The sequence below is a fragment of the Babylonia areolata genome, chromosome 9 (assembly GCF_041734735.1).
Source record: "Babylonia areolata isolate BAREFJ2019XMU chromosome 9, ASM4173473v1, whole genome shotgun sequence".
In the NCBI taxonomy this organism is placed as follows: Eukaryota; Metazoa; Mollusca; class Gastropoda; order Neogastropoda; family Buccinidae; genus Babylonia; species Babylonia areolata.
Genome location: NC_134884.1, coordinates 15,468,842 through 15,540,930, shown reverse-complemented (window position 1 = coordinate 15,540,930; position 72,089 = coordinate 15,468,842). Strand labels below are relative to the sequence as shown.

The 72,089-nt window shown below is 42.1% G+C and overlaps 1 protein-coding gene across 2 annotated transcripts; it reads right to left on the bottom strand.

The window, feature by feature from the left end:
- Window positions 1-18,628: 18,628 nt before the first annotated feature.
- Window positions 18,629-58,358, bottom strand: LOC143286087 (deoxynucleoside triphosphate triphosphohydrolase SAMHD1-like). Of its 2 annotated transcripts, XM_076593670.1 has the most exons (16): window positions 58,135-58,357; window positions 54,611-54,858; window positions 53,786-53,855; window positions 51,269-51,335; window positions 49,766-49,926; window positions 45,886-46,075; window positions 42,413-42,574; window positions 40,760-40,807; window positions 36,915-37,079; window positions 33,569-33,660; window positions 32,857-32,913; window positions 29,286-29,490; window positions 28,509-28,598; window positions 25,281-25,385; window positions 23,474-23,629; window positions 18,629-20,487 (listed from the first exon to the last, which is right to left on the bottom strand). In XM_076593670.1, exons 2-16 carry the CDS (start codon window positions 54,843-54,845, stop codon window positions 20,365-20,367), a joined length of 1,926 nt encoding a protein of 641 aa, XP_076449785.1. In that variant the 5' UTR covers window positions 54,846-54,858; window positions 58,135-58,357; the 3' UTR covers window positions 18,629-20,364. The 2 variants fall into 2 exon arrangements, with proteins under 2 accessions (XP_076449785.1, XP_076449786.1); XM_076593671.1 differs by lacking the exon at window positions 42,413-42,574 and having other exon boundaries at window positions 58,135-58,358.
- Between the last annotated feature and the right edge of the window lie 13,731 nt (window positions 58,359-72,089).

Below are 72,089 nucleotides of genomic sequence, written 5' to 3'. Positions count from 1 at the left end.
CAACATCATCAGCTAATAACAGTATAAATAATTCAAAATAATTAGGCATAAATGTTGCTCCATGTCTACCTTCTCTGATTACTTCTAATGCTATCTCATTAATAAATAAGGAAAACAGAACAGGACTGCAAACATCACCTTGCTTTACACCACGGGTACAATTAATGTAATCTGTTAATCTGGCACCACATCTAATTCTGGCTTTAACATTAGTATACATACTATAGATACAACGAAAAATCTTACCCTTAATACCGCTTTTCAAAAGAATAGGCCATAATAAATTTCTCTCTATGGAATCAAAAGCTTTTTCAAAATCAATAAAGGCCACGTACAATTTACGATTAAAAGAAAATTGTTTTTGTATCAGTGCCAATAACGTGAACATGTGATCAACAGTTGAATAACCTCTTTTAAATCCTGCTTGATGTTCACCTGTCAAATTATGTTCATTTATCAGTTCTTGGAGTCTATTATTTATAACTGCACTATACAACTTGCTACTTACATCACATAATGTTATACCTCTATAATTACCTGGATTATTTATATCACCTTTTTTAAACAAAGGGAGTACAATAGAGTCTGTCCAATTTTCCGGAAAAGTACCTTCATCAAATAAGACATTAAAAAGCTTTACGAAAAAGTCAGCCACTCTATCCCCAGCATATTTTAACATTTCCCCAATTACCCCATCTGGTCCAGCAGCTTTACTATTTTTTAAATTTCTAATAACAAGTAATACCTCTTCTTTTGATATTGGCCGGTTCATGTAATCAATGTCCCCTTCATTATCATCATTGTGGTTTTCATCAATACCATCTTCAGTTATAAAAGATACATCTGCAGATGTCTCTAATTCAAGTAAACTTTTAAAATGCAGAAACCAGTCGTCGACTGTTAAATTATTCCTAACCTGTTTCTTTTTAAATGAAATTTTATGTACAGCATCCCAGAATTCTCTTTGATTATTTACCGCACTGATAAGCTTATCCAGAAACAAATCATAGAATTCCTTTTCTTTTCTTTTTATCAAATTTTTATATTCTCTTCTTGCCACGCAATAGGCATCACTATCATCTTTATCTTTGGTCCGATTAAATATCCTTAGCAATTTTTTCGCTTTTAACTTGCTAGTTTTACATTCATTGTCGTACCAGTCGCTGTGTTTATCATGCATTGCCAGATTATTTTTTCTTTTCATACATTCCGCATGCACTTTAAGACAGTCATTAAGCATGTTCAAAGCAGCATCACAATCAAAGTCAATCAATTCAATTGCACGATCAAGTAACAGTAGTGTTTCATCAGAGTTCATTGCCTGTGTAAAAGTATATTGTAAATCAGTGTTCCATACAAATTTTTCTATAATATGTTTTTCATCTGGTATGTGCACATGTGTTTCATTTCTTGTGTCTGCAAAACTTAAATACAATTCAATGGGTTGATGATCCGACTCAATTCTTTCTGATACTATCAATTTACAAGAGGAAAAAACACTGATAAACAAATCCATAGATAACAAAAAATAATCATTAACACTGCTACCTGTGTCTGATATATATGTATACTTACCCTCAGTGTCCCCATTACATATACCATTCATTATACACAAACCAAGTGCAGTACACATACTTAGCAGATATTTGCCATAGTTATTAACAACACAGTCAGCTGATTTTCTACGGCTGCTAATGAATGCATGACTATTTTTAAATTGATTACAATGGATATCAATGCCATTTAAAAAATCCTGAGAAAGGTTGGAAATTCTACTGTTTAAATCGCCAGACAAAATAACATGTGCATCATTAAACTCAAGCATACAGTCAAAAAGACAGTCTTCAAGTGCGCTTATACCATTTTCAATATCGAAGTAAGTATAATACGGTGAGCCCTCAGGTGGAACATAAGAACACACATATATGACATCTTCCGGTAAACCAAACAATTTTTTATCAATTAGAAACACTAGACTATTAGGAGATTTCATCTTAATTTCTTTAACGTAAGGAATAAATCTGTTTCTGATAAGACATAGTATACCACCTGAGCGCCTTCCCTGTTTGGTAAATTTAACAGCTGGTTTACCAAAAACAGTATAATCGTCAAATGCAATACATCGAAAGTCTTCTATAAAGGTTTCAACCATGCATATGAAATCAAATTCTAACACAAATGATAGAAAATCTTTGTCACTTATTTTGGAGAAAAGTCCATTTACATTCCAGTGCAGGAACGAAAAACAAAGTCCGTGCTCTCTAGAGCCGCCACAGTCATCAACACGTAGCTGTCTGTCACTCACACACTCTCTTCCTTTTAGCCTCGCTTGCGCACTTTTTTCAACTCGTTCATTCATCATGCCACAAATCACACTGTTCTCACTCTCCTTGTTAACAGTTTCGTTTTGAAATGACCCCTCAGCAAGAGAGAGAGAGACAGAGAGAGAGAGACAGAGAGAGACACACAAACACACGCACACAGAGGAGAGACAGAGAGAGGGAGAGAGACACACACACAGATGGAGAGAGAGGGAAAGACAGAGAGAGAGAGAGGGGGGGAGACACACAGAGAGAGTGAGAAACAGAGAGAGAGGGAGAGACAGAGAAAGAGAGACAGACAGAGATAGAGAGAGAGATGGGGGGAGAGACAGAGAGGGAAAGAGGGGAAGAGACAATGAGAAAGAGAGGGAGAGACACACAGAGAGAGAAAGGAAGAGAGGGAGAGACAGAGAGGGAGAGAAAGGGAGAGAGAGATATATATATAGAGAGAGAGATGCAGAGAGACAGAGAGAGAGATAGAAAGAGACAGAGAGAGAGAGAGGGAGAGACAGAGAGAGACAGACAGAGACACAGAGAGAGAAAGACAGAGAGAGAGAGAGAGAGAGAGAGAGAGAGAGAGCACTGCGACCGCCACGTGATGGATAAAATTGGGATGCCACAGTATTGTTACATCTCATCTGGTTCTGTTTCAGTCAGTACATTCAATAATTGTTGCGTTGAAAAAAACAAAAATTGTGCATGCACGCCCAGTATAATTTTTATGCTGGTGTTGGGGTCTTATTGTCAAGAAGTAGAACTGATGTGCTGAATAAGATCGTGAATGTGTGCAGAAATGCTGTGGGTTTGAAACGAAGCAGTTTTTGAACAATATCAGAGACGGGCGCCATAGCCGAATGGTTAAAGCGTTGGACTTTCGATCTGAGGGTCCCGGGTTCGAATCACGGTGACGGCGCCTGGTGGGTAAAGGGTGGAGATTTTTACGATCTCCCAGGTCAACATATGTGCAGACCAACCAGTGCCTGAACCCACTTCGTGTGTATGCGCAAGCATAAGATCAAATACGCACGTTAAAGATCCTGTAATCCATGTCAGCGTTCGGTGGGTTATGGAAACAAGAACACACCCAGCATGCACACCCCCGAAAGCGGAGTATGGCTGCCTACATGGCGTGGTAAAAACGGTCATACACGTGAAAGCCCACTCGCGTATATACGAGTGAACGTGGGAGTTGAAGCCCACGAACGCAGAAGAAGAAGAACAACAACAACAATATTAGAGTCACGGTATAACAGATAGCCATGCGCATTTCAGGCGGGAGCAGCCATACTCTGGCACATTGTTATCAACCCCTACCTTCATGCAAACATTTAAATCTCTCGAACAAAATACAGCTCTGTTCCAAAATCAGTTCAACTCTAAAACAATAATCACTAATAATTGATTATATGAATACATAGATAGTACGCCAATTCAATTTCCAAATAGACGAATAACGATAATTGTGCTGTATCGTATCGTATCGTATTGTATTGTATTGTATTGTATTGTATATGCGTGATCTGACATTTTATATTAAAAATGAAATTAAATAGCACATGTTATCGTGTCTATATTTAATTGTAGTGTAATATCTTACGCCATTAACTATGATTATTGTGTGTGTGCTTTACTCTAATAGTATTTTGTTTATCTGTTGTGATTATTGCGTGTGTGCAACTGTGTGATAACTGTATTTGTGGTTTAGTTTCAATTGAAATTAAAACTTAAATGTCTTTTATACAACACATTGAATTACTGTGCTTCTCGTGTATTGTCTATGTGTTTTACATCACAAAGTAATTTCTCTCTGGAGATAATAAAGCATTCTATATTCCGTAAAATCAGTAAGATGGATACCCAAACCATGCTCTGAATAAAATGTTTTACGTTCATTCGAACGATCGAACCCGAACGAGTACACGTTTTACGGTTTGCATGAAAGAAAGAAGAAGAGAACCTTGGTTCTGCTTTCCGTAAGTTGTTTTTTTTTCTTTTCGAAAGACACACACGGCGCGCGCGCGCGCACACACACACACGCACATTATCAATCAATCAATCAATCAGTCTATCTATCTATCTATCCCGTAGTCTCGTAGACCGTGGGGGCACCATACATTCGGCAGCCAGCCTCCTCCATCCCTCACGATTGTTTGTCCTTCTGACTGTCTCACTCAGGCTTAGACCTGTCCGCTTTGAGATGTTGTCCTCCCATCTCTTCTTCTGCCTGCCTCTTCTCCTTGCTCCCTGCACTGTTCCCTGCATGAAGGTCTTCGTTGGCCAGCCGGTCCCGATGAACGTGAGACGTGGTCATACCACTTCAATTTCCTTTTCTTTACAGTGTTCAGTAGATCATCATGTGGCCCAATAGGACTCTTCTACGCACTTCATCGTTTGTGATATGGTCCCTGTACGTAATGCCAAGGATCTTCAGGAAACATCTCATCTTAGTGGCCTGTATCCTATGCTCTAGTATAGCTGTCAAAGTCCATGTCTCGCAGGCATATGGAAATATGGAAATGACAAGGGAGCGCGCATAAGTCTGACCTTTTGAGCTGAGTGTGATGTTGCTGTCATTCCAGATGGGCCTCATCAGTTTTGTCAGCACTGTTGTTGTCTGAGCTTTCCTGGAGAGGAGCGGCCTGCCCAGCATCGAAATCCTGCTGATCCAGTGCCAGCTACGCTGGACAGGACACGTTGTCCGCATGACAGACAGCAGGATCCCGAAGATCTGAAGGAAGGCCACCGTGAACTTGAAGACCCTGCAAGCGCTTCAAAGACATCTTGAAGACAAACCTCAAAGCCTGTGACATAGACATCACTTCCTGGGAAAGTGATGCCCTTGACCGCTCTCGCTGGAGGATGCCGTGCTCTAGTGGCATAAAGACGTTTGAAAACAATAGAACGCTAGCCATTAAGGAGAAGCGTGAGCGAAGGAAGCAGGACTCAACTTCTGGAGACGTTTTCCCTTGCAACACCTGTGGGAAGTGCTGCGCATCCAGAATCGGCCTCTTCTCCCATATGAGGACACACACCGAAAGATAAGCCTGCCTGCCTACTCATCCGTCGGACCGACGGGAGACTCCATCCTGGAGAGAGTATTTCTGGCTTGGATCTTTCGTCCGAAACGATTGCTCCGAAATACTCGAAGCTTTGGATGGTATCCAGTTTCTCACCGTTGATTCTGATATCGGTGCTGATGCTGTCCGAGGTGATGGTCAACAGTCCGGTGTTCTTTGCGCTGACCTCCATGCCATGAGCTGCAGATGTTTTGTCAATGCGTTGCACCAGGTTCACACACACACACACACACACACACACACACACACACACACACACAGTTTAATGCAAGATATTTTTTTCTAAAGTGCGTCAAAATCTTCTATCCAGCTTGTTGGTTCGTTTCTCAGCGACTCGCAGACTGATGTAGCAATAGATATTTCACCCGGTTTAAAAGGCGGCATGTTAACCCCTTGACTGCTGCTGACGAGTATTCTAGTCAGTGAAGGGGCCGTCACCTCACTGAGATCAGAGCTGACAGGTCAGGGTGTCAGTGAAGAGGCCGTCACCTCACTGAGATCAGAGCTGACAGGTCAGGGTGTCAGTGAAGGGGCCGTCACCTCACTGAGATCAGAGCTGACAGGTCAGGGTGTCAGTGAAGGGGCCGTCACCTCACTGAGATCAGAGCTGACAGGTCAGGGTGTCAGTGAAGGGGCCATCACCTCACTGAGATCAGACAGAGCTGACAGGTCAGGGTGTCAGTGAAGGGCCGTCACCTCACTGAGATCAGAGCTGACAGGTCAGGGTGTCAGTGAAGGGGCCGTCACCTCACTGAGATCAGAGCTGACAGGTCAGGGTGTCAGTGAAGGGGCCGTCACCTCACTGAGATCAGAGCTGACAGGTCAGGGTGTCAGTGAAGGGCCGTCACGTCACTGAGATCAGACAGAGCTTACAGGTCAGGGTGTCAGTGAAGGGCCGTCACCTCACTGAGATCAGAGCTGACAGGTCAGGGTGTCAGTGAAGGGCCGTCACCTCACTGAGATCAGACAGAGCTTACAGGACAGGGTGTCAGTGAAGGGGCCGTCACTTCACTGAGATCAGACAGAGCTTACAGGACAGGGTGTCAGTGAAGGGCCGTCACCTCACTGAGATCAGACAGAGCTGACAGGTCAGGGTGTCAGTGAAGGGGCCGTCACCTCACTGAGATCAGAGCTAACAGGTCAGGTTGTCAGTGAAGGGGCCGTTACCTCACTGAGATCAGACACAGCTGACAGGTCAGGGTGTCAGTGAAGGGCCGTCACCTCACTGAGATCAGAGCTGACAGGTCAGGGTGTCAGTGAAGGGCCGTCACCTCACTGAGATCAGACAGAGCTGACAGGTCAGGGTGTCAGTGAAGGGCCGTCACCTCACTGAGATCAGAGCTGACAGGTCAGGGTGTCAGTGAAGGGCCGTCACCTCACTGAGATCAGAGCTGACAGGTCAGGGTGTCAGTGAAGGGCCGTCACCTCACTGAGATCAGACACAGCTGACAGGTCAGGGTGTCAGTGAAGGGGCCGTCACCTCACTGAGATCAGAGCTGACAGGTCAGGGTGTCAGTGAAGGGCCGTCACCTCACTGAGATCAGAGCTGACAGGACAGGGTGTCAGTGAAGGGGCCGTCACTTCACTGAGATCAGACAGAGCTAACAGGTCAGGGTGTCAGTGAAGGGCCGTCACCTCACTGAGATCAGACAGAGCTTACAGGACAGGGTGTCAGTGAAGGGCCGTCACCTCACTGAGATCAGAGCTGACAGGTCAGGGTGTCAGTGAAGGGCCGTCACCTCACTGAGATCAGAGCTGACAGGTCAGGGTGTCAATGAAGGGCTGTCACCTCACTGAGATCAGACAGAGCTGACAGGTCAGGGTGTCAGTGAAGGGCCATCACCTCACTGAGATCAGACAGAGCTGACAGGTCAGGGTGTCAGTGAAGGGCTGTCACCTCACTGAGATCAGAGCTGACAGGTCGGAATATGTGCCATCATTTCTCTGTCTGGACTTCTTCCTCTTAGGATTGCATCGCTTTCAATCAGCAGTATCGGCGACACCATTCCACAGTACACAGAAGGTATTGTATTGTATCGTATTGTATTGTATTGTATTGTATTACTCTTTTTTTTGTAACAACAGATTTCTCTGTGTGAAATTCGGGCTACTCTCCCCAGGGAGAGCGCGTCGCTGAACTGAGAGCGCCACCGATTTTTTTTATTTTTTCTTGCCTGCATTTAAAAAAAAAATTGTTTTCCTATCGAAGTGAATTTTTCTACAGAATTTTGCCAGGGACAACCCTTTCGCTGCCGTGGGTTCTTTTACGTGCGCTAAGCACATGCTGCATACGAGACCTCAGTTTTTCGTCTCATCTGAATGACTAGCGTCCAGAAAACTATTCAAAGTCTAGTGGAGGGGGAGAAAAGACTGGCGACTGTGTCGGAATTCGAACCAGTGCGCTCAGATTCTCTCGCTTCCTAGGCGGACGCTTGGCCATCACTCTACTAGTGACCGCGCTTCAAATTCAGACTCCAATGATCTCATTTGACCAAGGTTCAGAAGTCTAGGGTTTAACTCTCTCCATACGAACGGCGAAAGAGACGACGTTAACAGCGTTTCACCCCAATTACCATCATCAAAATATAGCAAGCGGAACGCTCTTATACTGAAGAGGTGAATGTTGACAAAGAATACCACAGTTCTGACGACGGAAGCTAAAGGTTGGGTCATTCAGACACCCATTGGACATCCGAGGGGCCTGTGTAGAGGAGAAGAGAGGACTGGCCGTAATGAGTGAGTTAATACTTCACCTGGGTTGAGAAGGGACATTTCATAATCTTTCCACCGCCTTTCACTTTGTTCTCAGTTCGTGAGCTTTTGAAACTGTGGTTTATGGAAATTGACTTCACCAAACCGGATCTTCAAAGATTTTTTTCCCCAAACGTTGTCCATTCGTATGCGAGGGCAGCATGTAAAAAAAAAAAAAAAAAAAGGCCACAAAGGCTTATGTTCAACCCTCGAGATATTTTTGTCGTGTATTGTCTTTTTTGTCTACTTTCTCTGTCTCTGTCTCTGTCTCTCTCACACACACACACATCTCTGTAGTGTGTGTGTGTGTGTGTGTGGGTGTGTGTGTGTGTGTGTGTGTCTGTGTGCGTGCGTATGTGTGTGTGTGTGTGTGTGTGTGCGTGTGTGTGTGTTCGTGCGTGTGTGTGTGTGTATGTGTTTGCACGCTTGTATGAGTATGCAGGCGTGTGTGGGTGTGTACAAATTCGCGCTGGATGTGCCACATTTTTATTCTTATATTTTTTTTCCCATTCATTTGCCTTCTATGTATCTTTCATTTTCCTTACTATTTCGATGTAATAATTTCAGAAAATACTCATGTTTTTATACAAACCTATGACAGGTTCACCAACGCGACGGCCAGACATCAGCTCCTTTGTTTTACAAAGGCAGATGTGGTGTAGCGTATATGGATCGGTTCCTACGCTTTGATACCTGCTTGAAACTAAAGTTGAAACAGTATGCGCACCGTCGGTTCATTTTGGATTCTCTCCATATACAGGAACTGCCACAGTACAGCGAAAGAACAGCCTGACATCATTAAAGTTTTCGTTGCTTATAATGCAGCCGACCGCACAGCACCGTCTAAGTGGGGAAAACAATCTACTACCTACAAAACTAATAATAATAATGATAATAATAATAATTCCTAACTTTTCTATGGCGCCATATCCAGTACTAATGCTGCTCAAAGCGCCTTGCAGTCATCGAGCCAGATATGAACATAACATAAAACATTACAGAAGCTCAATCCAATGCGTTCACAGAATGAAATTAAAAAAAAAGCATGATCCACCAAACAATAAAAAATATCAAGTAAATAATGCTTAGATTAAAAAGAAATACATCCCTTAAAAACACATTTTTTAGACACACACATACATACGCGCGCACACTCACACTCACACACACAGATACACACACACACACACACACACACACACACACACACATACACACACACATGCACGCGCGCGCCCAAACACATTAAATATATCAACTGCACTAAAACAGGATAACGTGAGTATAAATATCTCTAGCATAAAACTCCATGTGGCGAACAGACTTTGGACTATCCATCGTGCTGAGTACAGAGATGTTTGCGGAAAAGGTGCGCATTCAGATCTGACTAGAAGGTCTGCAGATCAGTTCATGACCAGTTATCACAACCCGGCATTAAGTTCATTTTGGCAAACAAGACTATCGGCTGTGCTGACAGCATCAGTCCTTCCGCTAAATTTATCATCTCCAGATCACAAAGAAAATAATAAAAAGATTAAAGAAACAAAAACAAACAAAAAAACTCACCTCAAAGCCACACAAGAATACATAAAAAGGCCACATGAGGCAAATGACACTGCAGAATGGACAGCTAGTGCCCATCCCAGTGTTTAACATTTCACTACCTATAATCGTCAGAGCGACAAAACAGCACAGCACATCGTAGACTGCGGGAAAAGAGAGACGTAGAGAAAAAAAAAGTGTTAAGGATTGCAGGAAGAAAATAAAGGGAAATGGACTGGGAAGGCAGAAAAGGCAAACAGAAAAAAAAAAGAAACAAAGAGAACAGTATAAAACAACAAGAGAGGCAAGGCCTTCAAGACTCACTTGTGATACACTTAAAAAAAAAATCCAAGCTTTTTATGTATTGAGTATAATTTCAAAATGTAATGTTTTAAGATGAGAAAGATCAGTTTAAAGCGAATTAAGTCCCCTAGCATTAATTACAGAGTAATTTCCCTTATTTACTATCTGCACCAAAACGTTTGAAAAATAAATATAACTTCCATGCTTGGCAAAAGAAGTTCCTGTTTGAACAAATAATGATAATAATGACCGCTCTTGTTTTTGGGTCAGAATATCAGATCAAAGTGCCAAGTTTAGAGAATACAAAAAAATATAAATATAACAGTAAATGCAGTTTGCATATAATTAGGCTTCACTTTTTATTTTTTTTTTGTGCCCATCCCAGAGGTGCAATATTGTTTTAAACAAGATGACTGGAAAGAACTGAATTTTTCCTATTTTTATGCCAAATTTGGTGTCAACTGACAAAGTATTTGCAGAGAAAATGGCACAATGTTAAAGTTTACCACGGACACACAGACACACAGACACAGACACACACACACACACACACACACACACAACCGAACACCAGGTTAAAACATAGACTCACTTTGTTTACACAAGTGAGTCAAAAAGGAAGGAAATGTATCGCACCCGGAATTTCTAGAAGGCCGGAATGTTATTCATAAAACAAGATCCCCAGCATCCGTCGGGAAATGACACAAGAAAAAGGACAGCCAAAAGAGGCGTGGAGCCCAACCCGTTTAGCGCTTGACTTCGATCTGATCCAGTGTTTACCGCAGTGATCGGCGTTCGCAGCCCTGTTTCAGCATGTTGTTGTGTCCTTGAAAAAGGCACTTTACTCCAATTCCCCTCACTCTACCCAAGCGTGAATGGGTACCCCGCTGACTTCGATATATAGGGGGAGGATAAAACGGCGGAAGGAGATCGAGGGACATTTTTAATGCTGAGCTATAGACAAGGTAGATACTATTAATTCACTGCTACTTCTCTCTCTACCTTTGTATGAAAAAAAAGGAGAAAAAAAAAGAATATGTATGTATATGTATATATGTATGTATTTTAACTTGAGAGATCGGGAAATCGAAAAACAAAACAAAACAATACTACTATAAAAAAAAAATAATAATAATAAAAATAAAAATATAAAAAAAGAGAAAGAAAAGAAATTAAAACATACGATGGTACTTTTTTTTTGTTTTAATAACACAGACGTGGTGAAGCCAATATGAATCAGTCGGCATGTTTAGACATCTTGAAACTGGAAAAATTCTGCATCTGTGTTGACCGGCCAAGGACAGATTCTTTAAAGGGGATGAGTGGGGGAGGGGGGGGGGGGGGCTGGAGGGGGCGGCTTCGAACTCAGAACCCTCAGGTAGGGTAGTCATAATTATGCGTGAACCACTCGGCTATTACCCCCGTCGCGCAAGCTTTCCAGCTAACCCTTTCTCTTCGATGTAGGAATGTGGCGGCGTTCATGTCTTCTGTTTCCGGGAGCGGTTTTTTTTTTTTTTTTTTGGACAGGCACAGTCAAAGGGGGGCGACTCTAGCGCCCCCCGGCGGTGAGGGGTTTGAGAACTTGACGGCGGGAGGATTTTATGCCCTGTGCAATAAACCTGTTCGTTTTTACGATGTGTGGAAGGAGGTGGCACATATCTCCGGATTTCAAAGCCACTTTTAATTCGTCGTCCGAAGATACAGACTGTCCGTGGCAAAGACGTGGACAGTGTGGAACAAAGAATTTGGGAGATTTATTTAATCATATTGTTGGGTATAATCATTAATGTTTGTGTGTGTGTGTGTGTCTGTAAGCATACGTGTTCACTGGTGTCAGTGTGTGTGAACATAGATGTGCATGTGCGCGTTATGTGTGTGCGCACGCATACATGTTCGTTGGTGTCAGTGTGTGTGTGTGTGTGCGCGCGCGCGACTGTATGTGTGTATGTCTGTGTATGTGTGCAGGCGCTGTATTCCGTGTTTTGTCATTCATTTCAGGAGACAACGGGTGTAAACAAAAGAGGGAGGCGGGGTGGGGAGGTGTGAGGGGGTCAAGGTGTAGAGAGAATATGGTTCAGACCAGATGCATCTCAATCCGTGTGTACGTGTGAGTGTGGGTGTGAGAAAGTGTGTGTTTGTGCGCATGCACCTATACTTACATACACATTGACACATGCTTTCTCTCGAACACACACACTCGGCACACAAACTTTTTCTGACACATTCTCTCTCTCTCTTGCATACACAATAACACACACATGTACACACTAATATTGTGTTTATTAAGCTCAAAGCAGCGATAACAAACTTCCAACAAGTGAACCTTTTCATTCCTGGGAAAGAAACTGATATTTGCTGTTGATAAAGTCTTTAAATTCTAACCAATTTGGAAAACCAGTCCACTGCTTTGTAAAAATGATTATGTCAGTAAAATGATTATGTCATACCAGAATTAAAAGAACTTTCTTTTAAAGCTGTATTTATAACTTTGGTCCAAAATACAAAAGAAATAGAGAGAGAGAGAGAGAGAGAGAGAGAGAGAGCATATTTTGCTCAGTGAATTGATAAACTTTATTATGCTGCTCATTCAAAAATGAAGGTATCTGTCTGCTACAGTTCAAGGTGTGTGAAAGTACACAGCCATAAAATTCAAACACTGCACACTTCAGTGTTTCATTCAGACTGAAGCACAGAGCCTGTAACAGGACGATATGTTAGTTACATCCACTGACTGCTGCGTTCTGGAGAGAATCTGAACTTGCCGGATCGAATCCCACACTCACCAGTAGTATCTTCTTCCCCTCCACTAGACTTTGAGTGGTGGTCTGGACGCTAGTCATTTGAATGAGATGCTGAAACTCTACCCTATGTGTGAAACATGCAATTAGTGCACATATAATAACCCACAGCAACAAATGGGTTGTCCTTGGAAAAATTCTGTTGTTAAGTCCACTTTGAGAGAAAAACAAATACACCTGCAAGCAGACAAAATGAAGGGAAAAGGGGTAGTGATGCACTGTAACAATGCATTCTCCTGGGGACAGCAGGCCAAATTACACACAGAGAAATCTGCTATGACAAAGAGTAATACACAAAACAAAACAAATCTCACAGTCTGGTTTGCACTTTCAGTTCCAGCATGGCTTGCTACCTTTTCCTGGTTGGTTTTAACACCAAGACTGAAATATGGATTTCCACACATGGTACTGGTCAAAAAGATATGCCATTTAATCTGATACACTTGTTTATGAAACAAAAATACACAAACAAACAAAAAGAAATAACAATAAAAGAGAACAGAAAAAAAACCAGACCTTTTCAAAAAGCAACATCAACACTACAGGTTATCAAGACGAGACTTTTTTGTGTCTATATCTCCCCAACAATTCTTGACCTCTGCTGAACCTAACACAAAGAAAACAAAGAGTAAAAGCCAAGCATATTCAGATGACACAAAGAACGGGAGAGACAACAAAAAGCAAAGGCAGAAAGATCACATGCTGAATACGCAGTGCATCACAAAGAGAAGAACCCGTACGACTTTGAAACAAACATGACCATAATTTCCTTCAAAAAAGCAAAAAGCCATCCTTAAAAAAAAAAAAAACACACCACAAAACGAAAAATAATACTTGCAAGTAGAAGAAGCATCAGCAATGCCAGCACACACTACTTTGCTACTTACCAGTGATACAGAAAAAAGGACGCAAATCAAATGTAAATACAATAAGGAATACCTCCCAAAAAGTTTGACTGCAACACCGCCCAAATGGAAGACATCCTTCAGTTTAATATCATCATATTAGATGAACAGACTATAAATAAATAAACGAAAAAAAAATGTAAGACATTATGAGCAATAAAACGCAAAAGTCTTCCATATAGTGATATACTGAAGCAACGGAAAACCACAGAATCACAATGAATGTATAAAATAACAACAGGCAATATGTATGCAATGTAAAACAATCTCATAATATAAAAAAAAGAATAATACTAATACTACTGATAATAATACACTGAAAATAAAATGTAATTTCAATGCAGTCTTTAACAGTGACTGAAACAAACAAACAAAAATCAAAAGCAACAAAATATAAGCAAACATCATGCAGTGATGCTAATCAAAAATAACACCAATCATTACTAATGTCGGTAACAACAATCAATAGTATTATAGTGACCATTACTGACATCACGTTACGACGATCAACCACTTCATCATGTCACTTGTAGTGGACCACATGAGAGAGGTTGTGAACCGAGACAGCGTGCATCATGACATTCAGTATGTGGACTTCATCACGACCGTCAACAGACTGACATCGGTTAGCTACACATTAAGGTCCATTTCAAAAGGAGATGTGAGAATGGAAAAAAAATAGATATATCCTGGCACTAACGGCACAACATGGAAAATGAAGCAAATGTAGCAGAAACAGACAAAAATGATAGAGTACGGCCTTGTCACGCAGTCCCAAACCAAAATGGACCTCCATAGCAACATCGTCATCATCATCGTCATCCTCCTCCTCCTTCATCGTCATCAATATATAAAAAAAAAAAAAATTAATTAATTGTGTGCACGTGTGTGTGTGTGCGTGCGTACATATACATATGTAATTGTCATTTCCGTAATCAATGTGGGTGAGGCAGAATGAACAAATCTGGAAGATGTTTTTCAATTCTACCATGTACCATGCAGTGCAGAAAAAAACAACAGATAACTGTCATTATCCACTGCATGCTACAAGAAACACAGGACATGGAAAAGATGATAAAATAAAAAACCCACGAAAGCTAAAGGTTCCATGGCCTTTTACAGCCATCAGGTGAATCTGCACCCACTGTGTCCAGGACTCAGCCAGGGAAGGCGGGGGCCCAATCCTCTCCTTCCCCTGCTTTTAACCTTCCCTAACCTAAAAAGTCCGGTACACATTCACACCTGAATGGTTAAAACGTTGGACTTTCAATCGGAGGGTCCCACGTTTGATCTCAGTGACGGCACCTGGTGGGGAAAGGGTGGAATCTTTTCCAATCTCCCAGGTCAACATATGTGCAGACCTGCTAGTGCCTGATCGGTGGGTTATGGAAACAAGAACATAAACAGCATGTACACCCCTGAAAATGGAGTATGGCTGCCTACATGGCGGGTAAAAAAACAAAATGGTCATGCACATAAACTGTTACATGTCTGTCTGAGTGTGTACATGTGTGTGCCTGATATCTTACTGAATGACACACGAAACGAATGATGAGCATCCAGTGGTAGCCGTCAGTCGGTTCTACCCAGGTAGGCAGCCAATCGTGCGAATGACGTTTGTAAAGCGTTTAGTTAGAGCTTGGTCTCCAACCGAGGATAGGCACTATATAGTTTCAGTTTCAGTAGCTCAAGGAGGCGTCACTGCGTTCGGACAAATCCATATACGCTACACCACATCTGCCAAGCAGATGCCTGACCAGCAGCGTAACCCAACGCGCTTAGTCAGGCCTTGAGAAAAAAAAAAGGGTGAATAAATAATAGATAAATACATAAAGAAAAAGAACTACTACTACTAATAATAATACATATAAGGCGCAAAAAATTGATGAAGTCAACTATAAGTGTACATAAATAAATAAATAAATAATAATTTCTTTTTTTTTTAAAGAAAAAAAGTAAAAAAAAAAAAAAAAGTAGTAATAACAATAATAATAAAAATAGAAATAAAAATATAAAAAAAAGACAAAGGCACTATATAAGTATCCATATCAATCAATCAATCAACCTGTGTGGGGTGAGGAAAACCAGAGAAAACACCAAGCTAAAACAGGGCCCTGAACCCTGATCACTGGAGAACACCAGATCACAAGTCCAATGCCTTATCGATTCTGCCACGGTGCCCTGTACTACAACAAAATGCACTGTATCAAAAAATGATCCAAACAGACAATCCTTTCCCTTCAGACTGCGCTGCAATAGTGGTAGAACCACCCATATTCCCCTGGTCAGAAAAAACAACATCATCTGACTACTTATAAAAATTCATTGTCATCCTTTCTTGAACTGATTTTATTTTTCTTTCATGTGAATAGTCTTCATTCAACGGATCAAAGTTTCTCAATAACTCAAAGTTTAGCCAATCTCACATTCTAAATGTACAAATGTAAAATATTCATCATGTGTTGCAAAACTTCCACCACAATAAAAGTTGATTTCAAAATGTCAAACATGTTTCAGGAAATGATCAATAATGTGTGGACTATTCCGATAACAAAATTATGAGACCCGAAAAAAGAGAATTCATAACAGTAAAAGTAAGCCATTGCACACAGCCCTAAACAAAGGGAGCAGTTTATTTTATTCACGGGGATCTGCACACTCCACTGATAATGTTGACGAAGTAGCCAGTTCACCCTATTCACAGGGATTTGCATTCTCCACCTATGATGTTGACAAAGTGGGCACTTTATTTACCAGATAATCATACACTCCAATAATAAAATTAACAAAATGGGCAGTTCAGTTTTATGGATTCTCAAACTCTACTTATGTTAACAAAGTGGGCAGTTCATTTACAGGGATTCTCAAACTCTACTGATGAAGATAACAAAGCGTGCAGTTTATTTACAGGGATTCTCAAACTCCACTTATGATGTTAACAAAGTGGGCAGTATATTTACAGGGATTCTCTAACTCAGCTTATGACGTTAACAAAGTGGGCAGTATATTTACAGGGATTCTCTAACTCAGCTTATGACGTTAACAAAGTGGGCAGTTTATTCTATTTACAGGAATCCGCACGCTCCTCTGATGATCTTTTCGTTTCATCACTGCAGCATTTCAACCTCAGAACAGAGAAGCAGGAACTGTGATAATGACCGCCCTCACCAATCATATCCTCCTGACAACAACAAAAACATTACAACCAATCCCTCCCATTTTCATCCTCTACTTTACGAGAACTTTCTGGCTTCAACTTGCAGCTTGATATCATGATAGTCTACAAATATGACCTGGAGCCAACAAGAGTGGAAAAGTTGTCACATATTGATGTCAATTCAGTTGATATGTTGGAACAATTCTCAGACTGTGGATGATATGGAGGCTGTGTATTTCTCTCACTCATCAGTTCCATTTCCTGTTGGTGGGAATGAAAGAGGAGACTGGCACAACAATGCTGCCAAGAACTGTGAACAGAATAAAACCTCTTGTACAAAAACAAAACAAAAAACCAAAACGAAAAAAAAAAGCAAAAAAAAACAAAACAAAAACAAAAGCCCACCTCAATGACCCAAGAAAGGATTTCCTCCAAAAGGAGCAGGATTCCTCTGTGTGTGTGTGTGTGTGTGTGTGCTTGTGTGTATTCAGGGTGTGCACGAGCAAGAATGGGATCCACGGTAAGCAACAGGTTTCTCTCAAGAGAGAAACAAAATCATCTGTAGTAACGCTGCCTTTTAATATAATGTCAGAAATTCATGAATAATACTTCAACAGCGCTCTACATTAAACATCACATAATGGTATCTTAGCTTCGCTGAAGCATTCACACAAGTGTAAAGCATCTTAACTAAGTAAATATAAATCGGATGGTTCACCCTCCCCTGCCCTCTGACCCCACTGTAAAACGAGTGCTCCCAACCATAAACCAGTGTTTCAAACAACAGCCCAACATACCAAGAGGGAAAGATGCATAGTACTTGTTCTTCTAAAGCCTAGCTTACCATACAGGGTCTTATCAGGGCTGGGAAATTTTCCAGTCAATGATGCCTGGTGAAACTTGGAAAAAAGAAGGAAAAAAACGTGAAAGAAACCAAACCAGGCACAAGCCACAAGTTCTTGTCATGCCTCTGGTGGCACTAACCATTCTGTCAACTTCCTGCAAAAGATTCAAAAGAAAAAAACAACAAAAACCTAGGCGTTGATGTTATTGTGCAATGTATATACCCACATATAACCTCTCTTCCTCCACATCACCCCCTCCCCCTTCATCACACAGGAGGTGGTGGGGGTGGACACTTGGGGGAGGTAACTCTAGAGGGAGAGAGGGTGGACACTGGGGGAGGTAACTCCAGATGGTGAAGGTGGGACACCTGGGGGAGGTAACTCCAGATGGTGAGGGTGGGACACCTGGGGGAGGTAACTCCAGAGGGACAGGGTGTGACACCTGGGGGAGGTAACTCCAGAGGGACAGGGTGTGACACCTGGGGGAGGTAACTCCAGATGGAGAGGGTGTGACACCTGGGGGAGGTAACTCCAGATGGATAGGGTGGGACACATGGGGGAGGTAACTCCAGATGGATAGGGTGGGACACCTGGGGGAGGTAACTCCAGAGGGACAGGGTGGGACACCTGGGGGAGGTAACTCCAGATGGAGAGGGTGGGACACCTGGGGGAGGTAACTCCAGAGGGAGAGGGTGGGACACCTGGGGGAGGTAACTCCAGAGGGAGAGGGTGGACACCTGGGGGAGGTAACTCCAGAGGGAGAGGGTGTACACCTTGGGGAGGTAACTCCAGAAGGAGAGGGTGTACACCTTGGAGAGGTAACTCCAGAAGGAGAGGGTGTACACCTTGGGGAGGTAACTCCAGAGGGAGAGGGTGTACACCTGGGGGAGGCAACTCCAGAGGGAGAGGGGGAAGTCCTCAAACTGACAATTCGGTCACATGCTCTGAAATTCAGACTAAACCTCCCTGTTCTTCATGTTGTTGTATCTGTTGTTGGTGATGGTGCAAACTAAAATAATGAAAAAAAGTTGCCATCTCAAGCAGAACAAATGAAAAAACAAAAAAACAACAAACAAACAAAAAGTACACAAAACATGTGGAAAAAGGAGGTGCACAAAATTCTCTGTGCCCTTCTCACTTTGACTAACACTCATTAACACAACATGTATATGCTCAGCCAAAACAAAACACATCAGTGATTACATCGTCACAAGCTGAAAGAGAATGCTTTTAAAAATCTCATCATTTTGGTGTTGTTGTTTTTTGTTTTTTTTTCTGTCCTCCCACCCAATGGGGAGAATAAAAGATAGATATATATGTACAGAGAGGGAAATAGAGGGGTGTGGTTGGGAAATGTAAGGAAAAAAAAAGTCCACAATTTGAAAATCATGTACCCTCTGAAGGAAAACTAGTCAGGGACCACCTAGAATAATGACAGTCCCTGTGGTCCCAAAAATTCTTATCGGAAGCCAACAAGATAATGATTTCAGATCATTATCATTATCTCAGATCAATAAATCCAGGTCACCTCTCACAGGATAGATCAGCTATGGTGTGCTTGATACATGTATGTGCAGAAATTGTCTCACTTTTTATTGTGAACACCTCAAAGGGCCTGGGAGGTGTGTCAGCATTAGTCCATACATTATTGTTGTCATCGTTACAATGCACATACCTAATAGTGACATGGTAAGTTCAACACTACGCTCTATCAATCTATACATTATTACTGTCATCATTACAACGCACATACCTAATAGTGACACGGTCAGTTCAACACTACGCTCTATCAATCTATACATTATTACTGTCATCATTACAATGCACATACCTAATAGTGACACGGTCAGTTCAACACCACGCTCTATCAATCTATACCTTATTACTGTCATCATTACAATTCACATACCTAACTGTGACATGGTCAGTTCAACACCACACTCTGTCAGTCTCTACATTACTACTGTCATCATTACAATTCACATACCTAACTGTGACATGGTCAGTTCAACACCACACTCTGTCAGTCTCTACATTACTACTGTCATCATTACAATTCACATACCTAACTGTGACACGGTCAGTTCAACGCCACACTCTGTCAGTCTACACATTACTACTGTCATCATTACAATTCACATACCTAACTGTGACATGGTCAGTTCAACACCACACTCTGTCAGTCTATACATTACTACTGTCATCATTACAATTCACATACCTAACTGTGACACGGTCAGTTCAACGCCACACTCTGTCAGTCTATACATTACTACTGTCATCATTACAATTCACATACCTAACTGTGACACGGTCAGTTCAACGTCACACTCTGTCAGTCTATACATTACTACTGTCATCATTACAATGCACATACCTAACTGTGACACGGTCAGTTCAACGCCACACTCTGTCAGTCTATACATTACTACTGTCATCATTACAATTCACATACCTAACTGTGACACGGTCAGTTCAACGCCACACTCTGTCAGTCTATACATTACTACTGTCATCATTACAATTCACATACCTAACTGTGACACGGTCAGTTCAACGCCACACTCTGTCAGTCTACACATTACTACTGTCATCATTACAATGCACATACTTAACAGTGACAGGGTCAGTTCAACACCACACTCTGCCTCGAATCCAAAAAAACTCAGCGGAAAGAGATCTCCTTGCGAGCTTTTGTTTCCGACCTTGCTTTCTCCATACTTATAGGGCGGTCGGGAGTCACGTGGCTGTCCTTTGTGCATTTGTGGGGTGTGCACGGTGTCATCTTCTGCAGCACACATTAATGATAATAACTATTAATGATCATGAACGGCATTTCAAACCAGTCTTTTGCAAAGATTACTATCAACTCAAAAGATATTTATTCTTGCACAGATTAACTGAGTCTCCGACAGGCACAATAGCTGAGTGGTCAAAGCGTTGGACCCTCAATCTGATGGTCCCGGGTTCGAATCTCGATGGCGCCTGGTGGGTAAAGGGTGGAGATTTTTCCGATCTCCCAGGTCAACATATGTGCAGACCTGCTAGTGCCTGAACCCCTTTCGTGTGCATACGCAAGCAGAAGATCAAATACGCATGTATAAGATCCTGTAATCCATGTCAGCGTTCGGTGGGTTATGGAAACAAGAATGTACCCAGCATGCACACCCCCGAAAGTAGAGTATGGCTGCCTACATGGCGGGGTAAAAACAGTCATACACGTAAAAGCCCACTCATGTACATACAAGTGAACGTGGGAGTTGCAGCCCACGAACGCAGAAGAAGAAGAAGAAGACTGAGTCTCCAATTCATAATTTTTTTGTATGCACGATGAGCAGTCAATTGCTCACATGCTATATGATTTTAATGCTGTCCACGAGTTTTGGACAAGGTTGCAGCAGACCTTTTTTTTTTCTTTTCCTTTTTTCAATTCAAAATACTTTGTCTGCTTTAACCAAAACAGAAAATTCTCTTTCTGCTCACTTAAAATGCCTGTCAGCAAATATCAAAGAGAAAAACAGATAACTGACACACTCTTCCCTGATCATCATGCACACATCAATTATTCTGTAAAAAGAAAAAAAACATTTGGGTTAGATATATTACATTATACGATAGAGTGAAACAACTGTGTGTGTGTGTGTGTGTGTGTGTGTGTGTGTGTGAGCGCGTGCATGAGCCAGTGTGCGCGTGTGCGGGTGCGTGTGTACATGTGTGTGCCTGTGTGTGCGAGTGTGTGTGTGCATATGTGTGTATGTTTTCATCATCATAAAAAAGAAAGCATTCAGTAAGATAATCATAACATTTCAAGAGACAAATGCTCATCAGCCAATCAAATCGAAAAACAAATAAGCAACTGGTGCACCCTTCCTTGATCACAACGCACATATAAATTATCATGTAAAAAAAACAAACAACAACATTCACTGTAGGCAGGTCCGGCCAAATTTTCAAATTCATAGCAGAAGCCTCATATCTGCAAGAATGAAAGAGTGCAACAAAGTATGATGCCACACCAAATTTCAAAGCAATACCTCAAATTGGGTGTGTGTGCGGGGGTGGGGTGTGTGTGAGGGACCGGGGTGTGTGTGAGGGAGCAGGGTGTGTGTGAGGGGGCAGGGTATGTGTGAGGGTGTGTGTGTGTGAGGGGATGGGGTGTGTCAGGGGGCGGGATGTGTGTGAGGGGGAAGGGTGTGTGTGAGGGAGTGGAGTGTGTGTGAGGGAGCGGGGTGGGGATGGGGTGTGTCAGGGGGCGGGATGTGTGTGAGGGGGAAGGGTGTGTGTGAGGGAGTGGGGTGTGTGTCAGGGGGCGGGAGGTGTGTGAGGGGGAAGGGTGTGTGTGAGGGAGTGGGATGTGTGTGAGGGAGCGGGGTGTGTGTGAGGAGGTAGGGTGTGTGTGAGGGGTTGTGTGTGTGAGGGGGTGGGGTGTGTCAGGGGGCGGGATGTGTGTGAGGGGGTGGGGTGTGTCAGGGGGCGGGATGTGTGTGAGGGGATGGTGTGTGTGTGTGTGTGTGTGTGGGGGGGGGGGGTTGGGGTGTATGTGAGGGGGTGGTGTGTGTGTGTGAGGGGGCAGCGTGCGTGTGAGGGTGTGTGTGTGTGTGTGAGGGGGCAAGGTGTGTGTGAGGGTGTGTGTGTGTGTGAGGGGGTGGGGTGTGTGTGTGAGGGGGCAGGGTGTGTGTGAGGGGGCAGGGTGTGTGTGAGGGGGTTGAGGTGTGTGTAAGGGGGGTTGGTTTGTGGATAACAGGGCAGGGGACAGTGTGAGAGGTGGATCATGGAATCAGGGGTGGGGTGTGTCAGGGGGTGGAGTGTGAGGGGGTGGGGTGTGTGTGAGTGAGGGGGAAGGGTGTGTGTGAGGGGGTGGAGTGTGAGTGAGGGGGAAGGGTGTGTGTGAGGGGGTGGGGTGTAGGGTGAATGAGTGAGGGGGAAGGGTGTGTGTGAGGGGGTGGGGTGTAGGGTGTGTGTGAGAGGGTTGGGGTGTGTGTGAGGGGGTGGGGTGTGTGTGAGGGGGTGGGATGTAGGGTGTGTGTGAGAGGGTTGGGGTGTGTGTGAGGGGGTGGGGTGTGTGTGAGGGGGTGGGGGTGGATAACAGGGCAGGGGACAGTGAAAGAGAAGTGGATCATGGAGTCAGGGTGTGGGAAGCATACTTCTCTGGGGAAATTGTACATTTATGTTTATGATGATGATGATAATATGTGTGTGTATGTGTGTGTGTGTGTGTGTGTGTGTGTGTGTGTGTGTGTGACAGCCTTGATTTGAGGCCATAATCCGTAAACAATCCTTTGAAACATAAACACTATTTCAGCTGAAAAACTTGTGAACTGTCTATATTCAGAATGACCTCTTCCGAAACCAGCACTCCTTTTTGGGAGGAAGAGCATCAATTCAGAAAACATTTAACTCCCTCTACCCCACAGCTACTCTTGCCTGCTACAACTCCCCTGGACCGGCACTACATGAAACACTGCAGAAAAAAAACAAAAAAAACAAAACAGGGTGGTTCACTGAAACAGTGAAAAACTATAGAGAATTGTTGATTTAAACTGTCAAACAAAGCTTGATTTTTCTGCTTCCGGAATCCGTGAACGGGTTCAGTACCAAGCAAGAATGCACAAAACTAGAATAGTGTGTTGGTATGAGAATACTCATTCATGGGCCTCAGGGAAAGTAATCGTGGTATGAGTTAACTCATGCCTGGAGTAGAAGGAGTTAAGCTGACAAGAGGTTCTGACTCTTGTGTGTGGAAGAAACACAGTACATCTATGTGTGTGACTTACTTTGGCCTTGTTGATTTTGTTGGCCTGGCACCAGCGTGTGAAGGCGTCAAACAGTGCTTCCAGGCGTTTCTCGTTCTTCTGGCGGTCCTCTGTGGGCCGCAGGAACAGCCGCACCAGCTGTTCCCGGAACTGTGTCTGGGGAACCAGGTGGGATACCTGCAACAAGTGGCAATGCCAGAGGTTACCGGTAACATGGTACAGTGTTAGAGGTTGCCTGTAACATGGTGCAATGCCGGAGGTTACCTGTAACAAGGTGCAATGCCAGAGGTTACCTGCAACATGGTGCAATGCCAGAGGTTACCTGTAACACGGTGCAATGTAAGAGTATACCTGCAACATGGTGCAATGGCAAAGATTACCTGTAACACAGTGCAATGTCAGAGGATACCTGCAACATGGTGCAATGGCAAAGGTTACCTGTAACATTGTGCAATGCCAGAGGTTACCTGTAACATGGTGCAATGGCAAAGGTTACCTGTAACACGGTGCAATGCCATAGGATACCTGTAAAATGGTGCAATGCCAGAGGTTACCTGTAACATAATGCAATGCCAGAGGTTACCTGTAACATAATGCAATGCCAGAGGTTACCTGTAACATAATGCAATGCCAGAGGATACCTGTAACATGGTGCAATGCCAGGGGTTACCTGTAACATGATGCAATGCCAGAGGATGCCTGTAACATGGTGCAATGTCAGAGGTTACCTGCAGCACAGTGCAATACCACTTATTTATCTTTCATTATTCAAAGGAGGGTTGGGTGATTCCAAAGGGGGTAAGTGATTCCAGAAAATGGAGAATGGCTGCCTTAACTCACTGTGGATGATGCAACGCTATAGCGTTCCTGACATAAGGTAGCGTTCCGGACGACGGAACACTATAGCGGTTTCAACAATTTAAATATTTTTTTCCACATTTTCCTCATGGGTAGCATAACAAATGCAGCTATACTGGGCATTGTGAACGTGTCAAAGGTCGGATGGAAAGTTTCTCCATGAGATTCCATAACAACACACTCCACAGCGAGCCAGTGAGTTCAGGACCCCACACAACAAGCTAATCTGCATACGTATCGAAAATTGCATTGCAGACGACAGAAGTGGAAATTTTTGAAGCAAACTAGATCACGACAGCAGCTTTTACCACTGCTGAAGTGACTGAAATGCTTCAAACTGAAGGTTTCGACATCAACGAAGATGATGAAGACGTTGAATGAAGTATCTGTAGTGAAGAAATCAACCAGCAAGAAGGTACTGATAGTGACTCAGCTTCTGAGGGCTGTGAAGAGGGAGGGGGGTGGGCGTTCACATGACATCAGGAGAGGGGTCAGTGGGTCAAGTACAGTGAGTTTCATTCAGTTACTTTATGTTTTGTATTTTTTGTGATTTTTTTTCCTAACCCTAACGAATGGGTCGTCTGTAGGGAAAAGCAACGGAGAGAACTATTCGTCAGGAGTGAGTTAATGACCCAGTAAATAAACGAAACGTGCTGCACATGGCACCTCAGCTGTTTTTGTTTTTTTTTTAATTTTTTTTTTATTGTCTTATTCAAATGACCAGATGCTCAGTTTGATTTTTTCCACTCAAACTTGGAGAAGAAAGTAGCAAGACCGGGATACAAACCCAGACTCTCAGAGACACTGTGCTGGCAGATAAGTGTCTTTACCATTCTGTCACCTTCCTCTGGCCTCCTGCCTGTCAAGTCACTTTGCATGTATGAGGAATGAGAGAAGGAGGGGGGAGAGTTGGGGGGTGGGAAGATTCTCTGGAATCAGATGACCCAGTCTTCCTGCGATAACCACTGACCTCTGACGCCATGACGGCCTCGGCCGTGTTCTTGTCGCTCTTGGAGAAGAAGCGCAAGTCGTTCACCGGGTTGTCCTCTTTCTTCCCGAAGTCCAGTTTCACTTTCTGAAAGCACAACACACACACACACACACACGCACATCAATGATTTCTTGTTCGTTTCCTGAAAAGAAATTCAATACATGATACTTTCAAATAATAAACTGTATCCAAATTTTACTAAAAAAGACAACTAATGAATCTTTCAAGCTTGACACCTCTTTGTCTCAAGATGTACTGAGGAAGATTCAATGTCATCAAAATGATGTTTGCTATTTCATCCTTTCCACTCTCTCTCTCCCTGACCTCTTAGAACATGGAGTGTCCCTTTATACATTAAACCTATCAGCTCTTTGAGGCCGGCTTCTGTCCATGTTGAAGGTTGTGAGCTATCATCTTGATTCAAATGTCCGCCACTTTGTCTAGACCAGTCTAATTTCATCTCTTTCACGCTCCCAAGAATTATTGGAGGAAAGTCACATTTTTTCATTATCTGGGGTTGCGAAGGTCCATCATAATTTCATCGAGAAATTACTTTGCAGTACGCTTTTGCAGTTTTACAATACTGATGCCAAAAACCAGATAAAAAACACACTAATCGTTCAATTTTTTTTTTATAGCAAACCTTCGCGCCAGTGAGGAAGGAAGTTAAGTTTGAGTTACTTCCCTTACATAGCAGTTTAATGCATAATAATGAGCTGACAAAGTAGTTTAGGTAAACGGGTTTCTTTGACCGCCTGCTAGGTGGGCTCAGGCAGAGAATGGCAAACAGTGGTGCCCACCTATTAGACAGGCACAGGGCTGAATGAGTTAACAGGTTATTTTCATGCTTTCATCTGCACCTTTTTTCATGTACATGTATGTATGTGTAACAGAAGGCTTTTCCTTTTTTTTACTGATCTGTTTTTTCCTTTGTCCTCAAGCGATGGATGTGAAAATGTTGTGCTTACTGCACCTCCCTCATGAAATAAAAATTTGGTTCGTTTCAATACAAATATTGAAAAAAAAAAAGAAGAAGTGTAAGGAGTCTCCACCTTTTCAAAATATAAAAAAGTTCACTGCCATCGTAAGTCTTTGTTGAACCAACCCTGACATCTGTGGTGAGTAAAGCTCTTTCCGTAACAAGCTACTGCAGTCATCAATGTCTTGATCCTCAGGGATTCCCAGACCTCCCACATTCATGTTTCTGACCGCTGGTTTTCTGTTCGGTCTATCTCTCTGTCTGTGCAGAGATGCCAACCCCTGTCAAGTGTTTGAAGGAACAATCAGGAAATTTAGCAGGAACATTCTGAATTTGGTAGGAACACTCAGACTCTGAGCTACATCAGCCAATGGGCGCAGACCCTGTTTGACCGAGATGCAACTTGATTCAGCCATGCTCTGTCTTGTTCGGGCAAACAAGCTGACTGATCCACTCAATGCTGTTTCAATGTAAACACACATGCAAACAGCTGAGCATCATCACCCGAGACCAAGGTTAGTAGTGACTGCCCTGGTCTCTTGACCTATGTCTAGGGCATCTGGGTAATGTTACAACAGGAAAGCATGTGACAATGCTATGAAGTCAAAATGAACTCGTGGGAACAATTTTGACATTAGCGTAACATCAGAACAAACTGCGATCCAGGGTAACAAAATACGGCAAAACAGGAACAGTTGGCATCTCTGTCTGTAAAGAAAGTATAATTATTTCTGATAACATTGTATTCCATACAATGGAAAACAAAATTATCCTCATTTTCAAAATCCTGACACATCTGACATAAACTATTACTCTCATTATTTTGAATAAACCATGCTCTATTTGTAGCTGTAAGGTCCTGGATTGAAATCTGGCAAGGAGACACCATTGCAATTTATTTGTAATAACTGAAATGTATTTTTTACATTGTCCATCCAGTTTTTCTTTCCTTCTTCATGCTGCTGTAGTAACATTTCATAAACCTGCTTATACAGTCTTGTCGGCGGCAATTTAAGAAGTTTTAACCAATACTTTATGCACTTAACTGTTGTACGAATTTTCAGTGGATATCTACCTGTTCACCATATGCAACTTGATAAGAGAAATGAAGAGGTATGTTCAAAAAACGTTTTATTGCAAATGTATGAATGATTTCCCTTTGCTTATTCTCATTGGTACCCCAAATTTCTGCTGCATATCTGCTCTATCTGTGTGCTAAAGTGTTTCCAGTAAAGTAAAGGGTCAACAGACTTTAATTTTTGCATAGCTCTAATAACTTCCCCCTTTTCCCCCTTCCTGCGCATTTCGGTCCATGCTGTGTTCAAACTTAACTTTGTTGTGAAAATAAATCCTAGATATTTATAGATATTAGTCACTTAAACTTCCATATCTCCATATTGCCATTTTTCAAGAAACGAAAGATGTCCACCTTTTCGAAATACAATAATATTTGTTTTGTCCAAATTAACAGTTAGACACAATCTGTCTGCTTCTTGTTTTAGCATGTTTAACGGATTTTGTAGTCCCACAACTGTATCAGACAGAAGTATTATATCATCAGCAAAACACAATAAAAATAATTCAACAGCTCATTTGTACTCCATGCCTTCCTTTTCTAAACAATTCAACAGCTCATTCATTAATAAAGAATGAGTATAATTGTGGGCTAAGCAAACAGCCCTGTTTAACGCCTCTTGGACAAGTGAAAAAAATTAGTATAGAAATTTTCATCCCTTACACAAGCCAAAACTGTATCATATCAGGGAGACAGAGACAGATAGACCTAGACAGAACAGGCAGACGGAGATCAGAGAGTGTATGTGATTTGATGTTATTGTGTGGAAATGATTGTGTCCTCTAGTAAAATAATTCCTTGATTCACTGTGTGTGTGTGTGTGTGTGTGTGTGTGTGCATGCATACATGTGTATGCGCATGTGAGTGAGAGTGAGTGTGTGTGTATGTGTGTGTGTGTGTGTGTGGTGGTGGTGGTGGTGGTGGTGGTGTGTGTGTGTGTGTGTGTGTGTGTGTGTGTGTGTGTGTGTGTGTACAATCAAGGTTTACAAGCAGACAAAAGGAAAGTGTCAAATAAAACACACACACACACACACACACACACACACACACACACCACAGCCAACACGTAGAGACATCCCTGAAAGATCCATACCAAAACAAACATCATCTTCACCAAAAGCATCTGACCCAAACCAGCAGCACCTGTGCTCACCTGAACCACAAAGCTAGAGGCGTCCAGCTGCAGTTCTTCTTTTTCCTTATCCGTCAGTTTGGCCAGAATCTCTGTTTTGATGGTGTCAACCTGATCGACAACACACAAACAACTCACTTGAAAAGAAAAAAAAAAATCTACTTCTCCATTCATGGGGCTGCAACTCTTGAGAGTACAAGTGGGTTTTTCAAACATGAACCTCTTTAAACCTTTTAACTTGCTTGCAGGCAGCCATACTCTGTTTTCCAAGGTGTGCATGCTGGGCATGCTTTTGTTTCCACAACCAACTGAACGCCGATATGGATTATGGGATCTTTAAACTCTCGAGATTTGTTTCCTCAGTCAAATTTCAGTTAAAATGTACAAAAAAGACTTAGTGCATGTTCATCGTCTTCTCCCAAGAATGCAGGCGTTTAGGAGACGTGGTTTATCTTGCTGCCCACACGCCATCCCCTCACCCATCTCCTTCCTCCAGACACAGCCACACTAACTGAATGTACTCGACACACATACTCACACACACTGCCCCTGAACCCCACTAACTGAACGCATTCACACACACACATACACACACAAACACATTCACTCACACACACACACACACACACACACACACACACACTTGCGCACGCACACGCACACATGCATTCATACATACAGCAGAATCTTTTCGTCAGAATACCCTTTTCATGTTGAATATGATTTGAAAACAGACTTGAATGTTACAATACAAACTTGCTAAAAATAACATTTTGAAAACAGACTTGAGACACTCACTTTCTTCTTCATGATGGCATCATCCTTGATGGGCTCTGTCTCACCCACACACTTGTACAACTTCCGTTTCTGGATGTCGTGCAGAATGCTCTGGGCTCTGGCAAGGCGTGGGTCGTTGCTCACCAGGATGCGATTAAACACTGTGTCTGTCAGATTGGTGTAGGCGCTCATGTCGTCAATGCACTGGGAGATTTTTTTCATCTCTCTGCAACAACAATCCCCAAACATGTCGGCAATGCAGTGAGAAATGGTGCAATCTCTATGAAAACAACAAACACGTCGTCAAGTGAGAAATGGTGCACTCTCCGTAACTGCCGCCAATGCATTTGGGAAATTTTTTTCATCTCTCTTCAACAACAACAAACTCATGTCGTCAACGCACTGAGAAATGGCGCACTCTTCATAACACCAACAAACTAATGTCATCAATGCACGAGGAAATGGCTCACTCTCCACAACAACAACAAGCTAAGGCTGTCAACACACTGAGAAATAAAGCACTCTTCATAACATCAACAAACTAATGTCATCAATGCACTGAGAAATGGTGTACTCTCCACAAGAACAAATGTCATCAATGCACTGGGAAATGGTGCACTCTCCACAACAACAACAAACTAATGCTGTCAACACACTGAGAAATAAAGCACTCTTCATAACAACAACAAACTAATGTCATCAATACACTGAGAAATGGTGCACTCTCCACAACAACAACAAATGTCATCAACGCACTGAGAAATGGTGCACTCTCCACAACAACAAATGTCATCAACGCACTGAGAAATGGTGCACTCTCCACAACAACAAATGTCATCAACGCACTGAGAAATGGTGCACTCTCCACAACAACAACAAATGTCATCAACGCACTGAGAAATGGTGCACTCTCCACAACAACAAATGTCATCAACGCACTGAAAAATGGTGCACTCTCCACAACAACAACAAATGTCATCAATGCACTGAGAAATGGTGCACTCTCCACAACAACAAATGTCATCAACGCACTGAGAAATGGTGCACTCTCCACAACAACAACAAATGTCATCAATGCACTGAGAAATGGTGCACTCTCCACAACAACAAATGTCATCAATGCACTGAGAAATGGTGCACTCTCCACAACAACAACAAATGTCATCAATGCACTGAGAAATGGTGCACTCTCCACAACAACAACAAATGTCATCAATGCACTGAGAAATGGTGCACTCTCCACAACAACAACAAATGTCATCAATGCACTGAGAAATGGTGCACTCTCCACAACAACAAATGTCATCAACGCACTGGGAAATGGTGCACTCTCCACAACAACAACAAATGTCATCAACGCACTGGGAAATGGTGCACTCTCCACAACAACAAATGTCATCAACGCACTGAGAAATGGTGCACTCTCCACAACAACAAATATCATCAATGCACTGGGAAATGGTGCACTCTCCACAACAACAACAAATGTCATCAATGCACTGGGAAATGGTGCATTCTTCACAACAACAAATGTCATCAACGCACTGGGAAATGGTGCACTCTCCACAACAACAACAAATGTCATCAACGCACTGGGAAATGGTGCACTCTCCACAACAACAAATGTCATCAATGCACTGGGAAATGGTGCACTCTCCACAACAACAACAAATGTCATCAATGCACTGGGAAATGGTGCATTCTTCACAACAAACACATGCCGTCAAAGCACTGAGAAATGGTGCACTCTCCGCAACAAACAGGTTGTAAACACACTGAGAAATTGTGCACTCTCTTTACAACAACACACTTGTCAACAACACCAAATTCATGTCATCAGTGCACTGAGAAATAGAGCACTTTCCACCACAACACCAAACTCACGTCGTCAAAACACAGAGAAATGGTGGACTCTTTACAACAAACACGTCGTCAATATGCTAAGAAATGGTGCACTCTGTGCAACATCAACAAACCATCACTGGGTATCACATCAAAACGTCTATTGCTATAATCAGCTCTGACTGATAGATTTATCAACAGTTGGTTGTACTTCACACCCTTCTTTGACGACAAGCATGTTTAATAAAAGAACAATATAAAAAGACCAAAAAAACCCATAGCCAGGAACTTTTAACTGACATAATATTAACATTATACAAGTTGTATTTTCTTTCTTCATGAAGAAACAGCAAAATATCCACTTCTTTTTCCTTTTTTTTTTTCTCTCTCTTTTGGTTGCTATTCATCTGATTCTGCTGTACAGACATGATATATCTGTGTGTGTGTGTGTGTACAGATATACAGATACACACATGCACAGATACATGTATAGCTACACATACATACACACATAGATACACACATATAATTAGATATATCTATATGCAGTGCTGCCTACCCCCCTTTTCAAGTTCCAGGGACACACATCTTAAAAACCAGGGACAAAGCCTGATTTCCTGGGACACCTCTCTTATAACATCAGATTTTACCACCTCAAAGAAAATGAAATGAAAAATTACCTTTATTTACACTATGTACAACATCTCCAAAGGTGAGTTTAGCTGTGCGGGGGCTGAAGAGACCGATAGCTGTCCCTTTGCTTCTCGCACACTGAAACTGCTTAGCAATTTCAGAGTTGGGGAACATAAGTTTCACTGCTTTGCTGAACTTATCCAGGGCAGCCATTGGCAAATTCAGCTCAACAGCTAAGTCTACCATCATGGTCTCCGCTCTTATGACTGCATCAGCGTCACGGTTCTCCTCCTTTCTCGCACGCTGAAGAAATCCAGTGATCTGGAAAGTCTTCTGAGCATCGCGAATTTTGGTGGTTTTTTTATGCTTCTCGGTCGACACATGGCGAGTGATTTCGTCCTGTCCTCCTGAACCGATGGAAAACTCGCAGGCACAAATTTCACAACAAGCGTAAGTGTCTGTCTTGCCGCGCTTAATGGCCATGTCTCGGTGTACTTCGCAATGAAAGTTTGATGCCGTTTTGCTTTCTTCTTCGATGTAGATTCGCACTCCTTGCTGCTTCGCTTCGACGCCATTATTTCAATCTCTCTCGAAAGTTCCACATCGGCCTATACGCATGCGCGCTGGTCACACTTTTGGCGGTGTGGCCAAAGTCAGTCGATGCGTATTCGCCTAAAGACTTTTTCCCGGAACACGAAACCGAAAAGTGGATTCCCGGGACGAACTGTCCGTTTTCATTGTTTTCCGGGACAAATACCCGTACCCCGGGACGGTAGGCAGCCCTGTATATGATAGTCAGTCGTGTCCGACTATGACCATCAGAACAGCAGAGGAGGCAAGTGCTGTCCTGACTATTTGGGCTAGATTTGATTATAGTGGAGAGTGTCTTGCCCAAGTTACATCCCCACTCTCTCCGCCAAGAGAGTTTTTATTTCGGTCGGCATTGGGATGGTTCCCAAAGGCCAACTAGCCCCCAAGACTGCAGCACCAAGAGCCAGTGCAATCTTGCCTCCTAGTTTGAGAGTCATAGTCCTTCACAAAAGACAAAGCTGTAAATGATTTCATACATGATATATACACATACAAATTCACACACAAAAGGTGTCCATCACATTACCCATTCTTTCCTGGAGTCAGGATATAATCGTCGGCCTCTTCCATTGCCTCCACCAACCTGGAAACGAGCAGGAACCCTGTATTAGACAACCTGGCATCCCATGTAGAACTGTCATCATCCTTATAGTCATCATAATCCTCACCATCACCATGATGATGATCATTTACACCAACCTGGAAATGAACATGAACCCTGTGACAAAATTGTCATCATCCTTGTCATCAGCATAATCCTCGTCCTCATCATTACCATCATCATCACTTCCACCAATTTGGAAACGAACACGAGCCTTGTAACAAAATTGTCATCATTCCTATCACCATCAACATCATCATTGCCATTATCATTGTTTGACGCACACTGTAACAGTTCTGTTATAACTTAACAAGAGAGGCAAAGCCTTCATGGATCATGTGTGAATCCTACTGAAAAAAAAAGGGGTGTGTGTGTATGTGTGTGTGTGTGTGTGTGTGCGCGCGGGTGCGTGTGCATGTCTGTGTGTGTGTGTGAAAATTTTCCTGAGCGGTATTAGCAGTGGTAGATAAAGATAATAAGCTTTACAATGCAAATACCCACATACCCAAGGAAGAAATATAATAAATTCAAATCATATATATTTTCTAAATATTATCAAAAAACAGAGGGGTTGGGTGGGGGAAAGGGGGGGTTGGGGGGAGGGCGTGGGGGGGGGGGCTGGGTGAAGACTACAGACATGATTTCCACAGCCTGGACCACTTTGTGCTGGTATGCCCGGCGGTGCAGAGCGTGACGCGTGTGAAACATCTCGTACATGTTGAACACCTCCTGCAACATCCAACAGCAATACAACAACAATTACATCATGTGGAACATCTTGTACACGTTCAATTCCTCTGAACATCCAGCAAGCGACACAACAACATTTACATCATTTGGAACAACAATCACATCACGTGGAACAACAGCGAAGCGACACAACATTTACATGATGTGGAACAACAATTACATTATGTGGAACAATAACTACATGAGTGGAGTGATGGCCTAGAGGTAACGCATCCGCCTAGGAAGCGAGAGAATCTGAGTGCACTGGTTTGAATCACGGCTCAGCCGCCGATATTTTCCCCCCCTCCACTAGACCTTGAGTGGTGGTCTGGGCGCTAGTCATTCGGATGAGACGATAAACCGAGGTCCTGTGTGCAGCATGCACTTAGTGCATGTGAAAGAACCCACGGCAATAAAAAGGTTGTTCCTGGCAAAATTCTGAAGAAAAATCCACTTCGACAGGAAAAACAAATAAAACTGCACGCAGGAAAAAATACAAAAAAATGGGTGGCGCTGTAGTGTAGCGACACGCTCTCCCTGGGGAGAGCAGCCTGAATTTCACACAGAGAAATCTGTTGTGATAAAAAGGAAATACAAATACAAATACAAAATCATGTGGAATATCTTGTACATGTTAAACACCTACATCATCCAGCAAGCGACACATCATTTACATCATGTGGAACAACAATTACATCATGTGGAACATCAGTCACATCATGTGGAACACCAGTTACATCATGTGGAACATCCACATTGTTGAACAACACCCAGCAAGCGACACATCAACATTTACATCATGTGGAACAATTACATCATGTGGAACATCTACATGTTAAACATCTACAACATCTAGTGAGCGACACAACAACATTTACATCATGTGGAACAACAATCACATCATGTGGAACATCTACATGTTAAACACCTCCTACAACATGCAGTGAGCGACACAACAACATTTACATCATGTGGAACAACAATTACATCATGTGGAACATCTACATGTTAAACACCTACATCATCCAGCAAGCGACACATCATTTACATCATGTGGAACAACAATTACATCATGTGGAACATCAGTCACATCATGTGGAACACCAGTTACATCATGTGGAACATCCACATTGTTGAACAACACCCAGCAAGCGACACATCAACATTTACATCATGTGGAACAATTACATCATGTGGAACATCTACATGTTAAACATCTACAACATCCAGTGAGCGACACAACAACATTTACATCATGTGGAACATCTACATGTTAAACATCTACAACATCCAGTGAGCGACACAACAACATTTACATCATGTGGAACATCTACATGTTAAACATCTACAACATCCAGTGAGCGACACAACAACATTTACATCATGTGGAACAATTACATCATGTGGAACATCTACATGTTAAACATCTACAACATCCAGTGAGCGACACAACAACATTTACATCATGTGGAACAACAATTACATCATGTGGAACATCTACATGTTAAACACCTCCTACAACATCCAGCAAGCGACACAACATTTACATCATGTGGAACAAGAATTACATTATTTGGAACGCCAGTTACATCATGTGGAACATCCATATGTTGAACAACATCCAGCAAGCGACACAACAACAGTTACATCATGTGGAACAACATTTACATCATGTGGAACAACAGTTACATCAAGTGGAAGATCTTGTACTTGTTAAACGCCTCCTGCAACATCACATTTACCAAGTGTCACATTTGGAGACAATGATGGGAAGCAATTCCTGGTTGATCCTGGACTGTTCTTTAAAGGGCCATGTCCCTTTTGGGAATGATTTTTTTTTCTTCCAGCCAAATAAGGTGAAATGGAAGATCTTTAGTTGTTGATTTTCACAGCGGGGAAGGCGGGAGGCGGGGTGGGTGGGGGTGGACTGTCACTAAAAACTGGCTGACAGCTACTTTCCCCCCATACTTCCCCCTTATGTTGATGCAGAGGAAACGGGTCAGTGCATGCTAGCCCCAAACAACCCTTCCCTGTTACCTCTATCATGTCAGAATCAGGAGGGCTGGGTGGGGTGGGGAGGAGAACAGTCCAAGCTAGTCCAGAACAACTCCCTTCTTCTATTCCCACCGCATCGTACTGTGGGGGAGGTATCAGTGTAGAGCAGCCCAGACCCAACCCCTTCCCTTACTTTGCCACATTGTAGTGTTGCAGTTGGGGAGGGGGGGCGGGGAACTTCAACGCAGGCTATAAAGACAGGTGCAGTAGCTCAGTGGTTAAAGCGGTGGACTTTCAATCCAAGGGTCCCGGGTTCGAATCACGGTAACGGCGCCTGGTGGGTAAAGGGTGGAGATTTTTCCGATTTCCCAGGTCAACATATGTGCAGACCTGCTTGTGCCTGAACCCCCTTCATGTGTATATGCAAGCAGAAGATCAAATACGCAGGTTAAAGATCCTGTAATCCATGTCAGCGTTCCGTGGGTTATGGAAACAAAAACATACCCAGCATGCACACCCCCGAAAATGGAGTATGGCTGCATACATGGTGGGGTAAAAATGGTCACACGTAAAAGCCCACTCGTGTATATACAAGTGAATGTGGGAGTTTCAGCCAACGAACAAAGAAGAAGAAGACAGCGCAGGCTAATAAAGAAGGAAACTTCTACCACTGCTTCCGTAAAGGTGCACCGAGGTGGTAGGGAAGGGAACTGTCCAAGGCAGTCCAGAAAAACTCTCCTCCTCCATTTCTACTACATCACACTGTGGAGAAGTACTAGTATGAGTCTGGGGTTGGGTGGGGGCTTGGGATGGGCGGTCGGGGGGGCGTGGGGGGGAGGTACAGTAAAGATCAGATCACAATGACTCCCATCCTTTTTCAACAGCCTAGAGAGGTTGTTGTTTTTCCCACAACTAAAAGGGTCAGTCCTGAATAGCCAAAATAACCACTGGGGTCATTCAAGACTAACCCAGAATGACCCACAGAGAAAAACCCAGCAGGGGGGGGGGGGGGGGGGAAGGGTACATTGGGGATTGGGGTTGTTTCACCAGATCTTAGCAGCGCTAAACTTGCTTTGTGTGAAGATCTTTTTCCAAAGTCTATACTGACTCCATCGACTTGTGTGAAGATCTTTTTCCAAAGTCTATACTGACTCCATCGACTTGGCGACAGCTGTTGACGCTAAGCAAAATAAGACGCGCTCCCATCAAGCCAGTCCCGAGGTTCTCAAGGTCGCCAAAGACTGGAGGTGCGCACTGACCTTGTCGCGGACGCAGATCTGCAGTTCGTTGTCGACCCGGATGACGCGGGAGAAGTGGATGAAGCGCATGTGGTCAAAGCTGCTGCTGATGCCCAGGTGGTGGCAGTCACGCCGGAAGTAGTCCCACTTGTCCACGTCCACCCCGTTGCGCTTGTTGGCCACGATCTGTTGTCCGGTCACAGCAACACATCATCATCACCATCATCATCATCATCATAACAATCACAACAATAATAATGTAAGAGAGTGTATGCTACCCGAAAAAAATCCTTGCAATGTCACAATAGCTTTGTTTAGTCTTGCAGGTTATGATAACCATGCATATCTACATCATGATTGTATAATTGCGAGATAGGCGCAATAGCTACGTGGCTAAAGTGTTGGACTTTCAATCTGTGGGTCCCAGGTGTAAATTTCAGTAACAGCACCTGGTGGGTAAAGGATGGAGATTTTTCCGATCTCCCAGGTCAATAAATGTACAGACCTGCTTATGCCTGAACACCCTCTGTAAGAACACGCAAGAATCAAATACGCACATCAAAGATCCTGTAATCCATGTCAGCGTTTGGTGGGTTAAGGAAAGAAGAACATACCCAGCATGCACACCCCCTAAAACGGAGTATGGCGGGGTAAAAACGGTTATACAAATGAAAGCCCACTTGTATACATATGAGTGAACATGTGAATTCTAGCCCACGAATGAAGAAGAAAGAGAAGAAGATATAACTGTGAATCCTGCACAGGTGATGTTAGCTGTTGATCCATACAACCTGTTTGCACCATAGTCATTATTTGGTATCAGTGCTACTGACCTCACTCAAGGTCAAATGTCTTATATATATATCTATATATATATGTGTATATTTTTTTTATATTAAGTGTTGAATGTTGTCTTGTATTGATTGAAAGGAAAATAGCCGGTTTTGCAAGGGGGGTGTACGAGGGGGTGTGGGGGGAAGCTAAATAGATATAGTGCCTATTCTCTAATTCAGGCTCTCTGCACTTTTCAAAAACGGGTAAACACACACACACACACACACACACAGATGAGAAGTGCACAATGAGAATGATGGAGTGGTACTGGGGTGTTTAAAGTGGGCATTCAGGGAAAGTACGGATGAAGAGGAAGAACAATCCAAAATCCACAATCTGATTTCAGGCCACAGCAGCAGGTAATATACACCCACAATCTAGTTTGACTCTTTGGAGATGTGTCAATGCTTAAGCTTCAGCACTCTGTCAGTTTAAAATGACATGTCAAAGTTTAACACTTTGGCCGCTGATGTTGTCTTTTGGCACCCACTAGGGAGGCCGCCGATGTCGCCAAAAGCTGACCCGATCAGGGTAGGTCATTCACAAACCAACCGCTCTTATTTTGGAGAGGTTTCTTCTTCTTCTTCTTCATTCGTGGGCTGCAACTCCCACGTTCACTCGTATGCAGACGAGTGGGCTTTTATGTGCATGACCGCTTTTACCCTGCCATGTAGGCAGCCATTCTCTGCTTTCGGGGGTGTGCATGCTGGGTACGTTCTTGTTTCCATAACCCACCAAATGCTGACATGGATTACAGGATCTTTAATGTGCGTATTTGATCTTCTGCTTGTATATACACATGAAGAGGGTTCAGGCACTGGCAGGTCTGCACATATGTTGACCTGGGAGATCGGAAAAATCTCCACCCTTTACCCACCAGGTGCCGTCACCATGATTCGAACCCAGGACCCTCAGATTGGAAGTCCAACGCTTTAACTACTCGGCTATTGCGCCCGTTGGAGAGGTTTGAAAGGCCATATTTTGTGCATGTGAGTAGGGGAATCCCCTTGTATCGATTTGATGTCATCTTTACAGTATCCACAACTTCGATCTTTTCACTTTCCAAAATGGCTGCATTGACGAGCAGACAATGCTACTTCACAACTGAGCAAGTTATCGACCAACTGAGACTGCAGCCAGGCCAGCAAAACGAAGAATTCCCGTATGATGATGAAGAAGTTTCACTGTCTGAGGGGGAGAGTGATAGTGATGGTGACTGGGCACCGAGCCAAGTACCAAGTCGCGAGCATACAGGGTGTGGCCAGACGAGTGGAGCACGTGTTCCTACTATGGCCACCACATCGGTAGCTGTGACTGACTGTGATAGTGAAGGGGAAGAGTGTGTTGCTCAAGTGGCTGCGTCTGTGTCACGTCGGAGACCAACAACACAGCGTGGCCGTGGGTCAAGCTTGACTACACGCCAACGACCAGGAGTAGTGGGGCCTGGTAGAACAGCTGTGCCAAGCCCTGATTTGTTTCAGTGGGTGTTGTACCACATGGATGATCCCTACTGTCCTGCTGAATGGCTTCCAGATTTTACTAAGAAAACAGGTAAGAGCTTTGTGTGTGTGTGTGTGTGTGTGTGTGTGCGCGCGCGAGCTCGCACATGTATTTCACTGAGAGAGTGTGTGACTAAGATTAGGTTGCATTCATTTTTTATATGGACAGATCAGAGGTGCACTGTTCGTTCACTAGTAGCACATATATAATTATGTGTGCATTGTATCAGACAAGTGTAGGACATTGAAGAGTAAGAGCAGTATGTTTATTTATCACACAAACATTTCATGTAATTTTTTTTTTCTTGTGAAGATTATAGAGATACACTGTGTAAAACATACCTGTGTAAAAAATCTTTGTTTGTGCTATTTGTGCACTTGTTTATGAGTATAATATCTTTTATTTGCAGTATTTACAATCAGCTGTCATATAATTATTACTGATTGTATTTTACTTTTTTTTTTTTTGCTCATTTGTTTGAGGTGTCCTTGTCAACGCTGACAATTTCCATCCAGTGGACTTCTTTATGGTTTTCTTCCCAGAATCAGCATTCCAACTCATGGCTGACCAGTCTAATCTGTATGCAGAGGAGCTGCTGTCAGGCATCACTGAACTCAGTCAACATTCAAGGTTGAATGCTGCCAAAGACATCACTGTCCCTGAGATGAAGGAATACACACCACTTCAGATCACGATGGGGCTGTGTTGTAAGCCTGACATGTGGACTACTGGCAGACATACTGGCTGCTCAACCAGCTATTTGGAACCATAATGTGCAAGAAGCCAATGTGTCCCACTCTGTGCTTTGAACTGTATCATACTGTGGAGGACTACAGGAAAGCAGCAGCAACCAAAATTCACGGTCTCCAACAGTGAACAGTTCAGACCTGTATACAAATTTGTATACATATTTTACCCCCATTCTTTTATTTTCTGACTTCAGTATTATTTCAGTTTCATCAGACAGTTGTACAGTGTATATATAGTTCCACCACAGTAATATATTTCATGTGAGGACACTGTGAAACCTTCAAGTAAAGTGACAGAAATAATCATTTTTCTACAAAAACGCAAGTTCATTTTGTGTGTTTCCCATGGATTATATTCTGGATGACACCATTACAGGTACATTTTCTAATATTGGATATTTGTATGTCTTTGTCATATTGTGAAAGTGTGTTGAATTTTTCAAAATATCCTGTCACAGCAAAGTGGTTTCGTCCATTTAACTGCCTTTCCAAAGAACTAACGTAGTGTATCGATGTGAGTAAACCCAACAACAACAACAAAAAACCCAATCCTATTTTCTCCTTTCCACAAAGAACAACATTTCTGTTATCCTCATTTAGGTCCACCCTGAACAAACTGGCTAAGCAACTCTACACCACCACAAACAACCACATCATAACACACACTCAAGTAAAAAAAAAAAAAAAAAAATTCTTACCTCATACAGAAAAGACTTCTTTGAGTCAGGTCCATAGTAGAATGTCTTTTGTTAAAAAAAAAAAAAAAAAAAAAAAAATTCTTACCTCATACAGAAAAGACTTCTTTGAGTCAGGTCCATAGTAGAATGTCTTCTGTTAAAAAAAAAAAAAAAATTACATGCAAGAATTCACAGCATTGATTACCCAATCATTCAAAATTCAACAAGTTTTAAACTGGCAGTGATTAGTGATTACGCAAACTTGAACCTATCATACCCCCAGCCCCACCCCTGAAATGACGCTTTCCCCCAAATATTGGTTTGTTTCACACTAATTTGCCCTGCCCTGCCCTGCCCTGCCTCAGCCAGCCTGACTGCCTCCAAGAAACTTAAGAAACTGAAAACCATTACGTGTAAAATGAAAAACTAACAAACAACATACAAAAAAAATTGAAAAAGAATGCCAGGCAGGCTTGAATGGAGCCCAATCATCATCAGGTTTTGTGTACTGATTGAAAACAAAGGATGTTAAGTTCAGCTGTTCTATTTACATATGTTTAGTACATAGATGATAGACTTCTCGGAAAACAGGAATAAGTATGAGCACAAGACGAGCATCAAACATCCCTTATGCTACAATGTCCAGTCTGCTGATTTGTGCTTGCAACGATGGCAAAATCTGGCAATGACAATTTATACACCCATGTTCTTCATTAATATTGCTGCTTTTATTTTCTTGAGGTAAAAAAATCATGATAATCCCTGTCAAAATTACAGTCAAGATCAAGCAGACAAAGAATCAAAGAATCTCCTTGTTTGACTTTTACACTGACACTTCGGTTGCAAAAAAAATTAGTCCACTTTCCAAAATGGAAGCAGCACTGGCAAAAGAAGTTACTCTGTTGCTGCCAAATATAATGTCATAATGATAATAATACTAATGGAAGTCATATAGCAGAATACAAATCATCTTCCAGAAATACTGCTGAAAGCGCTTTACATTTCGTTCTCCCACCACAGCCCCCACCCCCATCTCCACATACAAACAGAAACTGGAATACATCCACGTAACTGAACATTGGAAACCACCCATCCACCCATGACACCCTCTAGAAAAAACATTCCTGCATTACGCACTCACACACACACAAGCACCTCACCACAAACACAAATGGCAACAGATCATTCCGCAAAATAAAGCATGCATTTAGAAACAGTTCATACCAAGACCAGCACTGGAAAATTACTGTTGCTGGGAAAGATGGGTTTTCAGCGAGGCAGTTTCAGTTTCATAGGAAGAAAGTGGCAGAACGGTTGAGACACTCAGCTGCCAATACTGAGAGTCTGTGAGGGCGTGGGTTCCAAATCCACTCTTTCCCTTTCTCCCAAGTTTGACCGGAAAATCAAACTGAGGAGATGATAAACTGAGGTCCCATATGCAGCATGCACTTGGCGCACTGAAAAAGAACCCATGGCAACGAGTGTTGTCCTCTGGCAAAATTCTGTAGAAGAAATCCACTCTTATGGGTACACATTAAAAAAGCATGCACTCAAGGCCTGAGTAAGTGTGTTCAGTTATGCTGCTGGTCAAGGTATCTGACTAGCAGATGTGGTGTAGCGTACATGGATATGTCGATCCCTGAGAAACTGACACTAAAACTGAAACAGAGGGGGCCTGGAAAGAGAAAGATCTCTGACCCTGTTCTCTTTCTGTCTACATGCTCTGACATCTTCAAACAGAAACTGCTTGCAGCCTTACTTTCCCAGAGGGTGTTACAGTGAGTTTTTTGCCCCAAATCTGCTCCTTGATGAAGACTCTCTCTGCATCATAGATCCCGTACTCCTCAAACTTCCGCTTCAGATCTTTGTTCTTCTCATCCTTCACCATGTGATCAAACATTTTTATGGATGCCTCTTCGTGCTGAAAAAGACACATTTCAACCTTAGCTCTCTGAGATCAAAGACTGTTATCATTATAGTAATAAACAGGTGATCAAACATTTGGATAGATGCTGCCAAATGCTGGGAAAAAGGCACAGTTCATCTTTAGCTCTCTGAGATCAAACTGTTTCATAATACTGAGTAATAAACAGGTGATCAAATATTTGGATGGACACCTCCCTGTGCCGGAAAAGACATATTTCATCCTTAGCTCTGAGATCAAACATTTGGATGGATGTATCCTCATGCTAGAACAAAAGCACATTGGACCCAAACTGCACGTTTCATAGACATGACTGTATAACAATAAATAATATTAATGATAATAAACTGAAGAAGAAGAACTATTAGTACATTTCAACTCAAAGTTCTTTACAAAAACATAACACATCAGTCAGGCACAAAGCATGCAAGTACACACACACACACACGAACAAACATGAGCGAAGAAATACATATGGATCCACAGAATACAGATATGAATAGGAGTACAGCGAAAGACCATCTCCTGGCTTCTTGCTCCTATATGGGAAAACGAGGTCAGAGGGTGAGTACCATCCCTTGATCTGTTCATGTCACTGGGCACTATGTTATAAAGAAGACAGGAAGACGTGAAATGTGCAATAAACCTGATATTCCTCAAGGCCTGAACACTGTGTTGGGTTTATGTGACGGTCAGGCACCTGCTCCTTTTAACTGATTGATCAATTAATTAATTAATCTATGTATTTGCTTATTTATTTATTTATTCTTAGAGCAGACATTCTACTGTGGTGGCAGAAAGCAAAGAAAGAAAAAAAAAAAAACTATCTTCGGTGTTGAAGCTTTTTTTCCCTCACTCATGAAGGTTCACACACACACACACACACACACACACACACACAAAACTTGCTGCCTTGCTTCTCTCAAGATACCATTTCAAACTTGTGTGAACAACACGATTTGATCAGGGGACCAACTCCACTAACATCCTCACAAACTCACTGTCAGAAGTTGTCTTTCTATATTATGGTCTTTGTTGTAATATATGGAGTGATGGCCTAGAGGTAACGCATCCGCCTAGGAAGCGAGAGAATCTGAGCACGCTGGTTCAAATCACGGCTCAGCCACCGATGTTTTCTCCCCCTCTACTAGACCTTGAGTGGTGGTCTGGACGCTAGTCATTCGGATGAGACGATAAACTGAGGTCCCGTGTGCAGCATGCACTTAGCGCATGTAAAAGAACCCACGGCAACAAAAGGGTTGTTCCTGGCAAAATTCTGTAGAAAAATCCACTGCAATAGGAAAAACAAATAAAACTGCACGCAGGAAAAAATACCAAAAAAAATGGGTGGCGCTGTAGTATAGTGACGCGCTCTCCCTGGGGAGAGCAGCCTGAATTTCACACAGAGAAATCTGTTGTGATAAAAATAAATAATCAAGGAGATACATGTGTGTGTATGTGTGTTGTGTGTGTGTGTGTGTGTGTGTGTGTGTGTGTGTGTTGACATACTTGTTGCCTACACATGTAAAGTGATTACAGACTTCTTCTCTCCCACCCCAAAGTAAGAATAAAAAGCAACAACAACAACAAAATGCAACACAAAATAAAATTGTATCACCTCATTTCAGATAACTAAAAATGAAGCTATGGGTTAATGACAACAATGGGATAAAATATCCAGCATTAATCAACTGGTTAAGAGTTCTTCAGAGGAAAACTCAAATTAAGCACTCAAAAAACAGTCTGGGTCTTTTTTCAGTGTCCATTGTCAGACAGAATATGATTCTAATTTTAGTCAGAATTACTAGAATTTTTCTTGCATGCACATTCACATATTTCTGTTGTCACCACAGCACATGGCTCTTTGTGCAGGTGTGTGTGTGTGTGTGTGTGTGTGTGTGTGTGTGTGTGTGTGTGTGTGTGTGTGCGCGTGTGTGTGTGTGTGTGTGTGTGTGTGTGTGTGTGTGTGTGTGTGTGTGTGTGTGTGTGTATCTGTGTGTGTGTGGTGAGGGAGAGAATGGAAAGGGGGAAGGGAACGGGGATCTAACACTGCTACGTCATGTATCAACATTATTTACTATTATAAAGTGTAACAGGTCGGATCAATTTATTGAATTTCTTGAACCCAATAAAAATTTATTCAGAAAATCAAGAAGCAGTATCATTCATTAGTCATTAGTCATTCTTAGTCAAGTTTCTTTCTTCAAGAAATAACTGATGTCTGGAAACTATACACACACACACACACACACACACACCCAGCAAACCCAAATTATTCTGTGCAGTTATTCATTCTTGAGAAGTATCTGATTCTGTCTGGTAACACACTATACACGAAGAAATTCTCTGACTCAATGAGCACAGAGATGACAAAACGAACTTATTCCGCCCTTCACACAAGCAGCGCTCGGACACTGAATCTCGATTCATCAAACCAACCTTTTAAGTGATAGGTAAAAAAATAATAGAGAAGGGACTCCACTCTTGATGAAATTACTGGGTAACTTGCTGACGAAGCTTAGTCGCAGTTCGAGCATTTTCAGGTACTTTTCTTTTGTGCACGTTTTGTTAATGACCACTGACGGGCGCAACAGCCGAGTAATTCAAGCTTTAGACTTTCAATTTGAGGGTCCTGAGTTCGAATCTCGGAAACTGCACCAGGTGGGTACAGGGGATTTTTCCAATCTCCCAGTCTCCAAGGTCAACATCATGTGCAGACCTGCTTGTGCCTGAACCCCATTCATGTGCATATGCAAGCAGAAAATCAAATACGCATGTTAAAGATACTGTAATCTGTGTCAGCGCTTGGTGGGTTATAGAAACAAAAACGTACTCAGCATGCACACCCACGAAAACGGAGTATGGCTGCTTATATGGCGGGGTAAAAACGGTCATACACGTAAAAGCCCACTCGTGTACATACGATTGAACATGGGACTTGCAGCCCACAAACGAAGAAGAAGAAGAGAGAGTTCATGACCACAGTGATAACGTCCTATTTCAGTATCCTAAATTCAGGGACATATCTTAATAGCAATTTTTGAACACACAGGAATGATATCAAAATCATCAAAAACAACAATAATCATAATAATAATAATCATAATAATAACAGTCATAATAATAAGAATAATAACAGTAATACCATCTGTCTGACCTTCCATTAGTATTCGGGGCAGGTGTAGGGGATGAATTTGCTGTCCAGCATGTGGGAGAAGCTATAATTATAATCATCAAGAACAAGAACAAGAAGAATAAGAACAACAACAACAACAAAAAGAAAGTAATAATGATTCTGTCTGTCTGACCTTCCACTCCTCGATGTCAGGACGGGTGTGTGGGATGAACTGGCCGTCAAACAGGTGGGAGAAGGGGCCGTGACCCAGGTCATGGCACAGGCCGGCAATCTGCACGCACAGCACGTCTCGCTCCGTGATGCACAGCTCCGGCTGTCTCCTGCGCAGCGCCGTCACCAGCTGACCGGCCAGAAAACACACCCTGTAAAACACACAGCTGTCACCAAGTGTCTGGCCACACACCCTGTAAAACACACAGCTGTCACCAAGTGTCTGGCCACACACCCTGTAAAACACACAGCCGTCACCATCTGACTGGCCACACACCCTGTAAAACACACAGCTGTCATCAAGTGTCTGGCCACACACCCTGTAAAACACACAGCTGTCACCAAGTGTCTGGCCACACACCCTGTAAGACACACAGCTGTCACCAAGTGTCTGGCCACACACCCTGTAAGACACACAGCCGTCACCAAGTGTCTGGCCACACACCCTGTAAAACACACAGCCATCACCATCTGACTGGCCACACACCCTGTAAAACACACAGCTGTCACCAAGTGTCTGGCCACACACCCTGTAAGACACACAGCTGTCACCAAGTGTCTGGCCACACACCCTGTAAGACACACAGCTGTCACCAAGTGTCTGGCCACACACCCTTAAGACACACAGCCGTCACCAAGTGTCTGGCCACACACCCTGTAAGACACACAGCTGTCACCAAATGTCTGGCCACACACCCTGTAAAACACACAGCCATCACCATCTGACTGGCCACACACCCTGTAAAACACACAGCTGTCACCAGTTGACTGGCCACACACCCTGTAAAACACACAGCCGCCACCAAGTGTCTGGCCACACACCCTGTAAACACACAGCTGTCACCATGTGTCTGGCCACACACCCTGTAAAACACATAGCTGTCATCAAGTGTCTGGCCACACACCCTGTAAAACACACAGCCGTCACCATCTGACTGGACACACACCCTGTAAGACACACAGCTGTCACCAAGTGTCTGGCCACACACCCTGTAAAACACACAGCTGTCACCATCTGACTGACCATACACCCTGTAAAACACACAACTGTCACCAGTTGACTGGCCACACACCCTGTAAAACACACAGCTGTCACCAAGTGTCTGGCCACACACCCTGTAAAACACAGCTGTCACCAAGTGTCTGGCCACACACCCTGTAAAACACACAGCTGTCACCATCTGACTGACCATACACCCTGTAAAACACATAGCTGTCGCCAGCTGACTGGCCACATACCCTGTAAAACACACAGCCATCACCATCTAACTGGCCACACACCCTGTAAAACACACAACCGTCACCTGTTGACTGGACGCACAACCTGCAAAACACACAGCCGTCACCATCTGTCTGGCCACACACCTTAAAATACAGCCATCACCAGTTGACTGGTCACACACCCTGCACAACAAGGCTACACACCCTGCAATACACACAGCCATCACCATGTGTCTGGCCACACACCTTAAAACACAGCCATCACCAGTTGACTGGCCAGAAACCCTGCACAAGGCCACACACCCTACAATACACACAGCCATAACCATCTGTCTGGCCACACACCTTAAAATACAGCCATCACCAGTTGACTGACCACACACCCTGCACAACAAGGCTACACACCCTGCAATACACACAGCCATCACCATGTGTCTGGCCACACACCTTAAAACACAGCCATCACCAGTTGACTGGCCACAAACCCTGCACAAGGCCACACACCCTGCAATACACACAGCCATAACCATCTGTCTTGCTACACACGTTAAAACACAGCCATCACCAGTTGATTGGTGATAACATTTTATAGTTTGGTTAGCCATCTTTCTGACCCCAGCTGTTTGGTGTTTACAGTTGATGTATAGTTTGGTTAGCCATCTTTCTGACCCCAGCTGTCTGGTGTTTACAGTTGATGTATAGTTTGGTTAGCCATCTTTCTGATCCCAGCTGTCTGGTGTTTACAGTTGATGTATAGTTTGGTTAGCCATCTTTCTGACCCCAGCTGTCTGGTGTTTACAGCTGATGTATAGTTTGGTTAGCCATCTTTCTGATCCGAGCTGTCTGGCGTTTACAGTTGATGTATAGTTTGGTTAGCCATCTTTCTGACCCCAGCTGTCTGGTGTTTACAGCTGATGTATAGTTTGGTTAGCCATCTTTCTGACCCCAGCTGTCTGGCGTTTACAGCTGATGCATAGTTTGGTTAGCCATCTTTCTGACCCCAGCTGTCTGGTGTTTACAGCTGATGTATAGTTTGGTTAGCCATCTTTCTGACCCCAGTTGACTGGTGTTTACAGCTGATGTATAGTTTGGTTAGCCATCTTTCTGACCCGAGCTGTCTGGTGTTTACAGCTGATGTATAGTTTGGTTAGCCATCTTTCTGACCCCAGCTGTCTGGTGTTTACAGCTGATGTATAGTTTGGTTAGCCATCTTTCTGACCCCAGCTGTCTGGTGTTTACAGTTGATGTATAGTTTGGTTAGCCATCTTTCTGACCCGAGCTGTCTGGCGTTTACAGTTGATGTATAGTTTGGTTAGCCATCTTTCTGACCCCAGCTGACTGGTGTTTACAGTTGATGTATAGTTTGGTTAGCCATCTTTCTGACCCCAGCTGACTGGTGTTTACAGCTGATGTATAGTTTGGTTAGCCATCTTTCTGCCCCCAGCTGTCTGGTGTTTACAGTTGATGTATAGTTTGGTTAGCCATCTTTCTGACCCCAGCTGTCTAGCGTTTACAGCTGATGTATAGTTTGGTTAGCCATCTTTCTGATCCCAGCTGTCTGGTGTTTACAGTTGATGTATAGTTTGGTTAGCCATCTTTCTGACCCCAGCTGACTGGTGTTTACAGACGATATATAGTTTGGTTAGCCATCTTTCTGACCCTAGCTGACTGGTGTTTACAGTTGATGTATAGTTTGGTTAGCCATCTTTCTGACCCGAGCTGTCTGGTGTTTACAGCTGATGTATGGTTTGGTTAGCCATCTTTCTGACCCCAGCTGACTGGTGTTTACAGATGATATATAGTTTGGTTAGCCATCTTTCTGACCCGAGCTGTCTGGTGTTTACAGCTGATGTATGGTTTGGTTAGCCATCTTTCTGACCCCAGCTGACTGGTGTTTACAGCTGATGTATAGTTTGGTTAGCCATCTTTCTGACCCCAGCTGACTGGTGTTTACAGCTGATGTATGGTTTGTTTAGAAATCTTTCCTACCCCCTTGTCTCTTTTCTTCATCCTGAATTATGTGTTGTTTTCATTTTTCTTTTGTTTCACAGCATCGTTCTTGGAGGCTGCCTACAACTTCTCAAGCACCACTCTTCTCTTGCAGTCTTTCCACTGCCTCGGTTTCACTCAGAATAATGTACAACATCACCACACAATGTCATAAATTTACAACCAAGCTTGCCCCTTCCCATCTCTGTGACTGCCTTCGCCTCTACACCCCATCTCGCTAATTGGTGTGAAAGCACTTTTATCTGTCTCTGAAGAAGATTAAGTGCTACATAAATACCTTTAGTTTATAAAGGTATCAGGGCAGTGAATTCATATCTACTGTGCCTAGGGCTCGGCATTGGAAGGCGGAGCCCAGTCCTCTCCCTGCCACGGTTTTAACCTTCCCCAGCCAAAGTCTGGCACCCATTCACATCTGGATGCAAGTGAGAAAAAACTGGAGGAAGTGCCTTTCTCAACGACACAAGACTATGGCAAAACGGGGCCTCGAACCCTGATCCCCTGTGAACACTGGATCGTAAGTCCAATACCTCACTGATTCTGCCACAGCGCCTCCAAATACCTTTATCGGTAGTATCATTATTATTATCATTATTATTATCATTCATCTTTACCCCAGACAATGCTCAAAGCGGTTGTGTGAGGCCCCGGGGTACACAAAGTAGCAGGCCCCCAGCTGCTTCAGGTAACGCAGTCGCTGGAACTGGGGGGTGTCTATGATGGCCATGCACAGGGGAGGGAACTCCATGTGTCCATGAATGGGGTCATTGAACACCTGCAAAAGGAGATCAAAGGTATCAAATGCATATCTATAACCCTGCGAAAGTGAATGACTTGAGATGAAGGTATCAAAGACTTATCTACAACCCTGCGAAAGTGAATGACTTGAGATGAAGGTATCAAAGACTTATCTACAACCCTGCGATAGTGAATGACTGAGATGAAGGTATCAAAGACTTATCTACAACCCTGCGATAGTAAATGACTGAGATGAAGGTATCAAAGGCATATCTACAACCCTGCGAAAGTGAATGACTGAGATGAAGATATCATATGCACATAATTATACAACCCTGCAAAAATGAATGACTGAGATGAAGGTATTACATGCACATAATTATACAACCCTGCGAAAGTGAATGACTTGAGATGAAGGTATCAAAAGCTTCTCTACAACTCTGCGATAGTAAATGACTGAGATGTAGGTATCAAAAGCTTATCTACAACCCTGCGATAGTAAATGACTGAGATGAAGATATCAAAAGCTTCTCTACAACTCTGCGATAGTAAATGACTGAGATGAAGGTATCAAAAGCTTCTCTACAATCCTGCGATAGTAAATGACTGAGATGAAGGTATCAAAAGCTTATCTACAATCCTGCAATAGTAAATGACTGAGATGTAGGTATCAAAAGCTTCTCTAAAATCCTGCAATAGTAAATGACTGAGATGAAGGTATCAAAAGCTTCTCTACAATCCTGCGAATTTTTTTCTTCAGATCTTAGAAAAAAAAAAGTATAAAAAAAAAAGAAAGCTAATCAAGAATAGAAAGATACCTAAGAAAGAGAAGCACATGCAATCACAAACTCATGCACATTTAAGACAAAGCATTCTCCGTTAGTTGCTGTTCAGGCATCTGCTTAGCAGATGTGGTGTGGCATACATGGACTTGTCTGAACGCAGTGACGCCTCCTTGAGAAACTGAACTGACGCAGACAACGACGCACACACGCACAAGCATTCTTTTCATGGCCCAGCTGTCTAGAACCACCTCCGTCTGCAGATCGGGCACTCTTCTTCAGCTTCCAATTCTGTCCAGTCTTCCTTGAAAACCAACTTCTTTAAACTAACGTAGAACCCCCCAATTCCATTCCACTGTTGTTGTTGTCATTGTGTTCTTTGCATGCGTGCGTGCGTGTGTGTGCATCCATGTGTACGTGTTCGTTGTGTGTGTCACTGTGTGTTTGTGTGATGCAACATTTTATGTCTGCATGTGCGTATGAATCTGTTTACCCTGTTTTGGTAAAGCGCCTACAGCCTGGTTCAGAGAATATGCGCTACAGATAAAAATGCGCATTATTATCAACATTACGCACACCCATGTACAGAGTACCTACCTTTGAGTCATCAGGTCTCTCCAAACTCTCCAGAAACTTCCGGATGTTCATCTGCGTTCCTAGCTCTCTGAAAAACACCACCAAACACTGAACTCTAGCGTCAGGACTGATATGTTCAACTGTGTTCCTAGCTCTCTGAAAAACACCACCAAACACTGAACTCTAGTGTCAGGACTGATATGTTCATCTGCGTTCCTAGCTCTCTGAAAAACACCACCAAACACTGAACTCTAGCGTCAGGACTGATATGTTCAACTGTGTTCCTAGCTTTCTGAAACAACCACCATAGGATGAACCTTTGCATCAGGGGATAGCGGGGGTTGAGGAGGTTGGGGGGAGGGTGCGGGGTGCTTGGGGTGGAGGAGGCATTTGTCAAATAATCAGTAAAAGGAATCATAACAAAGTTTCGAACTACAGAAAGGTATATGTAGGTGGGTCCCGCCGCTGTGTAATACTGTAAAACAATGGCTGATAGAGTCATAGACTGTTTTTGACAGACTGTTTTTTGGGTTTTTTTTTTCATCACTCTCCACTTTATTAGCAAGCGCAATATTGGACACATCCAGTTGAAAAATAAATCAGAAAATTAAACAACCTTCGCACTTTCCTCTGAGTCTTTTGTATGATAGGGAATATTAGTGATTCTGAATGCCTGAATTGGGATACCCTTCGCTCTCCAAACAGCAAACTGCTTCTAACCTGAATGAAGGCTGATGACAAAAATTGGTAGCTGATATTTCTGCTCTAAATCAATCAGTATAACAGAACTGCCAAATAAAAGATAATGTCTTTTACTTTAACATGGGCTCATTTTCATTTTGATAACTTCTGTTCGATTTATAAAAATGTGGCCTGAAATTCATGCTCTGTTGCTCCACTGCACTTTCCAAACAAAGTAAATCTTTCCCATTGAAACCACGACTAAAAAGTTAAGTCTTTCCTCTTTAAAATGACATACAAAATGACCCTAAAAGCATTTGATCAGTAACGTCTTTACCAGAAAAGCTGGAACCATGTATGTTTTGATGAGTTTCATCCCACTAATCTAACCACATCTATTCTGAGATCAGTGGTTTCAGTGTTCTGCTTTGTAGGAATCTTGTTGCAGAGCTCAACGTAGTTCACATATTGCTCAGACAGACCACATATTAAATTTTGTCAAGTGAATTTGGTTGTTGAAGTTCTATTTTTTAAAACATTGAAGGGGAAAAAAATGCAAGCGTCAATCACCGTAGACAAATTATACGTGGCATTTCGATTGATGAAGAGAAGCTGTAGAATGATTCAAATACAGAGGAAAAATCAAAAACTTTAACGGAAACCAAGATTACATTAATTATTTCAGTAAGTATGTCAATAATAGGTTTCATAATTTCAGGTAATATTGTTTTCTGTTGTGAAATAATTTTCTTTCCGACAATGAAAGACAGCCCAGAACTGTGTGAACTGCAGTGAGAAGTTCAAATGGTCTTGTGCGACTTTGTGATCATACAACATACTTCTGTTTTCTTATTTATTTTTTTATTTCACACACACACACACACATCTATATATCTCTCTCTATATATATATTATATATACATACATACACACACACACACACATATGTGTATATATATATATACATATATATATATATATACACACACACACACATACACACACACACATATACATATATATCTAAAACTAAGAAACTATGACTGATTAACATGGGCTTTATCAGTTTATGTTACCTATCACTGTAAAGCACTGCAGACTAATGAATATAATCATAATTATATGGTGAATAATGAATACAATTATAATTATATGGTCTCACGAGACAGAAGAGAGGGTTTGTTTTTTTTTATACTGCAGAAGTAAATAAAGTTCATTGTTCTTATTTCCTGTTACGGCTAACTGGATATGCGCTGGACTTGTGATCCACTTTTCACCAGTCATCAGGCTTTCGAGGCCTCGTTTCTGCATGGTGCTGTGTCCTTGAGGGAAGGCACTGAACTCTTGATTCCCCCCACCCCCACCCCCACCCTCCCCCCGACTCCTCTACCCAGTGTCAATCATGGACACCCGGCTTGGTGTAAGTGGCTACTTCTCTTCTTCTTCTGCGTTCACTCGTATGCACACGAGTGGGCTTTTACGTGTATGACCGTTTTTACCCTGCCATGTAGGCAGCCATACTCCGTTTTCAGGTTCAGGGGTGTGCATGCTGGGTATGTTCTTGTTTCCATAACCCACCAAACACTGACATGGATTACAGGATCTTTAACGTGCGTATTTGATCTTCTGCTTGCATATACACACGAAGGGGGTTCAGGCACTAGCAGGTCTGCACGTAAGTGGCTACAAATCCACTGCCCTGGTGTTCATAAAAGGCTGTGGGACCTTTAAACCTGAATCTTTTCCTGTTACAACACCTACAAACATACTGTACGACCGGCAAACTGAGAAGTGAAAGCGACATTGAGAGAGCCTGACTGTCTACAGTTTGCTCTGTTTGATAAAACTGATACTTACTGGATTTTCAGGGTGTCTCTAATGTGACTGTCTGTGAGGTCACGAAGATGCTTCCCTTCAATCCTGTTTTCTGAAAATGTGTCAACAGCAATAAAAATAACATGCTTCAAATAGCTAAGAAAAAGGGGAGGAGGGGAAGGGGGGACATAAAATTGTGTGTGTGTGTGTGTGTGTGTGTGTGTGTGTGTGTGCGCGCGCACGCACGTGCGCGTGTGTACATGCACGAGTGTGTGTGTGTGTTGTGTTGCATGTGTGAGCAAGTGAGTAGGATGAGTGTTGAATCTTGTCTGTTTGCAGTGATGAGTGAGTATGTAAACAGATTCATTTTATAATTTCCTTATCATTTTATCACTGACAATTTCAGTTTCAGATGGAGGCTACACAGCGTTCACACAAACCCCAATGCGCTACAACACAACTGCTTGGCAGATGCCTGATAAGCAGTAAAAACAACTTATGTCTGGCATCTTCAGGGATTCCTAGCTTCAGTAGTGTCCTTGACTCTTACCTCTGAATCTCAGGGATTCCCTGCTTCAGTAGTGTCCTTGACTCTTACTTCTGAATCTCAAGAGATTCCTAGCGTCCTTGACTCTTCTGAATCTCAGGGATTCCCTGCTTCAGTAGTGTCCTTGACTCTTACTTCTGTATCTCAAGAGATTCCTAGTGTCCTTGACTCTTACTTCTGAATCTCAGGGATTTCCCTGCTTCAGTAGTGTCCTTGACTCATACCTCTGAATCTCAGGGATTCCCAGCTTCAGTAGTGTCCTTGAATCTTACCTCTGAATCTCCGGGATTCCGTACTTCAGTAGTGCCCTTGACTCTTACCTCTGAACTTCTGGACGGCGTCACCAGGGATTCCATGCAACAGCAGTCTGTGAGCAACGTCCTCCACTGACCATTCCTTCCAGGGCGTCATGTCATCGTCATAGTGATCACTGTCATGGCTGCCCCCTTCCCCAGCAAACCCTGCACGTTCCTCCTCCCCCTTTATCTCCATGGCGCCATCACCTTCAGGCCTCTCCATGCGCATACGTTTCTGGGGGCTTCCTTCCGATGCCATCGTTTGACAGGTGCTGGAGAAGAAGAAAAAAAATCTCCTTCTTTTATACATGATTATAGATTTATGAGCTGTGCCTATCAGGTAATTCATCATTGACAGTAATGACACTACAGCTTTAAACACAGAAATAAAACACGTTTGAAGGTTAAGGTTGGGCTTGGCACTGGAAAGTGGGGCCCAGGTCTCTTTCTGCCTTTCAACCTTCTCCAACCAATGGGTACCCAAGGTCAGGTACCCTTTCACACCTGAGAGGAGTGAGATATATCGAACCCTGAGCACAGGTGAACACTGGGTTTAGAAGTCCGACCCATTCTGCCAGGCCGCCTCCTAACTTGGTTAAAAGAGCAGAGTTATAGTTTCCCCGTGTTATAAAACAGAAGGACGATTCCCCATTTCCGATGGATATCTTTTTGAACTGTGCTAAAACAACCAGTTTCAGAACTCTGCAGACTGCTGGAGTCTTCAATGTGGAGCAGATATAAAGCTAGTACTGATAATGGGATTTCTTACTCAAAGGAAATGAGGTTTACACCTGAAATCACATAACAAACAAGAGAAAAAAAAAAAAAAAAAAAAAATCTAATTGTTAAAATGTTTTCTGTATTGTTAGTATAAAGCTTCGAGTTAAAAAAAAGAAAAAAAAAGAAGAAAAAGTCCTGATGGCAGATTCGAACCCCGCATGTTCAGGTGAGAAGAAACTGTCGTGGCTCCTTAACTGACGTTAAAAAATTTAACATTTAAACATGCTTTTTTAAAGGGTGATAAATTGATTGCAGTATTCACAGTGAGAACACTGTTTAAATCATATTACTCTGGTGTATCTTGGGCATTCAAAAAATTTTTAAGGGCAATTAAAAATTCTTTTTAAGTCCGCAGTAAAGGAGACGTAGTTATCACTGCAATCACACTGCAACATTTAGACATTTTCTCTGGATCTAGATAGATATAATACAAGTTTAGTTACACCCACCGGGAATGTACGATACGGTCGATTCAATTTCTCTTTTATGTTCATTCTAGTTTTATAGTTTTAAAGTTGATATGAAAATTGAGTATTTTGTTAAACTAATAACATGTAGAGCCAAGTACAAGTACTTCTAAACGTTGTATGAAGTGAAAAGGACTTCATTTTGAGAAAAGTCTAGACTGGAGTATGTTTCATCAAGGGTATTAACTCTCATGGTTTATTATTTTTAACTGTGAATTCCAACTGATTTTGTTGATATTCTTATGGCACTTTGGGGCATAATCCAGTAAGTGATGAGGCGTTCACAAATCTTTCTCTGAATGAATATTTAACGGTCTCCTCCTCCAACTTTCCATCACATGTTATCGTGTATTGTCGATTGAATATAGGATTGAACGGGCAGGTCAACAACTTGAAACAAAATGGCGTCGTTTGCGTTTGTGAGGAATATGAGCACACGCTTTGAATATGTATATATATATATGTGTACGCAACTGATTTTTGCCCATGACCTTCAGGGCTCAGCCAATAGATCTATAAAGTCCACTCGTAGTACTGATTTTAATATTTTTCGAAAAAGACCACTTGGGCGAATGAACATAGTGAAAGCCCTGTACACTGAGAGTAAAACACAAAAGCTTTTTATGTATTGAGTATGATTTCAGAATGTAATGTTTAAGATGAGAAAGATCAATTTAAAGCAAATTAACCCCCCTAGCATTAATTACAGATTAACTTCCCTTTTTTACAATCTGCACCAAAGACATCCTCCAGAAATATAACTTCCATGCTTAGCAAAAGAAGTTCCTGTCTGAACAAAAAATGATAAAAATGACTGCTCTTGTTGTTGTGTCAGAATATCAGATCAAAGTGCCAAGTTTAGAGAATAAAAAAAATATATTTAACAGTTTGCATATAATTTGGCTTCTTTTTAAAAAATTTTTTTGTGCCCATCCCAGAGGTGCAATATTGTTATAAACATGATGACTGAAAATCAATACATGACGGACGGTCAGTGGCTTCACTGTGTTACATCTACATGTCCTTGCCTGACTTGGTTTCTATCCTGTTTGGCTGAATCAAAGTTCACTGAATGTGGAAAGATTATAGGGGTTTCACTTTTCAAGAAACTTGAATGTCAGACCCTACTTGAATGACAGGCCCTATGTACACATGCCAACACAAACTCACACACAGACACACACACCATACACACATGTATCCACACCAGCACACACACATCCACACAAACACACACACACAGACAAATAAATATAGACAGATATACATATAGATAGATATCAACATACACACCATACACATACAGCTGTGCTTATGAAGCAAGAAACTATTTTACAATATAAAACACATACATATGTACAATTCAGTTTCCAGAAGTTTTCTTCCAAACCAAGCCTTACCTAATCAATACTTTTCAAACAAACAAGTTTTATTCCAAACCATGCCTTGCCTAATCAATACTTTTCAAACAAGCTTTCTTCCAAACCAAGCCTTACCCAATCAATACTTTTCAAACAAACAAGTTTTCTTCCAAACCAAACCTTCCCCAATCAATACTTTTCAAACAAACAAGTTTTATTCCAAACCACGCCTTGCCTAATCAATACTTTTCAAACAAGCTTTCTTCCAAACCAAGCCTTACCTAATCAATACTTTTCAAACAAACAAATTTTCTTCCAAACCACGCCTTACCTGATCAATACTTTTCAAACAAACAAGTTTCCTTCTAAACCACGCCTTACCTAATCAATACTTTTCAAACAAGTTTTCTTCCAAACCAAGCCTTACCTAATCGATACTCTTCAAACAAGTTTTCTTCCAAACCACACCTTGCCTAATTATTACTTTTTCAGTTTAGTCTGAGGCAGCAGAAAAATTAATAAAGAAACCTCCGAGACAACAATCAACAGCCTGACTGAGAGAAAAGAACTTTTGTCACCGCAACATTGTTTGTAGTACTTCAGGGTGTCAGGTTTTGTGTGGAGTTTCTATGTTTTAATTTTTTCTTTGTTATTTAAAACTTGAACTGTAAGTCATAATGACATTGATAATTAATTTAGCAGAGTATTGCCAACAGATACTGATGATCACTGATAGTAATACATAATATTTCTGATACAGACACTCCAGTCTGCAAACACTGCCTTTGTTAGCCCCAACTGTCCGCACAGACTAGGCGAAAACCTGAACTCGGGAAGCTTCAGCAAACAATCAATAACAATATCAACGATCCAAGAAGTAAAATATGAACCAGCATGATAAAAAACAAAACATCCATGCATACTCGCAGATGTTGGTTACCAAGTGAGCACAGAAGAGGAATGAAAATACAGCGATTCAGTGAATTCACTTCAGATCTCAAGACTGGGCGTGGGACTTTTTCCTCACAGCAGGCAGGAGAGTTTCCCAGAAATAGCTTCCTGGTCATATGAATAAGAGGAATAGGCCACATTGAAGCCCAGAGAGGCACAGCCAGCAGAAGACAGGCTGGCTGATTGGCTGCTGCTGCCTGATATGAAGTGCTGTGTGGAAGTGAGTCACAACCAGCAGCAGCCTGGATAGCCCGAAGGAAGGCGTGAGTGGGGGTCAGGGGTGGGGGTGGGTTGGGTGGGTTGGGGAGGGGTTAGATTCCTGGGAAAACTGAACTGAAAGTAAAAGCAGTGTTTTTGTGGTAATCTTTTTTTTTTAAACTCTTATCACTCCCAAGCTAAACAATACTAAAATCAAAGTGAGTGAGTAAATGTGTGTGAGTGAGTGTGTGTGAGTGAGAGTGTGTGCATGAGAGTGTGTGCATGTGTGTGTGCGCGTGCGCACGTCCATATATTCCAACGCTACTTACCTCAAGACACAAAATACTGTTGCCACCCACGGACAACACAACCAGCGATAGAAATCATATAATACACATAATAAGACTTGCTGAACAAAACCCAGAGCTAAGGAGACCTCATTCATAAACAGCTTCTGATGAAAGCACTTTATAAAATTTGTTGTGTTGTGTTGCATAAGGCTGTGTTGTGTTTTGTTGCACTGTATCATTTTTTGTCACATCAGATTTCTCTAACAAACTGATGCTGGTCTTCTCAGGAGAGCACATTGCCACAGCATGTGCCACCCTTTTTTTCTGTCTGCAAGTGTAACTAATATACTATCAAAGAGGGGTTTTCAACAGAATTGTGCAAGGGACGACCCTTTTGTTGCCATGGGTCCTTTCACACACACTGAGTGCCAGCTGCATATGGGAACTTGGTTTACTGTGTCATCTGGTAAGACTAGCACCCAGACCACCGCTCAAGACGGAGTGGACAGGGAGTAAAAACTAAACTTGTAACACAGGAATCTAAGCTAGTAAGCGTGAGCTTGTGACACCTTTGCTCAAAGAACTGCACTGGCTTTCAGTTAAATTCCGCATTCAGTTCAAAACTACCACAATTGCATGCCGCTTTTTTGATGGCACATTGCTTTTTTGATGGCATGTGATATCTTTTTTGTATTGCATTTGAGTAACAGTTTAGTCTTAATAATCTGCTGTTATATGAGGGATGTATTATTCTTTCCAGTGATGTCTGTGTGTGTATCTGTGAATGTATGCATGCATGTGTATGTGTATGTGTGTGTGTGTGTGTGTGTGTGTGTGTGTGTGTGTGTGTGTGTGTGTGTGGTTTATGATGTGACTGTGAGGACGGTGATTGTTTCTTCATGGTTGATTCTTGATTATTGTTGCTTCCCTTTTGTAACATGTATGTATGTGGAGCGCCACGAGTTATTGATCATTATTTGAAACTTCCCGATTGCTGTTGTTTCTTTCTTGTTACATGCAGTTTGTCTTCACTGTGAGCCTCTCTGTGAGGGAACAGCGCTACAGAAGAGCGCTTCATTATCATCATCATCAAAAAAACACTGCCGGTGCCTGCATGGGATTCGAACCAGTGGACACTCGCTTCTTTCTCCGACACATTGTTTTTCCCACTAACCCATTGCTCACTTGATAGCTGACTGGCAAAAGCATTATGCACTGCTCCATCAGGAAAGGTCATCAGGATTGGGAAGGAGGCGGTGGTGTGCATGTTTAGGTGGAGGGTGGGTGGAGGTAGATGCTTTGCAGGGTGTGTGTGTGGGGGGGGGGGGGGGGGGTTAACAATACAGACCCCAGTCATCACTTTGTGAACCTCAGCTGGGTAACTGGGAACTGTCACAGACTAGTGTCAATATTTTGACTTTTGAGCACTGCTTTCCTTTGTTTTGACATACATGGCACAAACTGCCCATGATTTTGATATAAGTTCTACTTAGCACTCACCATGGACCAAATTATACAGCAGTACAATAGTGCACACCTGCCCACAAGGACACACATTACACAGACTTCATCATAAAGGGTTGGTTTAGGATGAGTCCATTTTACATCACCATCCTGTCTGCCATGTATCCATGCCTTGAATACAATCCCAACACTTGGTCGGTGTGTTTTACACACACACATGTACACACACACACACAGACATGTATACACATGCACACACAGACACATGCATACACATTGACACACAGAGAAAATCATAACACATGGTTCTTCAAATGTACTATAAATTTACACAAAACATAGTATGCACGAACACAGACACACAAACACACACACACACAAACACAGTCACAAACATTCAGCATACTGTATACATAATGACAATGTGACAATGAGTTATTAGAATATATATATATCACATAATGACTCACTATTCAGTCATACACACTCACACACAGACACAGACACACACACACACACAAAAAAAAAAATCCAGAAAGATACACTGAACACAAGATACTTGTATACCGAATCTGACATGATCATCAAACTATCACTGGTATCAGTGCCGAACACGTCCTTAGGTTTTGATAGAAACATCAGAGCAGACAAGAGACTCATCTCATGTATCGATCACCTGATCTTGATTGCAAAAATGTGTGTCAAGAGTTGTTAGATACAGCAACCTAAATAGAAATCAGGGATACTGTCTTTGATTGAGAACTGTGTTACAGAAAATCAAAACAGCTACACATGTATTGATAAAATCATATGAAAAAAACTAATTCATATTTATTCAAGAACACACATGCAAACACACACACACACACACAAACTGACTGTGACCACACAAGCTCCTTTAGTGCCAATACTTTAGGCCTAATTACTGACACACAGTCACTGCCATCTTCAACATTAAGTGGAGATCTCAAGAGAGAGAGGGGGGGTGGGGAGGGGGGGGGGGAGGGGTTGACTCTGTAGTGTGAGAGAGACAAAAAGAAACACACAAAAGGAAACAATCCACACCAGAGCAATCAAACAAAAAACAAACAAAAAATAATAATAAAAAAATGATATAAACACTTGTTAAACATTAAGATTCACAAAAAAATGCCCATGAATAGTTGCGCATGGATGATTCTCTCTGTTTCGCTTTCTTTTTCCCCGTCTCTTTGTCTTTTTTTTCTTCTTTCTTCTTCTCTCTCTCTCTTTCACTTTCTTTTTCCCGCCTCTTTCTTTTCTTATTATCTTAATGGATGATTCTCTCTCTCTCTCTCTCTCTAGCTCTCTCTTTCACTTTCTTTTTCCCACCTCTTTTTTTTTTTTTTTATCTTAATGGATGATTCTCTCTCTCTCTCTGTTTCACTTTCTTTTTCCCGCCTCTTTCTCTCTTTTTTTTTTTTAATTATCTTAATGGATGACTCTCTCTCTCTCTCTTTCTCTTTCACTTTCTTTTCCCCACCTCTTTCTTTTCTTATTATCTTAATGGATGACTCTCTCTCTCTCTCTTTCTCTCTTTCACTTTCTTTTTCCTGCCTCTTTCTTTTTTATCATCATAATTATTATTATCTCTTTTTTTTCTCTCTCTTTTTTGCCCCCAATGAATAAAGGCATGTGCAGAATTTAAAAAAAAAAAAGAAAAAAGAAAAAAAAAAATTGCTCCATTGTCTTGCTTACAACAGAGGCCACAAGAACAAAAAAAAAGTTCAAGTAAATAAGACAACAGGAGTTAAACTGAAAAAAAGAAAGAAAGAAAAAGTGTTAAGCTAATGCTTCATGCAGTAAATTCAGAGGAAAAAAATCCATATATATATATATGCTACACCACATCTGCTAGGCGCACAGTTGTCCAGGAGCATAACGACAACTGGCTTCGGCTTTGATTGCATATTATTGTGCTTAGATCATAATGGATCCCTTCTACAGAACTTTACCAAAGGAAGACACTTACGTTGCCATGGGTTCTTTTTAAGTGCACCTTCTTCTTCTTCTGCGTTCACTCATATGCACACGAGTGGGCTTTTACGTGTATGACCATTTTTACCCCGCCATGTAGGCAGCCATACTCTGTTTTCGGGGATGTGCATGCTGGATATGTTCTTGTTTCCATAACCCACTGAACGCTGACATGGATTACAGGATCTTTAACATGCGTATTTGATCTTCTGTTTGCATATAAACACGAAGGGGGTTCAGGCACTGGCAGGTCTGCACATATGTTGACCTGGGAGATCGTAAAAATCTCCACCCTTTACCCACCAGGCGCTGTCACCGTGATTCGAACCCGGGACCCTCAGACTGACAGTCCAACGCTTTAACCACTCGGCTATTGCGCCACCAAGCGCTTGCTGCATTCGGGACCACAGTTCAGCATCTCGTCCAACTGACTACTTCCTCAGTTTGGTTTTCCAGTCCAACTTGGGAGAAAGGGTGAGACCAGGATTTGAACCCACACCCTTATGGAAACTATACTGGCATCTTAACGATTCAATCACCTCCCTGGGAGTAAAAACAGCACGAAGCTGATGGTACTGTGAGTGTAGGGCATGAAAGGCTGCACATTCTGGGATATTTTTTTTCAACGAATGTTAATCATGATGATGGCGATTCTGTTACAGAAGTCCATTTTAGGTCTGGGACTGTGACATCAATGAATCGGAGATCCGTGATGGTACATCTGCCAGTGTCAATAGTGCCAGTGTTGTCCTTCCAGGGCATCAGGAAGATGCTGAAGAGTGCAGAAGATAGAAGACAGCCTTGATGCACCCCAACTGACATGTAGTTCTAACCAGTTGCTGACAGTTCCCTGAATGTTGATATTAATGGGCTGGCAGGCGATGAGGAAGAAATAGCAAAACTGGTCCACTGCCTGGATGAAACATCCACCAAGTACACAATGGAGATCAGCACCCAGGAGACAAAACTCATGACGAACAGCAAAGACCCAATCATATTGCAGTGATGGCCTAGAGGTAACGCGTCCGCCTAGGAAGCGAGAGAATCTGTGTGTGCTGGTTTGAATCACATCTCAGCCGCCGATATTTTCTCCCCCTCCACTAGACCTTGAGTGGTGGTCTGGACGCTAGTCATTGGGATGAGACAATAAACCAAGGTCCCATGTGCAGCATGCACTTAGCGCACGTAAAAGAACTCATGGCAACAAAAGGGTTGTTCCTGGAAAAACTTCTGTAGAAAAATCCACTTCGATAGGAAAAACAAATCAAACTGCATGCAGGAAAAAATACCAAAAAAATGGGTGGCGCTGAAGTGTACGATGCGCTCTCCCTGGGGAGAGCAGCCCGAATTTCACACAGAGAAATCTGTTGTGATAAAAGAAATACAAATGCAAGACCAGGATCAATGTCGGCGGTCAACAGCTGGAAACAGTGTAACTGTAAGTACCTTGGCACCATCATCATTGAAGGAAGGTCCAAGACTGAAATCCTGGCAAGAGCTGCACAGACAGCAATAGCACTGGCAAGACTGAAGCCCATACAGAGACAAAAACATCAGTCTCGGAACAAAGCTGAAGCTACTACATGCACTGGTTCTCTTGCATGCATGTGGGTCCTGAACTCTTAGAAAACTTACAGCAGAGCTTCAAAGGCAGATCCAAGCAGGGGAAATGAGATGCTTCAGGAGACTCCTTGGCATCTCCAACAAATACCACATGTGTAACAAATGAAGAAGAAAGAAAAACCATCAGACAACATGTTGGTTAGTATGAAGACCTACTAAACACAGAGCACACGCACACACACAAAAAAAGGAAAACGAGATGGTATGGCCACACGACAAGATCTGACAGGCTCTCCAAAACCATCGTTCAGGGAACAGTGGAGGGGAAAAGGAGACGAGGCAGGCAGCAAAAGAAGTGGGCAGAAATCACAAAGTGGACAGAGAGGAGCTTTGCCGAAACTCAGACCCTATCCCTCGACCCCCAGATATGGAGGAGATACTGTGATGCGTTCAGCAGTGCAACGTTCCCATGGCCAAACCAGGATTCGATAACAATGACAATGAGTGACAGTGACAGTGATGATGTGACAAGGCTGCTCTCTATGCTTCCGTTCATAATATATCCTGGCGTTAACCAGGCCCGAGAGATAGAGACACCTGCAGAGTTGGTTTGGACATTTGAGCAGCTCTCCTAAAGAAGCATCTGAGAAATGGATGATACTCGACACTGTGGTCCCAGTCTTCCCATGTGATCTCTCAGCATGAGCTCTCAGTACAGGACATCAGGATACAAAAAAAACAAAAAGAAAAAAACAAAACAAAAAAAAAAAACAACAAAAAAAACAACAACAAAACCCCCCACCTCTGCTGGGATTAGAAGCTAACCGTGAAGGCTGTTACTTATACTTAACTGTTGACTGACATATGTGTGTGTGTGTGTGTGTCTGTCTGTGTCTGTTGTGTTTGTGTGTTTGTATGTGTATACATGTGTGTCTGCATGCATGACACACCAAAATGGTGACATACATGCATGTTCTTTGGAAAATGTGGGGTTAGAAAAAAAAGAAGAAGAAGAAAAAAAAGAGAAAAAAAAGAGAGTGGCCAGACAAAAAAAAAAAAAAAAAATCATTTCGATAGTCCTGAGTGTCTGTTTGTACATCTATTCAGATATGCTTGCTTGTGTATCAATATCAATTATTATACACCTAACTTTCCCAAGTGTTGGGGTTTTTTGGGGGGTAAAAACAATTATTGGAAAGAAACTCTGCAGATACATGATTGAGTTATGTACATAAAGCAGCGGATGCCTGAAATAAAATAAATAATTTGAATAAGAATCTTTTGGTCCCAGGGACTGTTTCACTTTCACCATAATTCTAAGGGGTCCAGGACTACCTTCAGTGGGTCAAGTTCAAATACTCTAATGCTGATTTTCTAATCAAATTTGCATTGCTACACAAAAGCAGGCATACCTTGTCAAAATCATCTGGACCTTGTGGGCAAAGAAGTGGCGAAGGGAAACAACTCTTTGTGGAAAGGCTGAAATTACTCATACAGGATTTTCACTCTTTATGTATTCATTCTATTTATTTGTTCATTTACAATATAACAATAACTATAATAATAATGTACATTTATCGCCCTTTCAAACAGCTCAGGGTGCTTTATATGAAAGAAAAGGTTATATATTACTACATGAATCATTTATGACCACTCTTTCTCTTTCATGAATCATTTCTGACCACTCTTTCTCTATCCCCATCCACCCCTCCCTCTACCTCTCTCATTCACCATGCATACAAAGTGAGCTGGCATGCATGGGATGGTGTTGGAGAAGAAGGAAACTCAGTGAGAGTGCTTAACTCCATGGAGACGTAGTTAAGTAGTGCATGTAGTTTTACTGTGATGGGCAAATATGGACATATTTGAAAAATTCAACACACTTTCACACAAAGACAAAGACATATCACTAGACAGTTTAACATCTCTTCTTTTAACATTTTAAAACAGTTTTCTTGTTAAATGCTGCTGAATATTTTTTTTTAATATTTTAAATTATGTCATCAAATACTGAAAAACAAAAAAGATTGAAAAATAGGTATACTGTACTCACCAGGCATGTCATGTCCATCAGCTAATCCACAAGGCAGCATACGATTAAGATGGTTTTCTCACACAGTAAGGTTCCCTGATTCTCATGAATCAGTTTGAAGTCATATGTTGCACAACAAACTGTTAAAAAAAATAAAATACACAACACTGGAAAGACAGAAAAAGCAAACCCATACAAATCATTTGAAAAAAAAAACCGAAAAAAAACAACAACAACTATTTACACATTTCTGCTGCAGCTAGATTATTATTTGCTGTAGTCCTTGACTGTGTGGAACACCTCAAAGCATGGAACAGCACAGAGGGGCACTTTACACTGTTTGCACATGATTGTGGTGGCTTTCCTTTTTTTTTTTTTGGTTTTCACCTCTTGATGTGAGGCTCCTTGTGCTTTGTATTTGGCATAACACACCTTGCACCCTCTCTGCTGCTCCTTGGTAGGTGAAATGTTAGCAGGCCAGTGACTGCCTGGCCTCAGTCTCCCCATGTCTGCTCCTGTGTCTGGCAGATCTCCTCCTCATGCGTGTAAAGTGTCTTGAATTTCTGTAACAGACAATGCTGTCATAAGAAAAAAAACAAGAAGAAAAGCTTTTGCATGTATTGCAAAAAAAGGCCAAAAAAAGAAAAACAACAACAAACAAATGCAAAATAAACATCAATATTACACAGCATATACACATGCATAATAATTCAGGAGTGACAGTATAAATAACGCACACGTACAGACACACCCACGCATAATCACTGACACACCCACTGCACTGACACGCACCCACACACTTTAATAAGTGCACACACAGAAAATGATAAATTTACAGTAATCTATACAAATTATTCATTAAAAATTGTAAAAATCAACATTATTTACACAAGAAATAAATTAACAAAGTGTCAAATTGTAAACACACTCACCTCAACAGGAATGGATGTGTCTGGAAAATCAGTGAGAGTCCTGGGGTCTCAGTGAAAGGTGCAGCCAGTGGGAAGTTTGTCAGTTCTTTTACCCACTCATTCAAGTACTTTTGTTCCTCATCGTCAATATCTACAGTCATCAAGTCATCTTGTCTTGCAGTATGGCCATCACTAGTGCCGCTGCCGATTTCTGTCTCAGTGTCGTAGGGGTCAGTCAGCAAAGTTTCCGTCGTCACTTTCAAAATCATCATCTGGTACTAACTGAATGTCATTATCATCAGAAAAATCATCAGAGAATTCGTCACCAGTGTCAAGGAGGTCATGTTCAATGTCTGATCCTTCCTTCTGTCACAATTTCGACAGCCTCACGCAGGGAGTACATTTGTCTCGGCCACCATTTTGGTGATGAAAAAATTGACCTCTCCACCCAGTCTAGAAAAAAAAAACAACCTTTCACGAGGTTAACAGTCAAGGGGAAATAACTCAGTTTTTCCTAGACTGATCCCTCAAGACAGCCTGATTAGATTCCCTTTAATTGAACACTGCTGAGTGTATGAAAAAAAATTCCGCGATCTGCCAAATCCTACACTACGGCACGTCATTCTGAGCGGGCGGAGCGCTTGCGCCAAAGCGCCGGCACATTTCCAGTGAGTTAAAGATGATTTCTTTTAGTGAAGAGAAAAAGGCAGAGATGGAATCAGACGCACCAATATGATAATGAAGGTCGTTCCAGATATGAGGAGCAGCAAAGAGGAAAGGACGTTCGCCATAGGTTCTTGTATTGACACATGGAGTTTTCTGAAGGTAACAGTAAGAAGTAAAGCGGAGAGTTTTTGATAGAGTGTAAACAATGATCAGGTCAGAAAGATTGGTATGTCCTGTGGAGTGGAAAGTAGAATAGTGGAGGCATGCAACTTTGTATTTAAACTCATCTCAATGGGGTGCCAGTGTTTCTTTTTTTTCTTTTTTTTCCATTTATTATCAATATCAAAAATTTAATTCTTTATTTTCTTCATTATTTTCATTCATTTACCTAAACTTTCCCTCAAGCCCTTAGTGCGTTAGGTTATGCTGCAGGTCTGGCATTTGCTTAGCTGATGTCATGTAGCAGAGATTTGTCCAAACGCAGTGATTTCTTCTTGAGCATCTGAACTGAACTCATTCAAATTTTTTTAGAAATTAGAATGACCCAGGGACCCACTCAATGAACAGGCAGTGCTTCCTGTCCATTTTCACAGCATCAGGGACACACATTACACATTATATGCAGAGATGCCAACCCCTTTCAAGTGTTTGTAGGAACAACCAGGAAATTTGGTCAGAATATTTTGAATTTGGTAGGAACACTTGCATGCTGTTTGACCAAGATGCAACTTGTCTTAGCCATGCTCTCTTTTGTTCGGGTAAACAATTAAGCTGATTGGTCCACTCTACGGTGTTTCAGTGAAAACATGTATGCAATTAGCGATTTGCTTAGCATCGCCACATGAGACCAACTCCAAGGTAAATAGTGACTGCCCTGGCCTCGTGATCAGTAAGTATAGAGTGTCTGGGTAATGTTGTGACAGGAAAGCATATGATCATTTTGATGTTAGTGTAACATCGGAACAAACTGCGATTGAGCATAACAAAACACGGCAAAATCTTATCAGTTGGAATCTCTGTATATGCATTTTCAGAAGCCCTGTTTAAGTACCAAACAGAATGCCTCTGCTTGAATAATCTGTTACTGGCAACACAAAAGTAAAGTCTCCAATGTGATCCAGCTGACAATATATATCTTATGAGCAGAATAATCCATGTCACTTGTTAAATCGGGAAACATATCAGTCTCTGTATATCTATCATTTCGTGTAGTAAACCTGACAACTGTTACATTTCGAGTGTAGCCTGTTAAACTAGGCTTCAGAATCCTATGCTCATGATAATAATCAAGCTTTACTGAATAAGCAAAAATCATGCAGATTTGGAGCACACTGAAGTGCAGACTGACACGGACAGGGAAAGCAACAGCAAACGTTTAACATATACTCCACATTTCTTCCCCTCCACTCTTTGACTGGCCTTCTTTATGTCTCTTGACACCGGAAAAAATGTGGATTATATATTACAATGTTACTTAAACAAAATTACGACTGTTCCGACCAAGAAATGAAACTGAATGGAAAGAACACAGGGGAAGAAATGTGGATATTGCCGAGATATTTTTCACAAAAAACACAACAAAGAAAAAAACAAAACAAAACAAAAGACCAAAAAAAAAAAAAAAAAAACCCACAAAAAACAACAAAACAACAACAACAAAAAAAAACACCCCAAAACACCAGTGTCAGGCATATACACAATTAATGCTTGGATCTGCATTACAATGAAAATTGAAAGAGCTGGGAATATTGAATTGATTCATGAAGTCTGGTCTCTTTTTTTTTTTTTTACCCCACTTTTCCCAGAGAACATAATCAGTGAATGTCGCCACATTGGGGTGTCATGCGCACACGCGCACGCACACACACGCGTGTTTGTCAGTCAACAGTTCAATGGTCAGTTTCAAAACAAGCCACAAAGAAATGATTGAATGATTGACTGCGAGCATGTCACGAGTTGGAAACCAACTAAAGATTACCTACCTCTTCATTGCATACAAATGCTGAGGACAGTGACACACATGCAACATATGCCGTTATGGTGCAGATATCTGTTGGTGCAAATGTACTACGGCTACAATGGTATTTCGTATACTGCATAGTGGTCGTTCACAGCGGCAACCGAAGTCGGCCGTGACCGCGTCCATCACAACTTGGTAACCTCACTAAACTTGTGTTCGGACGACTTTAAGGTATAAGTTCTAATCCGAACACTGTCACGCAGCGTTCTTTTGGCCTTTTCTTGCTGAGTAATTATGGCACAACTATCTCTTCTTAGTGTCTATCTGATTCCCGGGATACTCAACCACGTGTGGAAAGGCTGCAGACGTTAGCTGCCATTTCTTCAATCTCTCTGTATCCATCCATCCTCCCGCGCTGTATGGAAAGAGTAAAGTCCCTTGTCAACCGGCTGCAAGGTCACACTCCACAGTTACGTCAGAGAGCTTGGAGGGGGTCGGAAAAGGAGAGGAAGAGCAGATGTCGGTGGGATTGGGGGGATGGGGGATGAAGCAGATGGTATTAATAATATATCTTTTTTTAATCAATCTAAAAAGAACAAAGAAGAAAAGTGGTGTAACCTCAATCAGACACCACAGGATGTCTTCTTTTTGTATTCAAAGAATCTAAGTATCCATTATAATAGATAAATTTTGATAACCACAGCATCATTGTCTTCTGTTTGTATGTTTAGTATGTATTACATACTAAACTATAATATAAAATACAGATATTTAGACGAATAACCACATAATGACTTGTGTCCAGTATCTGCACACACACACACACACACACACACACACTCTCTCTCTCTCTCTCTCTCTCTCCCTCTCTCTCTCTCGGCTCCCTCTCTCTCTCTTCCGCGGCAGTCTCTGATGTACTATCTGTGCTGATTTGCTCTGGCGATTACGCAATGAGATGTAAATACTGGGATGGGCGCAACCTGCCCATTTTGCAGTGTTGTTTGCCAATATGGCCGTTTTATATATTTTTTGTTCGGCTTTGAAGTATTGTTTGTTTGTTTTTCTCCGGCTTTTTTTTAATTTTATTATTTTTTTTTTTTTACGATTTTTTGTAATCTAGGGATGATAAGTTAAGCGGAATGGCTGGCGTCTTCAGCATGGCCTTGTCTTATTTGACATAAGGAGCTAAATGGTTGGGACACTGTGTCATGAACTGTGTTTTGTAGGTTTTTTCTTAGTGTTGTTGTTGTTGTTTTGTAGATGTGACAGTTTTGTGTTGACGCGGTTAAACATGTGTATGGTTTTGACAGTCCTGATATGGCCCTGTGTGGTTGGGCTTGATTATAAGCAACGGAAACAAAACAAGATACTGACACCTTGCTCCGTACGTGTTGCCGGCTTTCTTGTTCAGCCTGCATTATTGTTTGATAACGATAACTCAATGACTTAACATGTGACCAGGGATTCAGAATAATGAGTGGAGACGACTATAATTAGAATATATACCGGCACTGGTTACTGCATGGTTTCCATATCGTGTAGTTTATATGATTTGTCATCGTTGATACAAGTTTATTCAGTGAATGTAGTTTTTTTTTTTTTTTTTTTTTTTTTTTTTTTGAGCCAGTAATAAAGAGAGAGAGAGAGAGAGAGAGAGAGAGAGAGAGAGAGAGAGAGAGAGAGAGAGCAGTGTATGGATGACTTAGTGTCGCTTTTTTTTTTCTTTTATCTTTTTTTCCGCTTGGCTTGCCAATAATTATATTCTTTTCTCTTTTCCTTTTCTTTATTTTTCAAATGATTATATTCATTTATATGCTCAGTTTGTTTGTTAATTGATTAATTGGTTTTCCGGTCATTGAAGACAGCTACGTACAGAGCACTGTAAAAAAAAAAAAAAAAAAAAAAAAATGCAGAGAACAATACGATACCTGAATTGCATGTGACGAAAAAAAAAAAGAAAGAAAAAAAAACCTTCGGAATTCGGGGCTACAGAGCCACATGCGTGTCCGCAGATGATCTGCCACTGATAAGACACTCAGTGACTCATCGCCGTTATCTGTGATAACTAATGACACACGGCACGGACATGCAATTAATGCTTTTTCCTTTTTCTTTCTTCTTCTTCTGCTTCTTCTTTTTCAAATTATTTTATTTTATCTTATTTTTTACCGCTGTTATCCGAAATTCACTTATCAAGTGTTTGCAGTACGTCAATGGGTCGTATTTTTATGTGGCTATAGTGGCAGATGATCATTTAACACTCACTAGTCTGCCGATACAGAGTCCGCCTGTCTGGGTTCGATTCTCGCTCAGTGGTCTCGCCAGGTATCTACCTAGCAGATGTGGTGTAGCGTATATGGATTTGTCCGAATGCAGTTACGCCTCCTTGAGAAACTGGAACTGAAACATATCTGTATAAACCATTTCTCTTTTCGCGGGCACACTGCAAAAAGTTACTACTCAATCCTGAAGCTAAGAGTCTACTAAGACCATGCAAGCTGGTGGGTCATTATGAGGTCAACATTTTAGATTACATGTCCAGAGAAAGAATGAATGAACAGAGCGGACGTTGTGTTGTCACGCTCCCCAGATAAGTTCGCAGACAACGTTGCAAAAATACTCGTACGATGCCGTGCCGTCATTTTTAATTTTTTCCCCCCGACACTGACTTCATATCCGGGTAGTCTGCCAGGGCGCAGTTCGGTTGTGCCCGCGCGCGTGCTGTGTGTGCGTATGTGTGTGTGCGTGTGTGTGTGCGCGCGCGCGTCAGTCAGTGTGTGCCAACCGTGCTCGTCAGTATTCGAACTGTGACTGAGTGTGCGCGCCTGTGTATTTTATATGGATGCACGGCAGTATTGCGGTGAG

Coding starts and splice junctions, on each gene's coding strand:
- LOC143286087 (XM_076593670.1), bottom strand. CDS start 54,845: ATGGCATCGGAAGGAAGCCCCCAGAAACGTATGCGCATGGAGAGGCCT. Junction 33,661..36,914: donor AGATCTGCGTCCGCGACAAG/GTCAGTGCGCAC, acceptor TGGATGTTGCAG/GAGGTGTTCAACATGTACGA. Junction 25,386..28,508: donor CCTCTAGCTTTGTGGTTCAG/GTGAGCACAGGT, acceptor TTGTGCTTTCAG/AAAGTGAAACTGGACTTCGG.